Source organism: Schistocerca gregaria, chromosome X (assembly GCF_023897955.1).
Source record: "Schistocerca gregaria isolate iqSchGreg1 chromosome X, iqSchGreg1.2, whole genome shotgun sequence".
Classification (NCBI taxonomy): Eukaryota; Metazoa; Arthropoda; class Insecta; order Orthoptera; family Acrididae; genus Schistocerca; species Schistocerca gregaria.
The window spans coordinates 501,753,912-501,826,000 of record NC_064931.1 but is presented as its reverse complement, the minus strand read 5'-3'; the positions used below and the strand labels follow the sequence as shown (position 1 = coordinate 501,826,000).

General features: G+C 41.2%; 1 pseudogene; it reads right to left on the bottom strand.

Moving 5' to 3' along the window:
* Positions 1 to 41,643: 41,643 nt before the first annotated feature.
* Positions 41,644 to 41,761, bottom strand: LOC126299931 (5S ribosomal RNA; annotated as a pseudogene).
* Between the last annotated feature and the right edge of the window lie 30,328 nt (positions 41,762 to 72,089).

Genomic DNA, 72,089 nt, shown 5'->3' with positions numbered 1-72,089 from the left:
TACATGAACATCAATCCAACAGACCACCAAATGCTATGTTCTGTGGCTGACTTTTTCATCATAACGCTCTTGCGCCACACTGGATGAGATTTCTGACACACAGGCTGGCTGGCTGTAGTGGTTTGCAGCATATTCAGTACATTCATTTACTTGGTTGACCGAATCGCCATGAACTAGCTGCTTCGGTTACCCATTGCATACATTCGACTGTATTATGTATTCAGCGAAATAAAATCACGTAACTGCCACTTACACAGAACTGCCAACAGTGTAGGGTGCAGATATTTAAACAGGAAGTGTTCCTTTCCGTTTGAGCTACTCTATTGCGCTATCTGTTTGTTGAAAACGTCGTGCAGTGCAAAAGAAAAGCTGTAAATTCCTGTCTCTGAGAAGTCTAGATCCGGCCATATGCATTATCTCACAGCACTCTGAAATGCGGAAGTTCTGGAGTAATTTTTGTTGACTTCTGGAGGTGTTGTAGCTACGTGTTAACTAGGAGCATAACGGCAAGATCCGCGTACTGCAGATACAATATCACGAGATCGATTATATACACTGCTACATTTTTTAAAACGCAATTCTGCTGCCTGCTGAAGTTATCAAACTAATGGAATATTGAACATAATTCCCTTCACTTCTCAACCCAAAATAGTTGCATGTGGAAAACGGGATAACTTCTGCAACATTTTGTTTTTTCTCCTTAGTTTTATAGTTTACATTTGTATTATGTATGGGGAGATCGCATCGTGCCAAAATGTCACAAAAGTATTTTCTACAAAAGCTGTCATGTTGTAGTGTCATTTTATTCTTCTTCAAACCTTGTTTGACAGCTTTAATTCAGAACAAGTTTTCTACATGCATGTAATCAATAAACTGCATGAGCACTGTCAGACTGTTGCAGATACCATCAGAGAATTCTCTCTCATGTTTACCATTGTTTAGCACTGAAAGAAACCTTACAAAAATTGTGAACTGTATTATAAGAAATGAAATAAAACTACCCACGATAATCTTACGAAGAAAGTCTGTTTTAATAAAACTGAGTAACTCTACACAAGCATGCCTCAATCGGCACGAATTAGTAAAATACTACTCACTTAGATTTCGATTGGGTCTGTGTTTAATTGGCATGCTATGTCATACTCGGGAGGTATGAAAATGTGTCATTTCATAAACAAAGTTATGTATTCCTAGAAACCCAAAATTTGCTTGTTGGCAGCGGAAAGAGGCGTTACCTGTTGTGCCCCATTGTAAGTTTTTCCACCATTGCATTAGGAGCCGAAAGTATTTTCTTGGGTTTTCCTTATCGATGTTTGATCTGACTGCTTGTACCTCTTTCACAGAGCGGATAAAAACTTTACAAGCGGGGAGACTGGAACCGCGAAACATAACAGACGTTTTCCACAGGTCAGCTAACGAAGAGGTATGTGTTTGTAATTCCTATTACAAGGCCAATATGCGCTAGTAGTCGTAAACCGCTCTTTTAAAGGACGAGATTAGTTGCACTTTCCAAGTGCACCGACTTTGCTGGACTAAAAACCGTAAATTTACATTCTTTTGTTACATGTCAAGAGATAATAACTCAGATTACTCAATGTAAATGACAGGAAAAATCAAGTGGACTTTGAGGCTTAATTCCGTGCATACCGGGAAGTAACTCGTCGATCACAGAGTTGCCAAATATACTTTGCCTTGTTGCCAAATCTGTTACAGTACCAGCAGGAAGAAGACGAACCGATGTGTTCCTACAGTGGGCTGGGAACTTACCATAGCTGGCGTCTCAAAAAAGATGCGGCTGCCACAGCCTGGAATACGTAATACGTCTCATTCGCATTTTTGTAACTAGGTTTAGGGACTGGAGCGTAGTTACTAACAATACTCCGAACTGACTGCAAACTAAGCACCATAAGTCAGTAACTCTCATAGTTGTTTTTATATTTGTTTCGTAAGTATACTCAAAACTAAGAAACTCATTCACAGACGTTTTCGTATCTGGCCAATATTCGAGCACAGTAAACAATTAAAAATAAAAAGTGAATATACACATTCATCTCTGAGTCTTGTGTTCATTAAAAGATGAAAATCTCATTGAAGACGACAACGGGATGTCAGTGATGCAGGCAATAATACCCAACTATTTCTGTCGACTTCACACAATGACAACAGACAATTTGGCGTCTCAGTGTATTTTGAGTATAATTCGTTAGCCTTCTTGTGACCTCGTTCTAATACCTCGTGGGAGCAGGCATAACATTTTGATTTTGAACACCAAGCAATAACACACAAAGATAGTAGATGGAAGGATACAAAGAAACAATCGGACTGATAGGTGTAGATCCAGTTCATCATTAGAAGACTAAACAAGAGGGAAACATTACGAAAGCAATGAATATGCTGGTTAGTATACATTATCTGTATGGGTCTGAAGATGAAAAAGTGCAGATCTGCACAGTGCCCGCATCTGCACTTTTAGTTTGTCTTAATGGGAATAATTTTTAGTCTCTTCTCTTCTAAATTTTCAAATCATTTGATTATAACCGTGTACAGAATAATTAGCTAACTGTGTTTCTTATGGCTTCCATTCACACCAACATTTTTCTACATTATCGTGCAATTCATGAAATTCTACTTGTATGAACACAAGGCTGCACATATACGCAATCGAGTTCCACGTTCAAAGTGTTTGTTATCTTAGTTTTCGTGACAGGTGGGCAAATTTGATTTCGAAAGACTTTTTATTGTACTGAAATAATCTTTTGTCTCAAAGTAACAAGCTAAGCGTTTTATTTGTATATATTTTGTGGGTAACTGTAATCGTGAGGGAAGATTCTACGCCTGAATGTTTGACACAAATGGTTGCATTTACTCTCTGTGCCTTGACTGATACATATGAATGCGTGACAAAAATAAATAATTTGAAAAATTTCCTGTGAAAGGGAAAAGAATAGTATGTGATGCTTTAATTATGGCGCAATGGATCAGAAACAAGGAAATTAATTCTGTGCCACATTGATGTATTGCAATGGTCTCCAAACTTTTTAGTCCGCGGGACACATACACTCTTCCACGAAGTCATAAGGGCCAAGATCTACCCAGTGGAATTAAAGCACCCTAGCACTCCATGAACACCATAATGTAAGGCTAAAGGAAAGATGAAATCGTAAAAAGCTAAGGTTGTGGCAGTACCTAGCACTGAAACGAACTACGATTTTTATTTAATTACATAATTTTGATTGGTGGGCGTACCTGACCGAAATTGTGGCATATTTTATTCTGGCGAATTTCACCGACAAAAAAGTATATCACTGCACATTCTTCACGAAAGCATCCTGCAAAGTTAACGAAATCTCAAAATCACTGTTAGCAACGCTAATTCTGCAAGATGTAACAGAGGTAATGTACGTCAACACATTGTTTTTTCAAGCGGCGCAACAATAAGTTTAGTTATGTAGTCTTGTATCAAGTATCAGAGCCAGAGCATATATTTTATAGTTCTGTTGCGTGATTGTGTCTATGTTGCGAGTGTCTCACGAGTTTTTTAGTGTTTTATGCGCTGTACTAGTAGGTGAGACGATGAAGTGTGGGACAATTCAAAGTTTGAATTCGAAGAGACAAGGAAAATCTGAAAATCGAAATACATATAGCACGACTTGAGTATTTTTTCACTGTATTTTTTAGTGTAGCTACAGTGTAATTGTGAGTATTTCATTGAGTAATTAAAGTACCTTAAAAATACATTCATTGCAGTTTGTTTAGGCAAATTACTCCCTAGTTTTATTAGTATTAAAAAGCAAAATTTTATTTTCAGGTTACAATCTTTTGTGAAGTTCTGTACAAATATGGAAAAGAAAAGAAAGGTTGACAGTGAATGTAGAATTTTTAAAGAGCAGTGGGGATGTCAATATTTCGTGGTGGAGTCAAGCAACAAACCAATGTGTGTTATTTGGATAGCAACAACTTTAACCATGACCTTCCGCTTTGTAAAGATAGAGCTCCGACAATGTTGACAGTGTAGCGGTGTATTGGTCGCGATAGGCCTCGAAACTCAATTGTTGGCAGTTTAGGTACCACCTCAAATATTTGGCTGGCTAGATACCGGGGATGTCCGACCAGCTAACGCAGGCCGGTTTCGGCCCGCGGGCCGTAGTTTGGAGACCCCTGATGTATTGCATACTAGTGTAATAATATAATAATCAAATAAAAACGGGTTTGTGCCTCGGTTGCTATCGAGTGTGAAACACAAATCGTAGACAGATTTTATGGGTCACCACTCAACAACATTAAAGCATTTTCCATCGTCGAGAGTAAAGAGTGAAGCAGACGTTGTCGTCAGAAGGCGAGGCTGTGCACTGCCTCAGGCCCCGCGGGTAGGCAGAAAATGGGTCCCAGAGAACTCAAGACGCATGCTGTGTTCAGAGGCAGATGGTCAGCCAAGAATTCTCTCGTTAAAATATTGTTGAACCAAACTGTTATTACCAATGTGACATAAAGCGAAACATATAGTACATTCAAGGGAATTACACTAATATCTTCAGCACCGAGAAGAAAGGAGCGATAAAATGTTTGTCGACGTGTGCTTTCGGTTACCATATATCATATTAGCTAGTCTCGCGTTTTACCTGAAGACTGTAGTTATAATCAAGATTGATGTACACAGACTGCGGTCAAGACTTCCTCTGGGAAGTGCCACAGTCTACAATGTTGCCAGATCGAGCATATTGCCAGACATAGAATTCTGAGGGGAGCATGACTGTATTGTCCACTTTATGTGAACGAGTCAGCGGTCAATTTTCTTGTCTAAGACTGTATCTACAACACATACTGCACGCTGAATACCCAGAAGAATTAAAAAACAAAATTGGCTTATGAGAACAACATTAACTATAGTGTTCGAAGTATGGTATTGTATACATGTGTGAACACCTTCCAATGCCCTCTCAAGGAAGACAAAGATACACAGTCTAGCTTCAATATTATAAATTCGCCTCAGTTTATGGATGAACTCAGACTTAGGTTGATAATCATTTTGTATATTTAGCAGTACTGTACCCATTTGTGTTAAACTCGTTTTATAACAATGATTCTCACAGCTACAGGAACACTATTTGTGATACCTCTTAGACAAAATACTTACGCAGTGCTATCAGACGAAAAGATCAACCTGACACAAACTGTGGGAAGTTTGTTTTACAACCTTAGTACCTGGATAAGGAACTTTTCCTATCAGGCATATTGTATACAGAAGTGGAAGAGAGAGCACCACTAACTTCTACAATACGTAAGCATTGCATACACACAGAAATTACTGTTACAGTGTACTTATGGAGCCCAATGAGTGAATTGATTATTGTCCTGTGAGAAAGGGCGCTACTTGAACTGGTGTCACTCTGAGTTAGAATTTATGGTCAGCGACTAAGTGTAAGGTCAACGAGTCGGATGCAGGTTTTGCAATTAGAAATACTTTCCTACATAATAGAATGGAATATTATATTTGAACTAATATTGCGAAAATTTTGAAGTTGGATAGCTTAGAATAAAATACTTCTGTTTATTGCAAAGGAAAACAACAGATTTTCTAAAACATTCTCTGTCATACACAACTTGATACAGGTCACGTCGACCAAATCATATGAAAGAACTGACAACGATGTATATTACGATGTATATTGGAAGGCAGTAAGATCCCTAGGATTTTGGTTTGGGAGTATTCTACAGCCATTTGTAGGCGCAAGTAAATGAAGAAAGGCAGCGCGTTTTTGTTATCAAGTGACGTCTTCATCAATTACTTTAGTTTTAATGTAATCTACGAGTAATTACTGATGTTTGATATTAACATGAAAAGGATTCCGTAGACAGGAAAAGAACCTGCTCTGGGGCAACCACTTCTATAATGACCACAAGGCATTAAATGATCTTCAAGCACAAATGTTCCAGCAGCGTTATGAAGAAAATGATAGTAATAATGACGGTAATAATTGAATTATCCGGTAACTTCACACTTCACAGTGGATTTTCTCGAATTAAGAAATTTTCTGAATTAGTGAAAATTTCAAAATGGCTACACATCGAGGCTATGATGCCCAGAAGAGTCTTTACATCCTGCTCACATGAGAATAGTACAATCTCTGTGTCAGAAGCTTGCTTCTACTTAACCATTTAAGAGGCCCGCATTTTTTCCACCGTGACTAATTACGTAAGCTAAGCACATTATCCGTTACAGCACACTCCTGGGGGTGGGAAATGTGGCCACAATGGTCTGGTGGAACGAATTATCACAGGTGCACTGCGTGGGTTCAGGCATTTACTTTTAAGAAGCACAAACAGATTTATTTTACCTCTGGTAACGTCAAGAGAAAGACGTTATAATCCAGAATCCGCATTAAACATCACGTTCCTTCATTTCCTACTGGACAGAGCCAGTTTAGGTTGGGAAATGATATAGGTGGAGGTCATGGTAAACAGAAATACTGTCGCCAGTAAACTTACTTACATTTAAAGGAACAGGGCTCTTCTTTTACTTGTACTTGATTGAACTAGAGACATTGAAAAATTTGATGCTGGACTGTGATTCGAATTCGTATCTCCTCTTTCGAAGATCTGAATCTCTCGGAACAGTATTGTTCAATAATTTCGTTCCATTTCCCAAGACTGCAATCTTCTCTAGGTCTCCTCCAAAGGTGGGTCCGAAACCTGATCCAGTACAGAAATATTCATAATTTCATTTCAAGCCCTATCACGTGCACACCGGCCTGCTACTGAAAATTAACGTGCATTTTTAATGTCTGTTCATCAACAATCGCAATAGGTCTCGTTATTTCTGGTCAAACACGCACACATCTTACTGTTGGTGAGTAAGCAATTGATAGTTAAGCTATATTCGTGGATGATAAGTATGGAGGGTAGGTGTGCCGTTCGATTGTCGTTCACGAACAATAATTTGTATCCTTAGTTCAGATTCAAACACCTAGCAGCTGGTAAGAAAAACCGATACGTAACATTTGATTTTACTTAGTTAACAATCCGATTACGTGTTGGGTTCGTATCTCCGTCACATCATGCACTTCATCTTTAAATGCATGCACACTTTATTCATTCTGAATGGAGGTATATCAGATATCTTTCGTGGTTAGTTAACAGGGACGAAAGGGTCGTGATAAGAGTCCCAGTTTATTACAAAAACTGTCGTCTTTTGTTTTCAAATTTAGATTTGGTTACTGATATTGGCGGAAATTTCCGTAATTCATGACTCTTCGTGGTTACTCAGCAATATGACTAGATTAGATTAGATTACATTAATACTTGTTGCATAGATCACGAATATGACATTTCGTAATGATGTGGAATGTGTCATTTTAATTAAAGATTTCTGTACATACCATGATTCTATTTCTTTATAACATTTTTTTACCCTCTGTAATTCTTTTTTGTACTTATATATATATATATATATATATATATATATATATATATATATATATATATCTCACACACACACACACACACACGTTCTCTTTTTATTTTTATTTGTTTATTGTGCTCGAACATTGGCCAGACACGAAAACGTCCATGAATGAGTTTCTTAGTTTTGAGTACACTTACGAAAAAAATATAAAAACAAGTATGAGCGTTACTGACTTATGGTGTTTGCAGTCAGTTCGGAGTATTGTTAGTAACTACGCTCCAGTCCCTAAACCTAGTTACAGAAATGAGAATCAGACGTATTACGTATTCGAGGCCGTGGCAGCCGCGTCTTTGAGACACCAGCTATGGTAATTTCCCAGCCCAGTGTAGGAACACATCGCTTCGTCTTCTTCCTGCTGGTACTGTAACAGATTTGGCAACAAGGCAAAGTATATTTGGCAACTCTGAGATCGACGAGTTACTTCCCGGTGCGCAAGGAATTAAGCCTCAAAGTTCACTTGATTTTTCCTGTCATTTACAGTGAATAATCTGAGTTATTATCGCTTGACATGTAGCAAAAGATTGTAAATCTACGGTTTTCAGTCCAGGAAAACTTACTGAAATGTAAGCCCAAGATGGCTTGCCGTCAAGGGCAACAAAGTGGGGTATAGAATATCGTTGACTTACCTCTGAGGTGTAAGGATGTGCGGATGACAACCAAAAGGGTCCTGCCATGAAATGAAATGGCACCCCAGACCACCACTCCCGGTGACTGGGCCATGTGGCGGGCGACACACAGATTGCTATGACACCAGTGTCCGGAGCGTCTCAGACACGCCTTCGCTGGTTATTGGTGCTCAGTTCGAGGCGAGACTCATCACTGAACACAATTCTACTCCAGCCCATAAGAATCGAGGCCGAAGACGTGTCTGGAGATGCCACACAGAGCGGTGGGATAATTACTACCAACCACCATGCGGCCTGACAGCCAGGAGTAATCGTATGGGATGCCATTTCTTTTCATAGCATAACCTTTTTGATTTCATACGCGCCACCCTCACAGCACAGAGGTATGTCGACAATATTCTACTCCACGTTTTGTTGCCCTTCATGGCAGCCCATCCTTGGCTTGCATTTCAGCAATATAATGCCCTTCTCCACACAGCGAGAGTTTCTACTGCTTGCTTTCGTGTTTGCTAAATCGTACCTCGACCAGCAAGGCTGCCGTATCTCTCTCCAATTTAGTATTTTTGGAGCATTATATCAGGGCCTCCAACCAGCACGAGATTTAGATGGTCTAACGCGCTAGTTGGACAGATTTGGCACAATATCCCCCAGGAGGACGTCCAACAAATATATCAATCAATGCCAAGCCGAATAAATGCCTACTTAAAGGTCAGAGGTGAGCAAACGAGTTACTGACTTGCTTAATTTGTGAAGCTCTTTTCCTTGAATAAATCATTCACTTTTTCTGAATTCGGTCATCATTCGTTTGTCTGTACGTGTACACCACATCCATCGATTATCCACCGATCTCGTTCCATTCGTATAATTCCTTCGTGATCCATGGTGCATCTTATTTTTTCCTTAGACTGTTGTTTTGTTTGCTCAGGAGTGCTGGGTCGTACAGCTACGTCATGTAATTTCGGCATAAAATGGGACTGTTTGCTGCAAAACAAGTGTCCACAGGGCGAAGATGTTTGGAGCACCTAGGACTCACAGCACAGGGACCATGGTCGCGGCTTTCCTTAATGCGGCAGCAGAGTCAGGGGTTGAGACAGTATTGTGCACTTCGACAATGCTGGACGCAGGAGTGGCACCACCACATCTTTTCAGACTACTCCCATTTATGCGTACAGTATCACTATGCACATGTGGGGGCTACGAGGAATATCGTCGTCATCATACAGGCCGAACACCGGATGTAATGGTATGTGGTATCAATTGATACGTAACACTATCACCTCTGGTTCGCATAGTCGATAATTCCCACAGTAGCCGTTACACTTCTGACACGTTAAGGCAGTACCGCCTAATGGGACGTAACCTATCTCCATGACGTAACCTTTCAACAAGGTAACACATGACCGTTTGTTGCCTGTGCTGTCCTGACCGATCTCGATACAGAGTGTGTTCGAATATTGTCCTGGTCAGCACGTTCTCCAGATTTCCATCCCAATGAAACACTTATCATGGGTTGACAAGACATTGGCAGGCCGAAAGTCGTCAGCCACTACGATTGAAGAACTCTGTCCCTGAGTTGAGGTAGCATGGAATGACGTAAACGTATCTGCATCCAAGCTCAGTTTAACTCCATGTTCAGTCGGGCTACCGCCGTAGTTGTTGCCAGAGGTAGCAGCTATGATTACTGTGATTCGCACCATGTACATCCTCAAATCAATTATAAATCTAATAATATATTTTTTGTCCTATACTTCATACAAGCGATAAGTAATATTTTATTATTTGCTATCCTAACTGCTGCGGCCATTTTAATGGCAAAAATGTATAAAAGTGTGTAATTCTCATATTTAATCGAAATAATAGGGAAACTGCAAAGAAAATACTAAACTCTTTAAACAAGATACACTAGTATACGCTCTAAGACATGTCATGACCCAACATGAGTCACGACATATTTATATGGTCACTCTCAGATCTGAAGTGACGCGGGGTTTTGAGGTCATAATTTCTTGGTTCGCGAGCGGCTGCGTATAGGAAAGAAACAGTGACAGGTCAAGCCGAGATTTTTGAGGTCTCTGTGGTTGGAGACAGTACAGAATGACTCCAACTTTAGGCTAAGGAGGTAGATAAGATGACGATAGGAGAAATGAGTTTCTGCGTTGATTTACTGGTTTGATTTTTTTTTCACGTGTTAACAAGCAACATGTAGTAGAGCACGGCCACTGGTTTATAAAATCACAGATGGGTCTTAGTAGAACAAATGGCCATCCGAGTCTATAACTTTATCAAGTTTCTGGTATACTCAGTAATGTATGGTACTGTAGAGAACTAACTACGAAGGTGACAGATTCTGTTGCTCTAGGCAAACAATTAGGTTCAAGTACTTTTCACAACATAAACGACACATATACATAAGTACATGCAGATATATGCACGACGGAAACCAAATACCGTAGTCCAGATGTACGTACAGGCAAGCTTTTGCATGTCCTTATTAATGCACAAAGGTAATTGCAGCTGACTGCTCATATTCATAACGTCTACTGTAGGCTCGTCCATCCGAGGCGGCTGTCGCTGGGTATCACGAAATATCGAACTGTTGAACTTTGCCTTGCTTGGCGTTTGAGGGCCTCTACCTACGGAATTTGGTGCTATTTGCTTGCATATAGGACGTGGATGCTTCTCTTTTTACATCAAACTCGCATTCGGTGAGCGTCATATCAGCGTATGACCCCTTAATGGACTGACGAAAGCGGTTTGCACTGTGCATCTCCACGTAAGTTACAAGACTTACAGCTAATATTCATACAGGGATGATTTTTTATTTTTTCTGAGAACCTTTCATCATTAGGCCATTACAGACAAGAATGGTTCAAATGGCTCTGAGCACTATGGGATTTGACATCTGTGGTCATCAGTCCCCTAGAACTTAGAACTACTTAAACCTAACTAACCTAAGGACATCACACACATCCATCCCCGAGGCAGGATTCGAACCTGCGGCCGTAGCGGTCGCGCGGTTCCAGACTGAAGCGCCTAGAACCGCTCGGCCACCAAGGCCGGCAGATGGGGATCGTCGTCTCTCCAATAGACGACACTGTGTCTATTGACCCTCCTATTGAACTGTAAATCACTTGTGACTTTCTTCAAACCAATCACAGAACTTCACCCGCCTGTCAGCATCATAACGGCCTGTCAGCGCGGTTGGAGGGACCATGTCACGGACTGCGCGGTCCCACCCACCGGAGGTTCGCGTCCTCCTTCGGCCATGGGGGAGTGTTCTTAGCATAAATTACGTTTAAGTTAGTCCATGTAGTGTGTAAGGCTAGGGACGGATGACCTCAGCAGTTTGGTCACTTAGGAATTCAAATACATTTGAACATTTTTTATCATTAGTGTGGAGTTCTTTCACAAAGTCGATTTAATAGGGACGGGGTTGGTTAGAGGAAAGTAACCTTGACACAGAAGCTTCGGTAATGTTGCATTCCTGTAGCACCTTCTTTGTTGATCGAGCTGGACTCACTATCGCCTGTGCTAGTACAGCTGCTGATTGTGTATCCCCCGTTCCTATGCGAGGTCGTCCAGAACGTCTTTCGTCGTCAACTCTGCCTGTGCATTAAAAGGTCATTATTCTGTGACAGGCTTACGTTGGTTTGGATGCTGTATTCTGCTCTTGTTTGCTGATGTCGCCTGCCACCCATATGTATGAGAAACATTTTCGCCTTCTCCTAATGTGTGTTCATTGCTGTACAAGTCACTAACCTGCAGAACAGCATCATACTACACAGCTGTGGTAACTGGCACCACTTTAAAACCCATCCGTACAAATGGCTCTGAGCACTATGGGACTGAACATCTGAGGTCATCAGTCCCCTAGAACTTAGAACTACTTAAACTTAACTCACCTAAGGACATCACACACATCCATGCCCGAGGCAGGATTTGAGCCTGCGACCCTAGCGGTCGTGCGGTTCCAAACTGAAGCGCCTAGAACCGCTCGGTCACAATGGTCGGCAAACCTATCCGTCTGACTACGTTAATCAACTGCTCCATAGTCAACCGGCCGCGTGGTACTACGCAATGCATGCGGATAATCATTTGGACGGTGTAGTGGAACTGGGACATTCTTCGTCTTGGATTTTTTCGCTGTCTCCACTAATTCCGAATTTGTCCTATGGGACATGACTTTGGAATCACCCTGTATATTCGATTGCAGTAGTATATTGTTTGGTTTGGTCTTTAATCAGAAGACAGGTTTGATGGAACTCTCCATGCTAGTCTATACTGTGCAAGTCTCTTCATCTCTGCATAACTGCTGCAAGGTCTTGGTGCCCCTCTACTACTTTTACACTCCACAGTTCCTTATATTAAGAAACTGATGAACCCTCCTATTGACCGAAGTATCCTTTTAGTCAATTTGCGGCACAAATCTCATTTTTCCCATTTTGTCCGAGTATCTCCTCTTTAGCACCCTGTCTACCAATCTAATCTTCAGCATTCTCATATAGTACCACATTTCAAGCCATTTTTCCCTTTTTGTGTGAGCTGCTTAACGTCGACATTTCACTTTTTCACTTCCGTACACTCAAGACAAATACCTTTATAAAAGAATTTTTAACACTTACATCTATATTCGTCGTTAAAGTTTCTCTTTTTCAGAACCGGTATCCTTGCTGTAGCCAGTCTGGTATTTCCATCCTCTCTACTTTGGTATCGTCATTTAGTTTGCTGCCCAAATAGAAAAACTCATCGATCACTTTTAGTGTCCCATTTCCTAAACTAATTCCCTCAGCATTGCGTGATTTAGTTCTAATACATTTCATTACTCTTGTTTTTCTTTTCTTCATTTCCATCTTATGACCTCTTTTCAAGACATTCTTTATTTCGTTCACCTGCTCTTCAAAGTTCTTTGGGTATTTGACAATCATAATTACATCAGCAAACCTCGAAATTTTTGTCTCTTCTCCGTGAACTAAATTCCTTTTCCTAATTTCTCCTTGATTTCCTTTACTGCCTGGTCAGTGTACAGATTGAATAAGATCGGGTGGAGGCTGCAAACCTGCCTCATTCCCTTCTCAAGTACGGCTTCCCTGTCGTGTCCTTCGTCTCTTGTAAGTACAGACTAGTTTCTGTGTGAGTTGTAGATAACTTTTCGCTTCCTGTATTTTACCCCTGCCTCCTTTAGAATTCGAAACAGGGTGTTTCAGTCACCTTTCTCAAAAGCTTTCTCGTAACCTATAACTTCCATAAACATTGTTTTGCTTTTCCTCAGGCTATATGATTAGGATCAGCATGGTCTCGCTTGTTCCTACATTCCTCCGGAACCAAAACGTATCTTCCCCAATGTATACGACACATAATACTGAAAACCAAACTGTTGTGTTCATATTTTAAATGTGACAGAAAATGATTCCTCTCTTACTTGAAAATGTTAATGAAAAGCTATTTGTCTTCGCTTAAGATAATTCTATTTTTGGATGACTCACATACATATGTCTGGTCATTTTATTTTCCGTTATCTTAGTCCCAATAAAATAGTTAAGTTCCAAATACATGGTGCATTTTGAGTTATGTTATGTATATAGAACACACTACCGTTACCAATAACAGTTTTTCATTAACGTGCGTAACAGAGTGGAAATTCTTTAGTACTTTGTATCAGTTTTGTAATTTCTGTAATCAGCTTTAATATTTTTTATTCCTGAATAAGCTGTCCCAACGGGTAGACCATGATCGCGTTGTTGATATACTATACTCCCCGTGCGAGTAATAAAACGAGTTACTATTCCCAGAGGGCCGTTTACAGATGAGAGCTCATTGAATCTTAATGGACTTGATTAAGCTGCAAAAATGGCTCGTTTAATGTACACGCGTGCATTGAAGGGATTCAATATTAAGAAGAATTTTGATAATGCCGTTACTCCTGAAATGGTAATGAAAAATACCTGACCACTGTGAAAAGTTCCTGTTTGCGATACGTTTATTGGTATTCGTTTGTTTCATGTTATTGGTTTTTGTACTGGTAGTTATTCTTAAGACATACAATATTTCGAAAACGTTCTTACCCCCCCGTCTGTTTGACAAGTTAGGGGTCGCAGAAAATCCCAAAGTTGTGCAATTTCTGATATTACGTTTATATATTAATACTTCGCAATCAACATTAAAGTGCTCTGCTAAGAATTATTTGTAGACATATTACCACTTCCCTGTTGTTCCATTCGTGTTCGCGTTCTTACGCACACTAATGCTCTTATCTTATTTATTTTAACCCTACACGATACACTGTAACACAGATACTTCTACTCATTCATAATTTTTAAGTATTTTTAAGTAATTTTTTACCCATGTTTTGTGTATACTTCGTTACTAGATGTGTTTATTTATGATTTAATATTAAATGTGAACAATTTCTATACTTGTAATGTGCACTGAAAAATATCATTTATTTTACTGGTCCATGTATAAGGTCGACAGTTAGAATTGTAATGGTAAGGTAGGAAAAGGTTTGTCAGAGAGGCAAAAGCGTGCCAATGGAAAAGGCGGAGGGCTGGAAGAAATCGCACCAACGGAGAATAAAGTACATCTACATCTACATTTATACTCCGCAAGCCACACAACGGTATGTGGCGGAGGGCATTTTACGTGCCACTGTCATTACCTCCCTTTCCTGTTCCAATCGCGTAAGGTTCGCGGGAAGAACGACTGCCGGAAAGCCTCCATGCGCGCTCCAATCCCTCTAATTTTACATTCGTGATCTCCTCGGGATGCATAAGTAGGGGGAAGCAATATATTCGATACCTCATCCAGAAACGCACTCTCCGAAACCTGGACAGCAAGCTACACGGCGATGCAGAGCGCCTCTCTTGCAGAGTCTGCCACTTGAGTTTGCTAAACATCTCCGTGACGCTATCACGCTTACCAAATAACCCTGTGACGAAACGCGCCGCTCTTCTTTGGATCTTCTCTATCTCCTCTGTCAACCCGACAAGTCAGTCGATAGCTATCACATTGTGCACTTACCGATGCAGATGTGAGGCTAACGTAATGCAGTTGGTTCCGCATTTTAAGGTGTGGGACGATTATATTGTGCTGCACGGCAACTGGTATTTATAAGAAGACTCATACATAAATTATCATAAGGCTGTGACAGCAACTATAACTATGGTTTTAACAAGGAATTTTGAGAAAGGTAGGATACAAATTCAGGAGTATGTGATTAGTCAGTAACTAATATTCAATGATAAGAACGAAGATGTGGGGAACAAAAATTCAAAAACACCGTTCAATATGCCTTCCGAGCAAGGTCTTAAGGTATGGGAAAGACACACCGTCATTAAATATCCATGTTAGAAAATAGCACCATAAACAAAACGAGCTTCATCTCGAATTTAAGACAAGTCAAAATCTAGCTGACAAACAAAGGCTGAACTAAGCGAAAATGATCGTAAGGAGAGCAACGACGGAAGCGTTCAGTCACTTTGAAAGTAACTTATAGTCAACCGATCTGAGTAAAAACCCAAAGAGGTTTTGGTCCTTTGTAACATCAGTATGTGGTCCGATATCATCTATTCATTCTGTCAGAGACTATACTAGCAGCGAAACGGATGGTAACAGAGATAAGGCTGAAGCACTGAATTCGATCTTCCGAAATTGTTTCACCACGGAAGGTCGTAACAAATTCTTTCTTTCAATCATCGTACGAACGTGGAATTGGCAGTTACTGAGATTATCGATAGCGGAATAGAAAATCAACTACAATCACTTGGTAGTGGAAAGGCATCTGGACCAGGTGAGATGCCTTTGATGTTTTAGAAAGATGATGGGAAAGAATTTGCTCCCCTTCTAGCAGCAGTTTATCGTTGATCGCAGGAGTGAGCGATTGGAAAAAAGCGCAGTTCATTCCTGTTTTCAATAAGGGCTCCAGGACAGATACATGTGGTTATTGACCTATATTGTTGACGTCAATCTGTTGTAGAAATATGGAACATGTTTTACGGTCAAGAGTCGTTGAGTTTTTGAAGGACGAAAATCTCCCCTGTAACAATCAACATGGATTTCGCAAATAGAGATTTTGCGAAACTTAACTCTCTCTGTTTCTCCATGTGGTCCATAGCGCTGTAAGAAACGGCGTTCAGGTTGATGCGGTGTTCCGTGACTTCAAGAATGCATATGACACCGTCCCTATGATTTAATGAAAAAAAGTACGAGCTTATCGAGTATCGGATAAAATTTTCGACTGGACTGAAGACTTCCTTGCAGATAGAATTCAACACGTCGCTCTTAACAGAACAAATGAGTATTCCAAAGAAGTGTGATAGGATTGTTATTGTTTACAGGATATACAAATGTTCTAGAAGAAAGCGTCGGATACTATTTAACACTGTTCGCAGATGATGCGATTGTCTATAACAAAGTAGCAACGTCGGAAAACTGTATCGATTTGACGAATGGTCGACGCAGCAGTTGAACCTGAACGTAAATAAGTGTAATATATTACGCATACACAGGAAAAGATAGCCACTACTGTACAACTGGACTATTAATAAGAAACAGCTGGAAGCAGTATCTATCTTAAAATACGTTGGAGTGATTATGCAGAGCGAATGACCACATAAAACAAATAGAAAGAAAAGCAGATGCCAGACTGAGATACATGGGAACAGTCTTAAGAAAATAGAACTTATCCACTAAGCAAGTGGCTTATGTGGCGCTTGTTCGTCCGACTCTTGTGTATTGTTCATTAATATGGGAGCCTTACCAGACATAAACGCATGGTCAGCATTTATTACCTTGCTACAGTTCGTATCAACCGGTTTGTGTGATCGAACACAAACATTTCGCCTTGCGCAGTTTTTAATACTCTTTACGATATGTTTTCAAGACGTATAAACAAGTATAGTAAAACAGCAGCAGGTGGCGTATAGAGTTGTGAGGTAGTGTCATAATGTGTGACAAATTTAGCAGAATTTTTGCACCATCTACTTCAAATATCCGTTGACTAAAACTACGCACCAGCTTTTAGTGAAAACATTGCCTTCCTCAGAGTGAGTCTCATTTACGTTCTGTTATCTATCTCAGACATCCATAGGGGCTATATCAAACCTTTACAATTTAGAAGCGCGTTTCTGAAATCATTCGACCTTTGTTATCAGGCCTACTTTATAAAGACCCGCAAATACAGCAAGAGAACTCCAGTGTAAGTCCCATCAATATATTGTAGATGATATCCTTAACAGATGCCTCGACCGTTCCCAGAATTCTCTGAACTAATCAATATCTTTCTTTCCTTATCCAATCTGTTGATTTCACGGGTTTATTCCACTTCATATAGCTTAGCAATATTACCGCTAATTATTTATACAGAGTGATTAACTGTCCTTCACAGACTGCTGAAATGTAAGCAGTTGACACAGTGAGCTAGTAGTTATGGATATATGTAAAGGGTTTCCCATTTATCGCTGACACCCCTAATACCCCACAAATAGTTAATCATATCAAAAATATTTCTACGCATGATGATGGCAAGCAGAAGGATTAGCAGTTTTTTGGGGTGTTGATAGTAGTAACCTTTTTATCCCACGAAACATTGAAGCAGCTATAACTACGTACGTGGGGCGAAGTAGACGGTGATCCAGAGAGCTTGAGAAGATGTGTATAGTGATATAAAGCTGTTTTATGTTTGCGTGATAGCAATTTTACAAAACTGTTTAGATGATAATTAACTGAAACCCTCAGCTGGCGACAGGTGTTGTTGACATACCTTCATGGGGACAGCTGAAAATGTGTGTCCCGACAGGGACTTGAACCCAGGATCTCCTGCTTGCATGGCAGACGCTCTAGCCATCTGAGCCCCCGAGGACACAGATGAAAAGCGCGACAAACGTAATGTTCGTTATAGATTGTGGACAGTGGGAATGTGCTTCTTACGGGAAGCGTGCAGGGGATAAGTCCCTGCAGTCGCGCTGCTCATCTGTGTCCTGGGGGGCTCAGATGGATGGAAGTCAACCGGCAGCGGCAGTGGCGGTCGGACGCAGGTTGTTTACGCTCTCACCTGTAGCGGTCGCGTGCCGTTTGGTAAGTGTGCGCTTTGATGCGTTGTTCTAGTGTGGAGTGATTAATTGCAAACGATTATAATGGATCAACTTATACGGAAAGACACATTGCAACTGAGCTTTGACTCGAATTATGGACGACCCAAGTAATTTGAAGTTGAGCTATTTATTAGAGACGTTATGAAAACCACTATTGATGATATGGTTGGAACCCAATTATCGATTGTCAGCAATACGGTGTACCTAAAATTGTCGAGACCCGAAAAATGCGAGCAGGTAGTTTAATCGTGTGGAGGAGTTTAGAAGTTCAACTATTCTGACGGCAATGTTGGTGAAGTCAGAGTTTCGCTTACCCTTTGAAATATCCGCTGATCAAATTAATGCGAAATTGAGGGAATATGGAACGGTCATCAGCAATATGGCAGAAAAGTGGTCGAATATGCACATATTCCTGGTGTTAAACGGTGTCCGGCAGGTGAAGATTGACATGTTGAAGCACCTTCCGTCCTACATCACCGTGTGTGGATACAGGGCCATAGTGATTTATGATGGACAACCGAGAACTTGCACGGGATGTGGTTCCACAGAACATATCCCTGCTCAATGTGTGCAACGGCGCGTGGCGCAAATACCGACCGGTGAGCGTCAGCAGTAGGGCCCGACGTCTACGTCGCCTATATCCTACGTCGCCGCCGCCAGGGCTAACGTTACCTTTGAACCACGTTTAGAGAAAAAGTCCCGGACGAACGAATCAGACACTGATCACGGACGATTACCCTCAGGAGACATTGCGATGACAGATACAATGTATCAGAACCCTGTGCCTGAATGTTCGAAGCAGACAAGTTCTTGTGTGATTCGCCGGATGGCGTTGAAGAAGGTGGCCGGGAAGAAGAGTTAGTAAAGGATCGGTGACTTATAGACAGTCCGTCATCAGAATCTCAAGAGGATGTGTCCCACCAGCAACAAACGGTTACGCCTGCATCGGTGCAGTGGCTGATGACGCGGACTTCTTTTAGATGATGTTCGCCATTAACATCAAACAGTAGGCATATTGTCACCTAGACCTCTGTTCTCATGGCGTCCTTGCAAGCTTACCAAATTGCGACAGCCGGCCGGAGTGGCCGTGCGGTTCTAGGCGCTACAGTCTTGAGCCGAGCGACCGCTACGGTCGCGGGTTCGAATCCTGCCTCGGCCATGGACGTGTATGATGTCCTTAGGTTAGTTAGGTTTATTTAGTTCTAAGTTCTAGGCGACTGGTGATCTCAGAAGTTAAGTCGCATAGTGCTCAGAGCCACTTGAACCAATTTTGAATTGCGACATTGAACATCAATAAGATCAGCAGTCCACTAAACTTAAAAAAATCTTCAAGATTTTCTCTATGCTGCTGAAATTGATCTCGTCATGCTGTAGGAAGTGACCAATATTAACCGTGGCCGTATCATAGGTTACAATGCCATCGTTCATCCTGGTAATGAAAATGAACTAGGGGCCGCGATCATGGCAAACGATGGGATAGTGATGACAAATATCGAACGCCTGGCGAGTTGCAGAGGTATAGCAACTACTATCAATAATACCAGATTTATCAATCTCTACGCCCCTTCCGGTTCGGGTAGACGACGATAGAGAGCTGAGTGTTTTAGAGATGACATTGTGCCACTTTTTACACCACCTTCAGAACAACTTATAGTCGCTGGTGACTTTAACTGTGTAATCAGTCCCAAAGACCAGACACCAAATTTCAATCCGTCCGCCGAGCTTCGGACTCTCATTGAAGAGTTAAATTTAATAGACACATGGGAGCTTAGACAAGGCGACATGCCCGGGTTCACATTCGTTAATGGCCACTCAGCTAGCCGTATCGATAGAATCTACGCATCATAAAATATGAGGGAACATGTTTTGCAGGCAGAGCTATGGCCGACTGTCTTTACAGATCATATATATCTACCGTAAATTTAGCCAAAGAAGGAACGTACAGAGCAAGGGGACCCTGGAAACTAAATGTAGCGCATTTAGCTGACCCAAGGTGTCATACAGTCCTCCGAAACACGTGGGCCGAATGTGAAAGAAAGTTTCCCACGTTCGAGTCTTCCATTACGTGGTGGGTAAAATGTGCGAAACCCGCCTTAACAAAAGCGATGAAGAATTATTCCAGAGATAGATTTGTCTGGCAGAAGGAAACCATGGAATATAACTTCCAGTGTTCGAGAGATTTATATCGAGAAGATGCAACAGTAATAGCAAATCGTAAGCATATTAAAAGAATACAGGCTACGATTTTAACCCTCAACCAGAAGCAACTAGATGGCTGTAAAGTAAGGACACGTCTGCAAAACGCCGTACAGGACGAAAAGACATCAATGTATCATGTTATTCGCGAACAGAAAAGGGATATTGCGGCGCAGCAAGCCCTTATGGCACGGCGTATTGCGACATTGAGCACGGAAGAGGCAGATGGCCTCGCTGCAGTGATAACTGGAAATGAAGTAGAAGACGCCATCCGATGGAGCCCAAAGAATAAATCGCCTGGCCCCGATGGATTACCGGCTGAGTTTTAGCAAACCTTTCACCATTTAGTTCCAAAGATGGCCTTGGTCTGTAATGACATCCTCAATGCTGGAAATGATATCTTAAGAGAATACTGTGAGGGCATAGTGGTATTGGTACCCTAAACCCCATGAGGCAAGACAGTCGACAATCTCCGGCCGATTACATTATTTAATACTGATTATAAGATTTTCGCGCGTGTCATGATGCAAGGATTCAGTATGGTAATGAGTACTGTCACGGGGGCCTAACCAACGAGCGTTGGGAAGACTAGAAACACACAGCAGTCGTTAAGCGAATATAGAGATATCATAGCTACAGCCGCCGCTTGAGGCATTAGATGCGCTTTAGTCTCGCTAGATGTTGAGAAAGCATTCGATAAAGTCAATCACTCATATCTTCTGCACAAGATGGCAGCAATGAATTTTCCACGGAAAGTTATTGAGACTGTTACACTACTGCTGAGCAACGATACATCCAAGATCTGTCTCGACTGACAACTAAGGAAACCAATTAACATCATTAGTTCGGTACGACAATGTTGCCCCATGTCAATGGCTTTGTTTGCAGTTGCTCTTGAACCTTTTGAGATTACGCATCCATGGCCAGAAGATCGTATGCCAGGCATTTGCGGATGACGTCAGTTTCATAGCGACGAAAGATGAAGACGTAGAACGCGAGTTTCAGCTGATAACCACTTATGAAGCCGCATCAGGAGTGAAAGTAAAGTGTAAAAAGTCTGGCATTATGGAACTTTGGAGGGGACTAGAACTTGGCAATAGCCGATCACTAAAATGACTGGCAACATTTAAATGTCTCGGCATTGAATACACGCGCAACATCCACTGCACGGCTGCTCTTAACTATAGAAAATTATTAGCCCAAATTCGAGCCAGCATACGGCAACATCATTTGCGAAATCTCAACGCCATACAAAGAGTGCTTTTAGTCAATACTTACATCGTTTCTAAAGTGAATTATCGCGCAAATCCTACCATTACCAAAGGTCATAGTACAACGAATGCTTACAGCGCTCGGGCACTTTGTCAGTAGGGGACAAATTTTCAAAGTCCCATCTGAAACCTTGACGCTACCCTTTGGATAGGGTGGCCTAAATCTGATTGTCATTTACCACAAAGCAAAAGCATTATATATAGGCATGTATAAACTATTTCCTTAATGGCCCACTTTCTCAATGAAATAGCACCGGCCAGCATGAACCCTCCTGTAAACGTAAGTCACATCCCGACCTCACTTTGCCACTTTAGTAACTTTTTCCTAGAATATAGTTATATTCAAAGCAACATACCTGAGAATGATCGCTACAGGGTCAAAGCTCTTTACAGCTGCCTGACGGACAGTAAACCGCGAAACAGAATAGAAGTGAAGTATAAAGACTGCAACTGGGCGAAGATCTGGGAAAATATTCATGACTCACACTTACCATCACAGGTGCGGTCTACATGGCACATGGCGGTCAATAGGGACCTCCCAACAAATTCAAAGCTACACATGATTCACTTGGCAGACACTCCGAATTGCATTCACTGTCCTTTACTAGATACCATCGAACATCGCTTTCTACGCGACAATGTGAAGGACATCTGGATTCTCTTTACACGGAAGCTCGCAAGTGTGCTGCGTACTGCACCTAGGATGATTACTCCAGCTGGACTCCTCACTCCCGATGCCCTTCAATACCCCAACGCAAAAGTCAATTGGCTTCAAGGTCAGACGGTGTTCTATATATTATCGGTGCCAGAAAAATATAAAGAAGAATATTGGCTATACCTAATAACTCAACACCAGAAACTTCAACGAATAGACAAATATGGAGAAAACTATGCTTCCTTTTTACTCCGAACGTTAACGTAGAGAGATATTCCTCCAGGGCGACGTTGCAGTATGAAAATACTGCTGGGTGCCCCATTCAGAATTATGATAGCCGCAAACAGGATTCGAATTGCGAAGATAGAACGAACACGAATACGCAACTTTGGGAGACGATGCCTCTGATGTCGCCAGCAATACGAGACTGTTCTATGAGAACGCAATGGAATTTCGCAGATCTGATATTCAAATTATATTTATAAATTTATTATTTACTGAGGAAGATTAGTTTATTTGCAAAGAAGACAGGTTTATGTTATGTTTGATTTTCCCATGTAAGAAGATGAAAAGATTTGTTCATTCTTGCTTAGAAGAATCCAGCATCCTCAAGTTGATTTTCACACATTCAGTCTTCCCTGGAAAGTGATGTGCTTCTCCCCTTACCGCAAAAGATTTCATTTGTTAGATTTCCACAACATATATAGTGGCTTCATCAAATAACCAAATGGATACTAAAGAGAATCCATCTGTTACACGGCTAATTTTTAATTTCCACAGAGAATTTTTAATGGCGAAGAAGCCGAGCCGATAAAGGCAATTTTTGGCGAGTGAGAGGACGGGCTAGAAGCGGTGGATGGAGGCCCGATAAAAGGGATTAAAAAAAGATGGATAGAGCGTCTGCCATGTAATCAGAAGATCCCGGGTTCGAGTCCCAGTCGGGGCACACATTTTCAGCTGACCCCATCAAGATATGTCAACAACATCTGTTGGCAGCCGAGCGTTTCAATTAATTATAATTTATTCTAGAGAAACTGCACGGTCATCAATGGTATCTGTTCTTTCGAGAACAGTTACCATCTTCAAATATAAAACTGTTCAGAACCTCAGCTACATTGTGAATCGAATTCTGCTGCATAAAACATCTCTTGCTCAGCTGTGCTATGTTTACGTAACAATGACGGTGGAACTCCGCAATCCTTGTCCCTGTTTTTACATATATTTTCATTTTAAATGTTTTATGTTTCGACTCCAGTTTGAAAAACCTTTGGTATACTTTGAAAAAACTTCATTGTAGCATTTTTTAAATATTTCAGATTCGTTCTATTAGTAAAAACATCCGAAGATTCTAATCATAAACAGAACGATTCGCCTCGTACCAAAAACTTTGTTTCATTTTCTGGAACCTTTTATTAAATGCACTGAACGTGTCAACGTTAGGTGAGTTATCCTGTTCATTACTGGCAACCAGATTTCATACCATAGGCAAGCCAGTTCAAATGCTGGTGGTGGATGAATTCCGACTGTCAGTATCTGATCAGCAAGGGATGTGAGATGGTGGCGTACCGTCCCTGATCACCAGTCTTTGAGCCAATGCCGTGCTTTAAATTCCCAAACATTCCCCAGTGTCTCGTGAGGTGAAGACATATGACATTGCTGATATTGATTCGTTTGTCTGATGGATATTGTAAGCTTGGTGGCCTCATTATTGCTAATCGGGAGGAAGAGGCTATGGGCTGACACAGGGTTTCACATTCCCCCTTCTGAAAGACGGCTGTGGAAGCCGACTTTCGTTACTGATTGATTCATATTAAGGAATATTCATATATAAATAGTACGGATGATATTTCTGTGTCCTTATGTCTGTGAAGAGAATACTCAACTTGCGAGTGTATATTTATTTCACGTATCGACTAACTTGCTTCTACCCGTTGCCTCTAATTCCACAGAGAACCTCTGGTTAACTAATTTATATGAGCTTGTGTGTCTGAGTCGACTGATGAGGGAAGCAAAGGTTTTCTTGTGTACTCTGTGCTGTAGTATTGGTTCTGTTAGTTTTTTTTCCAGAGGAGTCTCCTAGTTTACTTTATCAACGAATCAGAGGAATTCCCGCTTTCTGATACTGGCAGCTTTCTCTAGAACATTCAGGCGAGTTCTTTCTCGGCGAATCAGAGCAGTTCCTACCCTATAGTAACCGGCGTTTTGAGCCATCTGCCCCACACGGCTGTAAAAAAAAAAAAAAAAAAAAAAAAAAAAAAAACAAATAATTTAAAAAAACGCTCTCGCGCAACGATTTTCCTCATTGCCCATCTTAAAACGGACGCTGAAATGGTAAGACCTGTTGTTCCTTCGGGACTTAGGCTAACATGTCCATACTTCGGTTAATGTGGACAAGTGTTATTTCAGTAACAGAAATTCATTCCATTCAGTTTCTAAAATATTCGAGGGTGTTTTTATTTCTCTTCCGCGAATCGATTTAGTCAGTTTTCGAGATAATCATGTGGGAGAGCAATTCATTTCGTTCAAGATGAATGTGTCCACGTGCACTAAGCAGTGGTCTCTCATTTGAATAATTATGTGCCGCGTGTTTTTCATTATAGTGTATTATGTTAGTCCTGGTGAAGGTTGCATCTTGATTATGATTCAGTTTTCGATACCTCTGAACAATTTTTAGTTTATCCTTGTGAAACACTTGTGAAACATAATAATCAATGTGTGATTGACAATATGAAGTCATTGCCATCTTCTGCAATCACTCAAGTTTATAAATTCCTGTTGTACGATTTTAGTTCGTGTAAAATGGGAGTGTGCTTCAGCACAATTGGATGAGCAGCTTCACTGTCACTCGTAGATTGAAAACATCTGTTTGCGGGCTTGTGAACTCCTCAACGAACCCTAGTACTTTCTATGATGGAGAAATATAGAGTTTCATGCCTGCTCTGAGTCGTGTGTGAATCAAGTAGAATATTGATGCAGGATTATTTTCCGTTTTCCCGTGTATCTGATCGTCCTCCTCTTCACCCGCCATAAGATGAACAGGGTGTTTCCTTAAGAGACTGCAAAAAAGAAACTGGACATAGAGAATACTCCATTGCACAATCTGAAGTAGGGAACCTGAGGTCGGAGAAGCCAGCCCTAGCAGATATGGAAGTAAACTTGTCTGCCGCTTTGTCTGGCATTCCTGTTTTCCAGCTTATTTACAACTAACATGCGTACAAGGTGTCATGCTTGCATTGAGGTTGATGGCCGTCAATTTCAGTTCATTTTGTAAGATACAAAACAAATGGTAGTTCATTGTGTCAATGATGGTATTTGCAGTTAACTGTAGCTAACGTAAATAAAAATGTACCCAATACTGTGATTTTATTCGTATTGTCTCCTTAAGCTGGCGTCTCCTACCCCAGGTTCCCTATCTCAAATTGTTCAATGGGCATCCTCTGTGTCCTGTTAAATTTTTGCACGCTCTTACGGAAATAACCTGAACAAGCTAGTTTCTGATTTGCAGTCGGTCTCCACTCTAGTGAATATTACCAATAAGGGACTATTATTACGTTTTCAATGATACCTTGTTCATTCAAATTGAGTTGCTGTCCCCAATTATAAATTTTGTGAATTAACGAATTTTGTTTGTTGAGACCTCAAGTCACCTCCTTCCCTGTTCGAAATAGTATCTTCTTGTTAATATAGTAATAGAAACGATTGTTAAAGGGAATAAAATGGCATATATTTAAATAATCCAGAGCACCTCCATGTGTAGTGAGGTTCTATCAGACGAATGTTCCCGTTGTGCTCAGTTCAAATCAGTGTCCTTCAAGAATTTCAAATTCCGATCATCCGGCAACAATATACAGAAAACTGATGCCTTCAATTTCTCTTATGATCATCATCATCATCATCACCGTCATCATCATACAACAGAAACATGACACTATTCTACACCCGCATCCATTACACTCATCTGCACTCAGGTACACATAAGACAAAACTCACATATTTGCAGGCAAGGGGATGTATGCGGATGAAGAACACCCTTTCTGACAGTCGGCTCAATCCTCGCCATGTGGTATTCCAGAGAATATTTCCATGCTACATTTACGTTTATACCTATTACAGTAACGATATGAAAACCCTCCCAGACAGCTGCGAACGTTAGCAGACTGTTTCTTGGATTCCGGGGGCGGCGCCGGACCTAGATCAAATCCTTCTGACGGATTAACGAAGAGGGCCGGTATGTCGGCCAGCCTGAATGTAGTTTGTAGGCAGTTCCCCTTTCTGAATAGGTGAACAGTGGGCTGGTTCCCAAGTTCCGTCTCAGTTACGTAATTTGCAAACATTTCGAATTCTTTCTCACACTCTCACGTGGGACAACACTAGACGCAAACAGATGAGGTACACAAATCCCGTCGTGGGGAGGAAAGGGTGACGACAGGGAGATCAGGTCACCCTCAACCAGTAACATTGACAAATCCGGATTAACATGCCGATCCCGACAGGATACGGGAAAAGGTCAGGGGAAAGAAGAAAAAAAGACAGTAATGAGATCACAGATATATCAAAACGTGGTACTGTACGTGGCAGAGCAGACTGTATACCTACTGGTGTACGCTATCTGATCAAAATCATCCGGACAACTAATAAAGGGCATTAATATGGGTTCTGTCCGCCCTTGGCCTTTACGAAGGCTCCAATTCTGCTGGAGACACGGTCAGTGAGATGCCTGAATTTCTGTGGAGGAATGGCATCCCATTCTTCCTCAGGAGCCGAAACCAGGCAAGAAAGTAATGTTGAACTCCTCGGTCTGGAGGAAGATGACTTTTTAAGTCGTCCGAAAGATGTTAAAGTTGATTCAAGTCGAGTCTCTGGGCAGTCCAGTACATTTTAGAAACATTAATGTCCACAAACATTTGCCACACAGTTGCTGCTTTATGATAGAGTGCTCTGTCACGCTGATATAATCATCATCTCCGAAATTTGTCTCTACTGCACACAGTACACAGTGCTGTAAAATGTGTTCTTATCCTTCCACATTTAGCTGTTTCCTATGAGTAATAAAGGAACCACACTCTAATCACAAAAAACCATACCATACCGTTACACCGCTCCTCCACACTTCACTGTAGGCATTACACATGATAGCAGGTAATATCTTCTGGGCATTCACCAAACGCAAGCCATTCCATCGGACTGCCACAGGGGATAGCGTGATTCATCACTCCAGATCCGTCATTTACAGTCATCCACTGTCCAGTGGCGTTGCCCCTTCTACGTTTACATCTACATCTACGTGATTACTCTGCTATTCACAATAAAGTGCCTGGCAGAGGGTTCAATGAACCCCTTACACCAGCTCAGGCGTCGCTTAGCACTGTCTACAGAAATGTGTGGCTAATGGGAAGCTGGTTGACCACAGCACCCCACTCTTTTTAATTCCTTATTCAAAATCTTTGTGCTAGCTGGACTGCTATTAGCACTAAGGAAGTCGCTAGTGATTGTGTGATTTTACGCTATCACTCTCCTCTATGCTCAACGGCCCCTGTCCGCCAGTACATGCTGTCCACCTGTTCTCGGTTTAGCCGTGGTTTTCCTTTTACATTTCCTCTTCACAATCATCATCAACACTCGGATTGGGCAGTTTTAGAAGGGCTAAAATATCCCTAATGGCTTTGTTACTCAGGGACAACTAAAGACGAGTCTGCCTTCGAAGTCACGTAGCTCTCCTGACCGTCCCAATCTGCTTTTATTGCTTTTCTGCTGATAACACAACATTCCCCGTCTCCAGCTATACTAAAGTGCGTGTCATTTACGACGGAGGCCGAGTTTAGGTTCGTTCTGTGCATCTGACGTCACAAAACACAGTCAGCCAATGAACAGAGAACGACGTTGCCAGATCTCCACTGCAGTGCTGAGCACGGACGAGTGTCTTCAGTTTTAGAAACGTTCAGTTATGAATACAGTAATTGGACCAAAGCGATGTCTTGATAGCAGACTTTGTTTTATAGAAAGTTTGTAAAAAAGCATTCTTTATACCACATTCTTCATATTCTATTAATTAATTAAACCAAACAAGCAATAAGCCTCCTGATTCAGGCGATAGCAAGGAAAGGTGTTTGTATCATTCTCACTAACCGCCTTTTCGCAATGAAGAACAGCAGTAATTGCTTATTTCCTATTGTACTTCGACGAAACGTGAGTAACTCATAGTCATATCAACAGTGTTTGTCGGTGTGTTGTGTGACAGTTTAAAGTTCTCCAGGAGTTCTGTCGACTGACGAGCTGCGTTAGCGCTATGATTAAAGTGTGCAGCTACTAAGTGAAAAGTTCTTAGTTTAAACCTTGTTCAGTGCTTAATATTTTCTTTATTTGAGAACAACATCGAAGTGTCAAACTTCATGAATTTTATTCGTTTCAATGTTTTTTTTTTTTTTTTTTTTTTTTTTTTTTTTTGAAATTTCTAGTAGCAACTAAAATCGACCATACGGAAAGTATACGCTATGGACTTTTACATTTGCAAACTCTTCAAAATTTCGTGCAATGGTTTACTACATCCAATGCTGCACAGTAATTGCGTTGAACATCGAAACAAAATTAAGTCATTTATGGGGGGAAGGTATCAGTCAAGAAGATGTGTAAAAATCTAATTTTTGTGCCAAATAGTTTTTGGGAAATCGAACGATAAAGTGTGACAAAGCAGTCGGAACACCATGTGTCTGCACAGGCGAGCAGTGCAGTGATGACAAAATGCGGGGAGCACGTCTCTGTAGCACCGAAAGGGTTAATGCGGCCGTGGTGGCTTTACTTCATAAACTGCGCGCTCCCCCCTAAAAGAAACTATGCGAACTATACTATACCATGGCGCTGCTTCTCTTGGCGCGTGCAACTGGCAACGCAGCAATCTCCCGCGTCTGGGCGGGAATGCGCGAACCGCCAAGATAAAAGAATTGAACTATAGCGCGTCTGCCTCTCGTGACATCTAGAGGTCAATTCCGCTTTACATGGGGGTATCCGAATACTTTTGACCACATAGCGTTTCTAGGAGGAAATTGTAGCTGGGAAGCACAGCACAGCTTGAAGAGTACAGAACGCTACCTGTCCCACACGTCAAAGTTTATTTAGTGCTTGAGCAAACGTGCCCAACAAAAAAGTATCCAATAAAATTTAATTAAGAACTGTTAAAAAGTCAACAGACCAGCAGATATCTGAGACTGCTGATAGATCCTAGACTACACGGGTTCTTCCGTACCCAACAGGTCTGCAGGAAGGGAACTTACATAATCAACAAACTAGCTAATACAGCGTGTGGTAAATATCAAAGATATGGACTTACAGCAAGCAGAAAATTTTTACGTCTGTATCAAAACATGAATATGAGATTCAGGGCACAGTATAATACTTGTAACTGTACAGCATACTTCACTAAAGGGCCAACTTAAAAACGGTTTTTTCACTGTAGTTATTTTTCATAATTTTATGAATCTTTAAGGCGAATTATTGTCCTGGTTCTAAGCCAGAAACTGAGCTCTCACGCCATCAGTTTGTAGTTGGAGCAACTTGGATACTTTACGCTGCTTTCTACTGCATTCCTCCATCCATTGGTCCATTGGTAGACAGAGTAATAAGTTTCATAATTTCTTAACCCTTCTTTTTTTTTAAAAAAAAAGGAGAGTTGTTTTACATGCATGTAAATTTAAAACACAATTGAAATACTTTTACAAGTATTGTGTAAGATTTTGTATCAAACGTCCGCAGTTCTGTAGGAGAGATTTTGGCTACATGTAATTTTACTGTTGGTATCATGGTAGCGCTAATGAACGCGCTGCAGAGCAGAACAGGAGGCCACTCGAAGTTTTTTGCGGTGGAATTAGTTGTTAGCTACTCGCCTGAAGGATGGGCGTAGTCGAAGTACGAACTGACACTGCGGTATAAAAGTAGCGCTAATGAACGCACTGTAGAGCAGAACAGGAGGCAAATCGAGGTTTTTTGCAGTGGAATTAGTTGTTTGCGACTCGCCTGAAGGATGAACGTAGTCGAACTACGAACTGACACTGCGGTATAAAACTATATAAATTTGCGAAAAGATTGGTGAGTGCAGTGTACAGCAGATCAGATGCGGGAACTTAAGGATTTGACTGTGAACGTGTTACTACGTTATTGGTTCCCATGAACGATGGACACACTTGAATCACGAGCTTCTATCAAGATGATGTACAAAATGAAATGATTATTAGAAGCTACCCAACTATGAGATATTAAGCGATGCATATCGATTGCTATCGGAAAGCTGCATGTAGCATAATTCTTCTGCTATCTGCTGAGAAAGATCATTCACTATTTAGTACTTCGATTACAAAGAGTCTACTCACGACAGTGTTGAAGTTACACTAAGTATACAAATGTTTATGAGCTCTATTTCTCAATTCATTGAATATTTTGATTATCAGATATGACTTCTGTTGAATATTTAATTTGTTACGTACTACATTAATTCAACTTTGATCTTACATGAATTTCTAACATTCTTTGACTTTTATGTTTACTTCCTGATTGTAGATGTTGAACCTACGGCTACTGTTGCACTTCTACCATATACAGTGCTAAAAGGCAGTGAATGTTGATTAAAAGCCAATAACTTAAAGTTATATTCGTAGTTAGTGTTGTGAAGAACGTCTTCAGAAAAAGTTAACATTGTCTTACAACTAAAGTGACGATCCTCAAGTGAGAACAATAAATACTCACATTCCTTCTTTTTTTAACTATGAAGTTACATAGGTGGCAAACCTCGTTTTACTACGTGTCAAAAGATAATTCTTGAGAAGTACATAAAATGTATTAACACTTGTGAACACTAATAACCGTCGACTGTATAAGGGAATCACGAAAATTTATGCCGGACTGCTACTCGAACCCGGATTTCCCACTTTACTCGAGCCGTCGCCTTAACCGCTCTGGTTATCGATGAGCAACTTAGAGCCAGACTCAAACTTCTATATGTCGTCGTTCCTGCGTCACAACCTGTCGTCGTACACACATTGTGTGGTTCCCGAACAGAGGAGGACATTTTAACTGAAAGGCGCTGCCCACTGCCGGCGGATAAATACGATACTGCAGTGCCTGTGTTGTTAAAAAGAACGAAGCAGCGGTCCTTCGGACAAGTATGCATCGTTCTTCTTAAGAATACAGGCCCTTCAGCATCGTGGTATTGAGAAATATTGATAATTGTCGTTACATTATGACAATGAACAGTAGTTTGATAAGATCAGTAAGAGTGAATTAAATAACAATTTCCACAAGGCACATTTATCTTCTTTTTCAAACAGCAATGCATGATGAAGCCATCACAGCAATTTTCACTAAATTAAATTAAATGTTTGGAACAGTGCTGCTTCTTACGAAAGTGCTTTTCCACGTCATTTTACATGTATTTTTGTGTGTGCGTGCCTGAGTGAGAAACTTTTAGGAAGTTCCCAATAAATTTGATACGCCACAAAAGGAATGTCTTTGAGGTTTTTCCTAATTTAAAGTAAAATGCGATATATTCTTTGAAAATTCACACATCATTTACCAAGAAGAAACAGTTACCTGAGAATTTTCTATAGGAATTGTGGATAATTTTTACGAATGTGTCACGCCATCACATAAAATTTATAGTACTCAAGACGAAACGAATTTTCAGTAAAGTTAGCGCAATGGTGCAGGTATGAAGACAACATTGGCTGTACTCCTCAGAGCGATTTTAGAAATCGTATCGACAAAGCTACAAGCTCTGAAGGTCAGTTACTACTGATTAAGGATGAAAGCGATTGAAAAGCCTCAGGACCGTATAAAAATGTGCGTCCACGAAAGAGGACATTGAAGCACAAATCCTGTCAGACTGACAACGTACTTGTTTCAGCGCTACAAGAGGAAGGACTGTTTATAGTTTCCTCTGAAACTTGTACAACAAATTTATAACGGAGTGATGCATGACAGTGTGACTATACAGGAACATCGGATAATGTGGTACAGAAATGTAGCATGCATGCCAGGAATTTGTTGCAGAATCAAACAGTATTCAGGGAAGAAAGAGGAAAGCATAATCTGAACGTATTCACGAACACTTTTGTGCCCAACGGAAGTAGAAATGTGCTTAGAAGAGAACAGAATCTGAGCAGTCACCTCAGAAGCGCCGATAGACGATTCAGAGAAATGGGCCAAAACACGAAGAGTCAGATTGCGATTAGGTGAAAAAAGAGCTGTGGGTCACACTTGGGATTGAGATCTAGCAACACAAGGAGGATTCCGCATGATAAATTAACGAACACATAGAACTTTAGACGTGCGGTACACACGGACTTGCTCAGAATGTCGAACTGTGGCTCCAGATGACGTGAGTTGTTCCGGTATGGCAGTCACGTGGGGGAGGGGGGCGTGGATTTATTCAGAAACATAGCAAAGTGGACACGACACCAACTACGCAAACGGTATGATGGCGGACATAAACCCATCTGTGAAGGGTCTATAGACTCCTGCTTCTGCTGCACGATTTGCATATGTCAGGCCAGAGAGGAATTCTTTTTTAATCTGATTGGACGGTACACTACAAGGCATTGTAAGTAATCGCCATGATTGTGCAAGATATTAGACGGCGCTGTCGACACATAGGTGGTATCAAAATGCTTTTGGTTGTGATTTTAGGCAGATTCAGCCAATAATGCTGCAGTAATCGAGACTGAGAAGTTAAAGAACCAATTCAATGGAAGACCAGCATTTGTCACGCTGTCGATGGCAGGGTCAGTGCAGACGGAAAACGATCTAATGTATGACACTTGGAGAACGAAATCAAAATGCCCTTTTCAATGAAACCGTTCCTGCATTCACCTTTCTAGAAAACCACGAAGAACCCATACCTCCTAAAATGTGTCCAGTTCCTCAACCATTACTCCACCTCATTTGGTAATCCAGACTTTAAAACATCCAAGTCTCTTGAATAACACCCCTCAAATCCAAACGGTGAGAATAGGAGGCAACCAGAATGATCATATCTTCCGAGAGGTTGTAAATTTTTTTAACACATGCCCGGAAGGAGAAGGAAACATTATGCTAACAAATAACTAGTGACAAGCAGTTAGTGTGATACAACAAATCATTACATTTATATATGGTGAGCGATCGACAGGGAAAAAAATGTTGTCTCTTTTCTTGTTGAGAGGCGATGAACGTCATAAAGTGGCCGCAGTGCACTCATAAACAAAGATTTATTAAGGCATATCAAACGGAAAAAATGAACAAATTTGGTGCTGTTAAAATGGTTGTACAGCAATATGACTGAACTAATTACCTGGTGAAATTTTTAAATTCATTAACCCCCGCAGGCTTACATTGTACAAAATAAACGCCGGTTTCCGCAAACCTATTATTTTCCTTCGAAAGCTATATTAACAGCAATTGTGTTAACGGGACCGGTTTAATGTCAACAGATCCACGTGCAACACAATTTAAGAATATATATTTACTGCATATGTTTTGAAAAGAAATTTTTCATCTCAAATTTAACTCATTTCTTACGCGTACATTTCGAGGACAGCATTTGACCACGACGAATCATAAAGAAAAGTGCGTGATTCCGTAAGCAACTTGACCTCTCGGGTATACTTGCGCACATCGTAGGCGACGCGGGCCGGAGTGGCCGTGCGGATCTGGGCGCTACATTCTGGAGCCGAAAACCGCTACGGTCGCAGGTTCGACTCCTGCCTCGGGCATGGATGTGTGTGATGTCCTTAGGTTAGTTAGGTTTAATTAGTTCTACGTTCTAGGCGACTGATGACCTCAGACGTTAAGTCGCATAGTGCTCAGAGCCATTTGAACCATCGTAGGCGACACTACTGAAAACATGACCAGAATATACTTTTCCGTGACATCCATAATCGTCAGTAAAAATTCTGTTTCATTTTATTTTTACTTTTTTTCTGTAAGATATGTTGAAACAGGAAGGCTAAAATAATTAGAGGTGAGTGTTTCTACAATTACTGAAACACAATTGAAACTACAAAAACTGAAGTATTACAAATCATATGACGTGTACGCATATGCATAGTCTCTCTCTCTCTATCTCTCTTTCTCTCTCTATCTCTATCTCTATCTCTATCTCTATCTCTATCTCTATCTCTATCTCTATCTCTATCTCTATCTCTCTCTCTCTCTCTCTCTCTCTCTCTCTCTCTCTCTCTCTCTCTGATGAGCGAACAAGCTAAGACTACTGATCACCACGTGACTGAATGCTGCCAGTTGGCATTATGGGCACGTGACATGGTAAGGAAACTAGGTACGTGAAGCAAAGACGACCAGTTAATTATTCAAGCGACGACACGGACCTCAAATGGCGAAATCCACTAACATAAATGACTTTGACACAGGCTAGTTATTATGCGTAGGCTCATGGGAATGGGCATCTCTGAAACTGGGAAGCTGGTCGCCTGTTCGTTGGCTACTGTCGCGAGCACGTATGGAAAGTTGTTAAAGAACAACGAAACCACCAGTGGGTGACGAAGTGCTCAACGTCAAAGATCGTGGAGGTCGGAGACTTGTCCAGTTCGTAAAACAGAAGGGGTTGCGATCTGTAGCAGATCTGGCGACGTAGTACACTAATGGTGCAAATAAAATTGTTTCGGGGCATCGCGTTCAGCGTTATTTGTTTATCATGAGGCTTCACAGCTACCGACTCCTACTTATTCTCACGTTCACGCAACGAAATCGTCAATTACAATTGAAGCGGACATGGGATCATCGCGATGGGCGACCGCTACTGTCGCCGGTTCGAATCCTGCTCCGGGCATGGATGTGAGTGATGTCCTTAGGTTAGTTAGGTTTAAGTAGTTCTAAGTTCTAGGGGACTGATGACCTCATAAGTTAAGTCCCATGGTGCTCAGAGCCATTTGAGCCATCGCGATGGGACTGTGGATCAATAGAAACATGTCACCTGTTCGGACTAATCAAGTACACCATGTCGATGGTCTATTCAGGTACGCTATCATACAGGGAACTGCTGCTCCGTATGTACACTGCGTTATTCGATGTAAGTGGAGGTAGTATTATGCTGCACGAGAAATTTGCCTGAGCTTCCATGGGGCTTTTGGTATTAACCGAAGTCAGCAGGACAAAAGATGGTGGTTTGAAGAGCACCATTGTGAGCTCAGGTTGACGTCTTGCTTTCAACACGACTTAACACGTTTGCAACGTTATATACACTGCCTGAAAAAAAGAGAGAAAGAGAGAGAACCGAGAGAGAGACAGACAGAGAGAGAGAGAGAGAGAGAGAGAGAGAGAGAGAGAGAGAGAGAGAGAGAGAGAGAGAAAGAGAGAAAGCACCCAGGAGGAAAGGAACACATGAAATAAAACTTCACAGGTTGAGAGGGTATGTAATGTTATTTTAGTGATTACAAATTCGAGTTAAATTTACAAAGAACTTGGCAGTACAAGCCCGCTTATCACTATGACGTTACACCTGCCTCAGCATACTAATAAGTATGCTGGTTCGCTTTCACCTCATATACTGTGTACGATGTGAAATCTGGCAGTTAAATGTTTGCTACTCATCGCGGAAATCGTATATTCTTAGGAGTATCACTCTGTTTTATTGATTATGTAGCAAAGGACACTACCGTCAGATTCTTATTTTTACGTTGGCTTACCAATGATTTGCGCGTATTTCATTTCTTAAGATGACAGTCTGAACTGTCGAAACCGATAAAGTGAACCAAATAAAGATTTTCTTGCGCAGCTGACGACTGACTTTTTTATCTTTGTTGAAATATTCTTCAGCTGTTGAACTATAGCGATGAACAAAACCGTGAAATAGTAAATATTGAGTAACTATCCAGTGTAAATATTAAGCTAGGATCTTGGAAAGAAATGGTGCCTTCATATTGTGTGTAACTGGAGGATTGCCTGTAAACTTTTAATCAGCTAGTCTTCAATTCCTCTTATGTGTACCTGATATGAAAAGTAACTTCTTCTTGTGATTAATGACGTCAGCTGTCACCATCATTTAAGCATATCGCTCCCGTGACGCATTTGTTATTAATTTTCGTAAGCTATCATATTCAAAGTAAGTTCAACTTTCTTAACATTTATGCTAGAATCGTGAGTGAAGTTGCAATTAGCTCGTCTCAACGCCACGATTTTTCTGGTGTATTTGGTTTTTCTGTGCCATATATGTATGGTTCGTAAAATAGTCTCGTTGAAAATATAATACTCATCTCTCATTTCGTCGACTTTAGCTGCTACTGTATCGTACCCACTCTTCAGGCACTCGTGGAAGCCTTGTCCTCGGGAAAATCTGCACATCCAGCGCACAGCCACAGCCTGAGTCGTTGCCCTACGTGCAAGCTGCCTTGAGCTTTCCAAACTCTGGTCATAGACTCTTGCTCCTTGAACTGGGTACTTCAGGTGTCAGAAGGTTACTAAATATATGTGTTCCCACGTATTTTACTGCTTTCTGTGGTAATGATAAAGTCTGGAAGCCTATGTGAAGATTGTTTATTGTAAACACTACTTGCTCTCTCTCTCTCTCTTTCTCTCTCTCTCTCTCTCTCTCTCTCTCTCTCTCTCTCTCTCTCTCTCGCTCTCACTCTTTCTCCTTATTTATGTATTTTCAACACATTTCGGAACATTTAACTACCAACCTTTTCAATTAAATATGTGGTCAAGATCTTTTTTAACATTTCTCAGGTATGCAACCGGGTGGCGTAGTTGTTTCAGCAAACCGACTTATTGTCATCTTCAGGCGTTCCTGATTATTGACAGTTTTCTGCTGGCACAGCTCCTCTCCATCGGCCGGCTGTAGGCATGGAACTAGTGCAGTAGTGGTTGAAGTTCGACGTCAAGGGATGATCCACGGTCTTCAATTGCGTCGCGGTCGGTGCCGGAATTGGGTCTATGTCGGCATGGCGACAAAGCGTCCTCGTCTTCTTCAGTTATCGTGATGGGAGCGGATTTCCTTGTAGATTGCCGTTTTGCTTCGACCATGCTCAGTGGTGGGTCCCAAGCGTTGCTCAATTGAAAGCCACTGTCCTTATTCATCAGTTCGTCACGTAGTGGGGCCTCTGCCTGACGCTGGCAGTGGCGCGACTGAAGACTCTGTTCTGAGACCCAGCATCGCCCTTCTCCAACTACCGCATGCTGTCCACTCCCAGAACCGGCTGGCCAGAGGTTGCGGGCGGGATTGAGTGGATATAAATACGAAATCCAGCAAGAAACAGTCATCAGGGATGCCGGAAGATGAAAAGAACTCGGTTTGCTGAAATATCGCTCATTTTGGACGACGCCATCCGACTGTATACCCGATAGATACTCAAAAGCTTCCTGAGACCTAAAATTAAACAGTTTTTTTTGTTTTTATTATTGTACAGTTTTCATTTGTTGAAAGTGAATGTCATTAATGTGTATTAGGAACAAAAATGACAACAAGATAGAAGCCTTTTGTACACTATATGTGACGGTTTCAAATTAAAAACAACATTCTATTATGTAGGGGGATGGAACTGGCTAACTTATTTATTTGTATTAAGGATCAGCAGCTTCAGCAAACAAGAACGTTTTATAAGTATCATGTCCTGTGTTATTTCTATAAGATCTTATACACGTCCTTTACAAGTGTAGTATTCTGGTAAATGTTTCACACTATCCATAGCCATTTATTTCCTTTGTCAGCTCTATTACTTTTCCTTTATATAGATGACGTTGGGGCAAGTGATTTAATACAAAACACACTGACACGCAAATATAGGGACACACCCTAAAAGTGGATAACAAATGTTGAACTAGAGAAGTCACCAGATGACCTACCACGCCTGACATGCAGCGGTTATGCCTATCGTTTTGTCGGGCCTGATCATCCCAACCCACGTCTGTGTGGCTCCGCGGCTGTGCGCTCCAATTGAGCTCGTTGCGCTCAGGGTTCGAGTCATGCGTCTGGCAGGCAATATTTTTTTCACTGCGTGAGACAGTTAGGTGTTTGCATGCAAGTAATGCATCGCTCAGTTATCCCTCCACACACGCACTCGAAAATACTCTCCGTATTTTCGATATGACGTCACATGTTCAACGTCTGTCGTCCACTTTTGTTGTATTTCCCGATAATTGCGGCCCCATATGCCTTATATGCCTTATATTAAATTACTTCTCTCGGCAGCATGTACATCGCTGGTGGGGTTTTTAAACGTTAATAAGAATCACCCTGTATATGTATGGTGTAACGGGTGTAAGTGCAGATATTTTTGTATGTGGCACCTTAATATAGTGACACATCAGTGTGTTGCTTGCCTTTTTTCTGCGTCGAACAGTCTTCTCACAAAAACGTCGCAATCTTTATGACATGGTGTTACTGCACAGTCGTACTGTACCACCAAGTGGAGTATGCCTGTCAGTAGAGACTAACCATTATGATTCTGTGCGTCCACACTTCAACACATGGTCTGCTTCCCAGGGCAAAATAAACATTAATGAATGACTTGCTCTTGCCACATGTACGTGGAGGTGCTAACCAACCTAAAAACGTGTAACCTGTAGTGGCTATAATTATCAGTCAGCAAATACTGATGTAATATTGTTCAGCTCACTGTTCGTAGTCACCAACAGAAATATCTGCAATTATAGCCATTACGCAGCTGTATATGTACGAGATAAAAGTGTAAAAAGAAAGAGGAATGTCAATAATGAAAATAAATATTCTGAAACACTTATCAGGACGTCAGATTTTTACAGGTACAGCTATAAGATTTTCAAGGAATTAACATCAGGTACTTTTCTTGTAATATGTTCATGTTTACGGAAACAGTTGCTGCTGTAAGTTACCGTTCTCCAGAACATGATTCTGAAGTTCATTACAAATATGTATAATATATGTAGCTGTTAGTCTTTTATTCGCCGTAAGCTGTATTTCGGTGTTCTGTACTTGTAGCAGAACTATTTCGCCTTATTATGGGTACAACGTGAATTTTCGAATTAAAGTTATATTTCAAATTTTTGTATTTCATTATTTGTAGAGATTATACACGTTAGAGTTAAATGTTACCGTTTTCTATCAGACACGCCGAACTGTTTCCATTGTTGCTTCTCAGGATTTAATGAGAAGATATTTTCCTATATTTATCTAATGATTTTTCTTAAAAAATAGCTACCTACCTTTTTAATAAGTGGCGGATAATTTTTTATTTTATTTTTGTCATCACCGTGCAGGATACAGTTTGCATCTTCTGACAGTATATTATGAACAGCAATGACAACAAGGGAGAAACCACTCGCTGCTCTCCGCTGGGCATGTAAGATAAAAACACTGAATATGTTGCCGAATGTTTTCTAATATTTTATATTTTCGCTAAAAGTACCATAGACCAAACAACCAGAATTACTATTTAAGACACAAAGTACTCCATATGGTGAAATATCCTGAATTAGTTATTACTGTATATTTGACATTACTTCAATAATATGGCCTGTTCAATTGAAAGACCTCTTCTAAATCCTAGTTGTTGTACAGCTCTTTCCGAGAAACTTGTGCAAATGGAAAGACTAATAAGAAGGGTTTATCATTCTTTTATTGCATTATCTCTTTTGTGAAATATCTTGAAAATAATTTCACGGAGAGAATGAGTATGCAAGTAACTCAGTACAATACAAAGCTAGGTGAATATTGTTTAATTATGTTCGTAATTTCTTCATCATAAGCATAAGAAACTACTCAAACCCCAATACGTCATTAAACCCTCATTTTCCATTTTCTTTCTTTAGAGGACATATAAGTGCCATTAACACCATAAGTGTTTCTTAAAGTGTCTCTAGTTTTGTGGCCAGCTTTGATCAGCTCATTATTTACCACTGACGAAGATGCCTCATTTGTGTGTCCATATTTCATTTTATATGACCAATTAATTCTTATTTTCTTGCTAGAGGAGCTTATATTTTATTGAATGGTCTGACAATAAATTTGAAATTTGTAATTTTCAGTGTGATTTTTACCAAATTATCATCAGTGTTTGCTGAAGACATGTGAAATCTTCTCTAATTTTTTGTGGTATTGTGATGCCTTTTATGACTTATAGATAAGGAGCATTAAAATTGCTGCGACAGGAACAATAATTTATTATGTGAGTATCGCTTAATAATGACAACGTATAAATCATCAGTTTTGGCAGTTGATTGCAGTCTTCAGATGTGATTAATCTACGAAAAACTTTAATTTTTGTAGATTAGTCACATGAGAAGATGTAGATCAACTGCCAAGATCAGTAATGTGAACACTGCAATGACTAAGTGACCATGACATAATTAATTATTTTATAAACATTTGTAAGGACAAGTTTCCTGTGGTGGCTATTTTCTCAGCAGCTGTACAAAAATTATAGTATTTCAAAACATAAACGTATCTTATATACCGCGCATTAAGTTTTCTTTTTTATTATTATTTATTTACCTTGTGCACCAAGGTTCTTTTCGCCTTAGGTACAAGGTATCTTCAGTGTGTGTCTTGAAATATTACACGATTTCTTCATTTGCACATATAAGTTTAGATTTGCACATTTGGGCTACAGATTTAAAACAATTCATTGGCACTTATAATACAACGGTAAAATATGTACAAATTAGCGTCTTATTCATCATCTGGAAGCCCAAACGTTTTCTCTAAGTTGGAAAACTGGTTGAAAGTTTGTAGTTTTCCTTTTGGTCACAGTTTTCAACATACAGCACTTACATTACCATTTTATGTGTGTATAGTGTCCTTAGTTTCTCTAATTGTAGCAAACTTTCGCAGGTTTTCTTTTCAATTGTTTTTTTCTGTGACTATATGTGTGCTGATGTAAGTCGTCTGTGATATGTGTGTGTGTGTGTGTGTGTGTGTGTGTGTGTGTGTGTGTGTGTGTGCATCTTGTCATTTATTTATTTATTTACTTTTTATTTATTTGTGTTTTAATATACATTTACATTCCTGGGAGAGATATGGCATTTGTGATCGTCTATTATTAGGATTACTGTCTATTAGATGATCAGTCAGCGTAACCAGTGAGTAGTTGGTCATATTCACTTGGTCATTTAGTATTATCTTATTTTCAATCTTTTTTTTTTTGTATATGTAGTAGTTTCCTCATTAGGTTTAGAAGTGTCTTTCATTAAACCACTCCGTCTACAGGCCACAAGTGGCCCATTGGGACCATGCGACCGCTGTGTCATCCTCAGAGGAGGATGCAGATAGGAGGGGCGTGTGGTCAGCACACCGCTCTCCCACTCGTTATGATAGTATTCTTGACCGAAGCCGCAACTATTCGCTCGAGTAGCTCTTCAACTGCCATCACGAGGCTCAGTGCAACCCGAAAAATGGCAACAGCGCATGGCGGCCTGGATGGTCACCCATCCAAGTGCCGACCACGCCCAACAGCGCTTAACTTCGGTGATTTCACGGAAACCGGTGTATCCACTGCGGCAAGCCCGTTGCCAGTGTCTTTCATTATTTATTGTAATTATTTTAATGTCTTTGGCTCTTGTAGCATATTCGTGATAATTTTATCTTACATGTTCTACAAAAGTTGAGAGGTTTATCCCATATTTCAATGCTCTACTATGTTCTATGTATATGATGTCGAATGTTCGGCTGATTCGTACTACGTATCCTCCACCACATATGTTGCATTGTAGTGGGTATACTCCTGTTTTCTGGTAGATGTTTTTATGTTTTGTTATTTTTTAAATGTACTTTTGGATTGAATTGTCTATTTTGAATCCTATGTTTGTGCTTTGTCTTTTGAAAATATTGGTTATTTTATGTGTGCGTTTGTCCTTGTAGGTCACTATGTACCATCTTGAATCTTCTTTGTTTTTTGTCATGTAGTCTTTGTTTCACCATAGTTCTGTTCCTGTCTGTGCTTGTATGAATGGTGTTTTGCTGTGCTGTTGTGTTTGGCTGAGTATATGACATGTTTATTGACTGCATTTATTCTTTAATTTTCTTGTTTAACTGTATGAGTAGATTACTATTGTACCAATTGTTTTGTTGCTATTTGTGGGATGATGTCTACTTCTTTGTGGTAGTTTTCTATGCTCAGTTGTACTGTGTTGAGTCCACAAAGAATGATTTGTGTATAAGGTCGCACACGTCTGTTTGGTAATACGTCAACTGCTAGAAAAACCGCAGGTGAAACTTCATATAATGAGACCATGTGTTTCAAACAAAGCTACAAGTATTTCAGAACTTAATTAAATTTTTAAGCCAGAGATTATTGAGTACAGAACTTGCATTATGAGTTTAAAATGTCACTGCTTCCTATAATTGTGATTGGGGCACCACACTGCTCTAGAACAGCTAAACTCTAAAATTAAAACGAATTCCTCATATGTTTAGCACACACTTGCCCCCTGAAACATGCGCAGTGAGAAAATTATAAGATTTTCATTACTTCCTTTAGCAGATAACGCAAGATTTTAATCAGAACAAAACCGATAGCGGTTTAGCATTCGTGACTCACAGAAGGGAACTCGTTTCTTTCCTATATATGACTCGGCACTGAACTGTATCCATCTGTTTTCAGCATTCGTATTTCTATGACTAAATTATGTAAAAATATATTACTTTTATCTAAGTTTTTTGTAGGCTGTAATTAATCTAAATAAATAAGAAAATCATTAGTTTTATTTCGTAGACTGGCATTTTGTTACAATATTTTTTCAACTTCAGTTTGTCTTACAATGTTTCAGGTCCTATTTTTCAGTTATCTAGAGAAAGAATATTCGCAAATTTTTTGCTTCATAAATTTGCTGTTAATTCTGCTATACTTTATACTACATGGATATACATGTTATTCATCTGTACTTATATAAACGTATCAACTTTACTGAATTAGACACGTAACACCTCAACTTTACATTTCTAGAGAGATTGTCATTTTCCCCACACTAACAAATAGAAAAATCACGTGTTAGTATATTTTCTGTAAATTTATTAATAGCTTGAAACCATCTTAAGTCAATTACGTGTATCTAGATAATCTGTAAAGACGAAAAATAAAGAAGGAACAAGGAAATGTAATAACTTTGTTCATTGCAAAAGATGCCTTTTAATGACTTTATTTTTATGTGAGAATGTCCACATTGGCTTCCTGCTTTTTTCCACGTGAGACAAATATTTTAATGCTGAACATCATCGTAATCTATTTCGCAGAAAATTTATTCCATCATAAAAAGGCACAGAACGAATAAATGTGTGTATAAAATAAAACGAATATATGTTTGTATAAATATAATTTGTGAAAATACAGGTAAGATATAATACAGAGTTTGATTGGGATTGCAGTATCACGTGCTAAATGATCTCAAATGTCAGTCACTCCACATGTCATAAAATAGATTCCTGTGTCATACGCTTATGAAGTTAATACATTTTTATGTCACTATTCATTGGTGGGCCCAATTATTTTACGTTCAGCTTGGTGTTAAGAGCCTCAATACAAGGCGGCGAAGCCATGCTTCAAACAACAGTGTGTACCTGAGGCCACGAAGAATTCGGAAACAATCTAATTGCCACATTTTGTACTGATCTGTAGGTTACAGCTCACGTTAAAAATATTCAGCCTCGTCTCGTATTTAAAATATCTCCCTTCAAGACCATACAGTGAAACACAGAAAACTAAAATCACGCATAATTAAGACACTACGCTGCACTGATGTAAACGTACCAGATGTTGTTGTTGTGGTCTTCAGTCCTGAGACTGGTTTGATGCAGCTCTCCATGCTACTCTATCCTGTGCTAGCTTTTTCATCTCACAGTACGTACTGCAGCCTACATCCTTCTGAATCTGCTTAGTGTATTCCTCTCGTGGTCTCCCTCTATGATTTGTACCCTCCACACTGCTCTCCAATGCTAAATTTGTGATCCCTTGATGCCTCAGAACATGTCCTACCAACTGGTCCCTTCTTCTTGTCAAGTTGTGCCACAAACTCCTCTTCTCCGAGTTCTATTCAAAACCTCCTCATTAGTTGCGTGATCTACCCACCTAATCTTCAACATTATTCTGTAGCACCACATTTCGAAAGCTTCTATTCTCTTCTTGTCCAAACTATTTATTGTCCATGTTTCACTTACATACATGGCTACACTCCATACAAATAGTTCCAGAAACGACTTCCTGACACTTAAATCAATACTCGATGTTAACAAATTTCTCTTCTTCAGAAACGCTCTACTTGCCATTTGCCAGTCTACATTTTACATCCTCTCTACTTCGACCATCATCAGTTATTTTGCTCCCCAAATAGCAAACCTCCTTTACTTCTTTAAGTGTCTCATTTCCTAATCTACTTCCCTCAGCATCACCCGACTTAATTCCACTACATTTCATTATCCTCGTTTTGCTTTTCTTGATGTTCATCTTATATCCTCCTTTCAAGACACTGACCATTCCATTCAAGTGCTCTTCCAAGTCCTTTGCTGTCTCTGACAGAATTGCAATGTCATCGGCGAACCTCGAAGTTTTTATTTCTTCTCCATGGATTTTAACACCTACTCCGAATTTTTCTTTGGTTTCCTTTACTGCTTTCGCAATATACAGATTGAATAACATCGGGGAGAGGCTACAACCCTGTCGCACTCCCTTCCCAACCACTGCAACCCTTTCATGCCCCTCGACTCTTATAACTGTCATCTGCTTTCTGTACAAATTGTAAACAGCCTTTCGCTCCCTGTATTTTACTCCTGCCACCTTCAGAATTTGAAAGAGTGTATTCCAGCCAACATTGTCAAAAGCTTTCTCTAAGTCTACAAATGCTAGAAACGTAGGTTTGTCTTTCCTTAATCTATCTTCTAAGATAAGTCTTAGGGTCAGTATTGCCTCACGTCTTCCAATATTTCTACGGAATCCAAACTGATCTTCCCCGAGGTCGGCTTCTACCAGATTTTCCAAAAGTCTGTAAAGAATTCGCGTTAGTATTTTGTAGCTGTGACTTAATAAACTGAGAGTTAGGTAATTTTCACATCTGTCAACACCTGCTTCCTTTGTCATTGGAATTATTATATTCTTCTTGAAGTCTGAGGGAATTTCGCCTGTCTCATACATCTTGCTCACCAGATGGTAGAGTTTTGTCAGGACTGGCTCTCCCAAGGTTGTCAGTACTTCTATGGAATGTTGTCTAATGGAATGTTGTCTACTCCCGGGGCCTTGTTTCGACTTAGGTCTTTCAGTGCTCTGTCAAACTCTTCACGCACTATCATATCCCCCATTTGATCTTCATCTACCTCCTCTTCCATTTCCATAATATTGTCCTCAAGAACATCGCCCCTGTATAGACTCTCTATATACACCTTCCACCTTTCCGCTTTCCCTTCTTTGCTTAGAACTGGGTTTCCATCTGAGCTCTTGATATTTATGCAAGTGGTTCTCTTATCTCCAAAGGTCTCTTTAATTTTCCTGTAGGCAGTACCTATCTTACCCCTAGTGAGATAAGCCGCTACATCCTTACATTTGTTCTCTAGCCATCCCTGCTTAACCATTTTGCATTTCCCGTCGATCTCATTTTTGAGACCTTTGTATTCCTTTTGCTTGCTTCACTTACTGCATTTTTGTATTTTCTCCTTTCATCAATTAAATTCAGTATCTCTTTTGTTACCCAAGTATTTCTACTAGCCCTCTTCTTTTTACCTACTTGATCCTTTGCTGCCTTCACTATTTCATCCTTCAAAGCTACCCATTCTTCTTCTACTGTATCTCTTTCCCCCATTGTTGTTAATCGTTCCTTAATGCTATCCTTGAAGCTCTCTACAACCTCTGGTTCTGTCAGTTTATCCAGGTGCCATCTCCTTAATTTCCCACATATTCGCAGTTTCTGCAGTTTTAATCTACAGTTCACAACCAATAGACGGTAGTCAGAGTCCACATCTACCCCTGGAGATGTCTTACAATTTAAAATCTGGTTCCTAAATCACTGTCTTACGATTATATAATCTATCTGAAACCTTCAAGTATCTCCAGGGTTCTTCCATGAACACAACCTTCTTTCATGATCCTTCAACCAAGTTTTAGCTATGATTAAGTTATGCTCTGTGCCCGGAGTGGACAACATTCCATTGGAACTGCTGACGGCCTTGGGAGAGCCAGTCCTGACAAAACTCTACCATCTGGTGAGCTAGATGTATGAAACACGCGAAATACCCTCAGACTTCAGGAAGAATATAATGATTCCAGTCCCAAAGAAAGCAGGTGTTCACAGATGTGAAAATTACCGAACAATCAGTTTAATAAGCCACAGCTGCAATATACTAACTCGAATTCTTTACAGACGAGTGGAAAAACTAGTAGAAGCCGACCTCGGGGAAGATCAGTTTGGATTCCGTAGAAATACTGGAACACGTGAGGCAATACTGACCTTACGACTTATCTTACGAGAAAGATCAAGAAAAGACAAACCTACGTTTCTAGCATTTGTAGACGTAGAGAAAGCTTTTGACAATGTTGACTGGAATACTCTCTTTCAAATTCTAAAGGTGGCAGGGGTAAAATACAGGGAGCGAAAAGCGATATACAATTTGTACAGAAACCAGATGGCAGTTATAAGAGTCAAGGGGCATGAAAGGGTAGCAGTGGTTGGGAAGGGAGTAAGATAGTGTTGCAGCCTCTCCCTGATGTTATTCAATCTGTATATTGAGAAAGCAGTAAAGGAAACCAAAGAAAAATTCGGAGTAGGTGTTAAAATGCATGGAGAAGAAATAAAAACTTTTAGGTTCACCGATGACAGAGTTATTCTGTCAGAGACAGCAATGGACTTGGAAGAGCAGTTGAACGGAATGGACAGTGTCTTTAAAGGAGGATATAAGATGAACATCAAGAAAAGCAAAACGAGAATAATGGAATGTAGTCGAATTAAGTCGGGTGATGCTGAGGGAATTGGATTAGGAAATGAGACACTTAAAGTAGTAAAGGAGTTTTGCTATTTAGGGAGCAAAATAACTGATGATGGTCGATGTAGAGAGGATATAAAATGTAGACTGGCAATGGCAAGGAAAGCGTTTCTGAAGAAGAGAAATTTGTTGACATCGAGTATAAATTTAAGTGTTAGGAAGTCATTTCTGAAAGTATTTGTATGGAGTGTAGCCATGTATGGAAGTGAAACATGGACAATAAATAGTTTGGACAAGAAGAGAATAGAAGCTTTCGAAATGTGGTGCTACAGAAGAATGCTGAAGATTAGATGGGTAGATCACCTAGCTAATGAGGAAGTATTGAATAGGATTGGGGAGAAGAGAAGTTTGTGGCACAACTTGACCAGAAGAAGGGATCGGTTGGTAGGACATGTTCTGAGGCATCAAGGGATCACCAATTTAGTATTGGAGGGCAGCGTGTAGGGTAAAAATCGTAGAGGGAGACCAAGAGATGAATACACTAAGCAGATTCAGAAGGATGTAGGTTGCAGTAGGTACTGGGAGATGAAGAAGCTTGCACAGGATAGAGTAGCATGGAGAGCTGTATCAAACCAGTCTCTGGACTGAAGACTACAACAACTGTGCAAAATTCTACCAAGCGGCTTCCTCTTTCATTTCTTACCCCCAATCTATATTCATCTAGTACGTTTCCTTCTCTTCTTTTTCCTACTGTCGAATTCTACTGTCACCCATGACTATTAAATTTTCGTCACCCTTCACTATCTGAAAATTTTTTTTTATTTGATCATACATTTCTTCAATTTCTGCGTCATCTGCAGAGCTAGTTGGCATATAAACTTGTACTACTGTAGTAGGCGTGGGCTTCGTGTCTATCTTAGCCACAATAATGCGTTCACTATGCTGTTTGTAGCCGCTTACCCGCACTGCTATTTTTTTATTCATTAATAAACCTACTCCTACATTATCCCTATTTGATTTTGTACCCTGTATTCATCTGACCACAAGTCTTGTTCCTCCTGCCACCGAACTTCACTAATTCCCATTATATCTAACTTTAACCTATCCATTTCCCTTTTTAAATTTTCTAACCTACCTGCCCAATGAAGGGATCTGACATTCTACGCTCCGATCCGTAGAACGCCTATTTTCTGCCTCCTGATAACGATATCCTCTTGAATACTCCCCGCCCGGAGATCCGAATGGGGGACTATTTTACCTCCGGAGTATTTTACCCAAGAGGACGCCATCATCATTTAATCATTCAGTAAAGCTGCATACCCTCGGGAAAAATTACGGCTGTAGTTTCCTCTTGCTTTCAGCCGTTCGCAGTACCACAACAGCAAGGCCGTTTTGGTTAGTGTTACTGGGCCAGATCAGTCAATCATCCAGACTGTTGCCCCTGCAACTACTGGAAAGGCTGCTGCCCCTCTTCAGAAAACACACGTTTGTCTGGCCTCTCAACAGATACCCCTCCGTTGTGGTTGCACCTACGGTACGGCTATCTGTATCGTTGAGGCACGCAAACCTCCGCACCAACGGCAAGGTCCATGGTTAATGGTGGGGGACCTACCAGATAGGTAATCAAAATCGGAATTTACCATCCATGAAAGTCACAGAAGCACATTAGCTGTATAACAAAGCAAACTTCAACTTGGTGTGTACCTTCTTTCACTGTCTATAACTGTAAAGAGACTGTCCTGCAATTGTTTTCAAGTAGTACCAGACGATTTAGCTTTGCAGTTATTTTCGTCACAACATAAACTGACGAGAAAAAAAATCTCGATACCAAGATCGAGTTGTGGTACACAGACAGAAGTTGGTTTATACAACTGTAATGTTATGTCTATTAAAATTTCGCGCTGGTGCCATAAGCGTGACTGTAGTAGCGCCACTATTAGGATGCAAATCAGATTTGCCTTTTAATACGAGCTGTAACGGTTGTGAGCGTTAGTTACCTTTGAGATTTGATGTGACGATCTGATGTTAATCAAGAATGTCTGCAAGGAGCAAAAGACGCCATTATCAACAGCTCACTGATAACGTTTCGCTTTGCTATTGAAGTTTCTTCAGTGGTCAGGGTTTTGTTTCCTATTTCACTCTTAACGTTCTCCTATACGTGTGTGCTAGATTTTTGTACAGAGCACTGTCAATGATACGAAATATATTTACGCTTTTAGGCTGTATAGTTCAATTGCCATCTCGCCATTGCACATTGCGCATACACAACACAAAAGCGTAAATATATTTCCTCTCTTTGAAACAGCTGGGTGCAAATTCTAGCACACATGTGTAGAAGAACGTTAAGAATGAAAGAAAAAGGCCGACCGCTGAAGGTACTTTAAAATACAGCGAAACGTGTCTGGTACAAACAAAACTTTTATTACAGTCGTAAACGGCAGTATTATCCAACAGAACTTGTAAATAACAGCAGCTTCACTTCTAACGAATCCCTTTTTTTTAACATTCTCAGACTTTCTAAACTCTCCCGTATTTAAATACTTAGGGCTATTTATATATCAGATGACTTTTTTTTAAATTTTGGTCTACAGAATGTTTGTTTTATCAAAAAATAAGTAAAATGCATTTATGTATGGTTTTTACAGACTTTTTCGGTTTCACAGCGCAGATCGTTCGATGATGAAGAAGTCGTGTGTCTGCATACTAGTGAAAAAGTATAGAAAATTTCGCTTGATTTGCTTAATTGACTACGGTGAATTACAAAGCCTTTGCAGTTAACTTACCAGCTCACTTTCTAGCTTACAAAAGCAGATTAAATAGCAACAAGATGATCTCGTGTTCTAACGTGAAATTTTTACCATTAAAGGTAAAATTTCATCGATAATGGTAATTTTATCGCTAATGGTAAATAACAACGCCTCCGTAAACACTACACTACACGAACTTCCCGGCTTACGTTCCAAGTTTAGAAACAGTAACGTGAATGCACAGTAAGACGACTTCCTGGCTTGCGTGTTTCTAGCTAAGGTTTCTAGATTGGTGGTTCAAACTTAAAGTGGACAAAGTTTGGTCATTCATGAGCATGGAGGAATACTGAAACGTTATCCCGGGTAGCCCCGTACTCCTGCCCACATAATCACCTCCTCTACATGTGAGCTAGCAATACACGTTTGAGAGGAACAAATAAAACTAGAGTATTCTTAAAGCAAAAGTAAGTATGGGGTGACAATATTGAACTATTTGTAATAAAGTCATCATAACTTTAGGACGGTTTGCGTAAGGATTTACAAACTGTACGGTTAGCCGCGGGGCATGATGGGAATTATTGATGGGACCGTGGCTTGTTTTGGCGACGAAGCCTACTTTCAGTTGGATGAGTTCCTCAATAAGCAAAATTGGTGAATCCGCATTTCGCGATCGAGAAGTTTCTTCAGCATCAGTGGGTGACTGTGTGGTATGTAAACTTGAGTTACGGGATAATCGATGCGATATTCCTTGATGGCACGATGACTACCGAACGGCACGTGAAAATGATTTCATCAACAGTATCCAAAGTGACCCTGATTTCAACAAGATGTGGTTCACGCAAGACAGAGCTTGACTGTATCGAACCAGAGAGAGTGTTTGATGTCCTGGAGCAGCACTTTGAGAACCGCATTCTGGCTCTGGGGTACCTCGATTGGCCGCCATATTCTCCGGGTCTGAACACATGCGACACCTAATTGTGGGGCTATATTAAAGACAAGGTGTACAGCAACAGCCCCAAAACCATTTCTGAGCTGGAAACAGCCATTCAGGAAGACATCGACAGCATCGATGTTCCGACATTTCAGCGGGTCATGCAGAATTTCGCTGTTCATCGCCAATGATCGCAGGTATATCGAACATGTCATAACCTAAATCCAACTATCTATATTGACGTTTACATGTTGAATATAGTGTGTGCACTTGGAAGTTTGTAACTAATTTACGTTTCTTTTCATCTAATTCAATAATTGTTACCCTGTAAGTTCAGTATTTTGTGCGTGAGTAACTTTCATGCGTTTAATGTGAATCTTCCACATACATGCGTTAGTGTAGTTCTGAAAAAAGTAATATCTGGGACTACTGTGAGAGCGCCCGTTATGGCACTCAGTATGACAAACGTCATAGTACCATATTTTGTAGGTGGCTATCACCCAACGAGGTGTCAGGCCTGTCAGAACTTACTTGGAAACTTCTCCATGTGTTTGAGAGTAGGTTACAGAACATAGGACGATTAAGTATTGCTATAAAATTGTATATATTGGTATAAACATTGTGTATGTTGAGTCACAGGAAGATATCATGGGCAAGTGCAAGATTTTCTAAAAGTTTTATCCAGCCAGTGCCAAGCCAAGTTAAACCAGGCCAGCGTACCGTGAAGGAATCAGAATGACAGAGAGCCGATACTGCAAATAACGTAGCTTATCCTGGAAGCTATTCCTTCGCCCCACTCGAGCGAGAAATCAGAATCATTAATTTAGCAACATAACGTCCGCATCTCATGGTCTAGCGGCTAGTGTTGGTGCATCTGGATCACGGGGTCCCGGGTTCGATTCCCGGCCGGGTTGGGGATTTTCTCGGCCCGGGGATTGGGTATTTGTGTTGTCCTCATCATTTCATCATCATCACTTGTCACAGTGAGTAGACTGGATTTGAAAAAAAAAATGGATTGTGTAAAATTTGGGACTTTGTACGATCGCTGATGACCGTGCAGTTGAGCGTCACACAAACCAAACATCATCATCAGCAACATGACGTCATTGAGGGGGATCATCACATGAATACTATAGCTCAGCACTATGCTGCAAGAACAAGGATGTGTTCCACATGAATACCCACCAGCACGCTGACATGGCGGAAAAACGCCAAGCTGAATCCCTGAAAGCCACTGTTGTGATACCGAGGTCTGGCGAAGAATCCTGAGGAACCCAGAAAACGAAGACTAATGATATCATCCTCGGCAAGACATAAAGTGATTACCTCAGAGAGACAGTAATAAATACTCAGACTTCCTAGTTCATATTCTGTTCAGTTACCGTGAGCCAACTATGCTGCGAGCTCGCCAATGTGTTGCCTAGCATTCACCAGACGACTGCTACCTTTGATAGTGCTGCCTGGCTGGTCTACCAAATCTATCACGATAAGCTTCAAACATCTCATCCACTGATGTGAATTCTTCGGGACGTTTACCTCCGACTGATGGTGTTTCGCACACCATCAACCTCTTTCTGTATCCACGTGGTGTGTTAAGACTGATGGACCGGACTTGCATCTGCAAGGGGACACGAGTGCGCACAGTCTACGTCTGGTGTGGAGGAGTGCCGTAAACCTGCACTACCATCAACATTCCGTGTGTAACTGCTGGAGTATACTAGGACACACCTCTTTCATGTCCACTAGTGTCCTAGTAGCACGCAGTCTACAGTCTCGTGGCTGATGTCACTCTACGAGCTGCACCTGTTACCTGCTGCCTGTATTGGGGACAACAGCCTAGAGAATCAGCTGAGCAGGCACATCACTGCGTTCTTATCTGTTTGTAGCGTGTGCAGCCTTCCACAGTGCTGCTGCGGTAAACATGATTCAATTGCAACACTTAAATAAATGTATGTCTTTCTAATGCCATCTCATTAGCACACACAGCGTCAAAATATGGATCATGTGGCTATAAGCACTATGGGACTTAACATCTGAGGTCATCAGTCCCCTAGACTTAGAACTACTTAAACCTAACTAACCTAAGGACATCACACACATCCATGCCCGAGGCAGGAATCGTACCTGCGACCGTAGCAGCAGCGCGGTTCCGGAATGAAGCGCCTAGAACCGCTCAGCCATATCCGCCAGCCACAGAGTCACGCTTCGTCATCCTGCAGACACGAGGGTCTCAGACCAGGCTCTTACAATGCTCCGTTATAAATGCAGATATTTTTATATGTGGTGCTAGGAAATACATCATAAACTTTGCGACTTGCTGTTTTCTGCGAGGTCGTAACTGCACCATTAAGTGAATTACACATGCCAATACAGACTAACCGTTCGGCGTCCACGTGTCCCCACTTCAACACTTGACAGGCCGCCCAGGGGGAAAGAGGCATTAATAGCTTGCTCCTGTCACATCAACTCTGAGGTGCTAACAAACCTTTTTTAGTCTGTGAATGATGTAATGTTGTTCAGAACACCGTCCTCAGTCATCAATAGAAATATTGCACTTGTAACTGTTACACCCTGTATATTCATAACGTAGAAACTGCAAATTAATTAACATGAAATGTCTCACACTCAGAAAGCAAAATAAAATATATTTTTTGTGGAACGGTAATTGAGCATGTGACAAGACTTTATCTTTGAGATACGTTTGTACTCTGGGGAGCAGGCCGTTGTGGCCAAGGTGTTCTGGGCGCTTCAGTCCGGAACCGCGCTGCTGCTACGATGGCAGTTTCGAATCCTGATTCGGGCATGGATGTATGTGATGTCCTTAGGTTAGTTAGGTTTAAGTAGTTCTAAGTTTAGGGGACTGATGACCTGAGATAGTTCTTAGAGCCACTTGAACCATTTGAACACTCTGGGGTTTATCTTTCTCTCTCGTAATGGACTTTAAAAAAAAAATACACACACACACACACACACACACACACATATATATATATATATATATATATATATATATATATATATATATATATATATATATATATATATATATAATGAATGGATGAAAATGGGGAAGAAATTGCTTTAAATATTTTTGTTATTTGCTTCAGACATTGAAAGAACCAACAGATTAACAACTTCAACGTTAATTATCCGCCTATGAATGCACAAATGTAAAACCAGTAATAAATTCAGTCAGCCTCAGGATCGCTGTAAAAGAAAAATATTTCGTAATTCACTGCTAATTTTACCTGCTCCCGATTTACAGGTTTGGTTAATTTTATAGTGGAACAATTTTTTAAATGTGCCGCCGCTGCAAATCGTTCGGTCGCGGCACAGCCCAGCAACACCAACGATAATCGCTAAATTTGCTGAAAATTCTTTAAAGAAATATTGTAGATGACATGGGCAAGCTAATTTACATTAGTAATACACAATTTCGATAAATTATAATGCATTTAGACCACAACAATAATTAAAATTACACACCTTTATAATTTCTCCTCTAATTGCGGCTAAAGACAGATACAGACAAAAGAAGTCTACTTATGCATATAATGAATGCTACCTCAAAGGTTCTTCTCTCTCTCAGCTCTCGAGGAAGGCGACAAAGAATGCACATTATGTAGTGCTATTTACTCTATTGCTGATTATTTATATCTCTTTGTAATCTTGCAACATTATTTTCCTCTGTGGCTATATTTTACATTTTTTCATCGCAGATATTAACATACACTCCTGGAAATGGAAAAAAGAACACATTGACACCGGTGTGTCAGACCCACCATACTTGCTCCGGACACTGCGAGAGGGCTGTACAAGCAATGATCACACGCACGGCACAGCGGACACTCCAGGAACCGCGGTGTTGGCCGTCGAATGGCGCTAGCTGCGCAGCATTTGTGCACCGCCGCCGTCAGTGTCAGCCAGTTTGCCGTGGCATACGGAGCTCCATCGCAGTCTTTAACACTGGTAGCATGCCGCGACAGCGAGGACGTGAACCGTATGTGCAGTTGACGGACTTTGAGCGAGAGCGTCTAGTGGGCATGCGGGAGGCCGGGTGGGCGTACCGCCGAATTGCTCAACACGTGGGGCGTGAGGTCTCCACAGTACATCGATGTTGTCGCCAGTGGTCGGCGGAAGGTGCACGTGCCCGTCGACCTGGGACCGGACCGCAGCGACGCACGGATGCACGCCAAGACCGTAGGATCCTACGCAGTGCCGTAGAGAACCGCACCGCCACTTCCCAGCAAATTAGGGACACTGTTGCTCCTGGGGTATCGGCGAGGACCATTCGCAACCGTCTCCATGAAGCTGGGCTACGGTCCCGCACACCGTTAGGCCGTCTTCCGCTCACGCCCCAACATCGTGCAGCCCACCTCCAGTGGTGTCGCGACAGGCGTGAATGGAGGGACGAATGGAGACGTGTCGTCTTCAGCGATGAGAGTCGCTTCTGCCTTGGTGCCAATGATGGTCGTATGCGTGTTTGGCGCCGTGCATGTGAGCGCCACAATCAGGACTGCATACGACCGAGACACACAGGGCCAACACCCGGCATCATGGTGTGGGGAGCGATCTCCTACACTGGCCGTACACTTCTGGTGATCGTCGAGGGGACACTGAATAGTGCACGGTACATCCAAACCGTCATCGAACACATCGTTCTACCATTCCTAGACCGGCAAGGGAACTTGCTGTTCCAACAGGACAATGCACGTCCGCATGTATCCCGTGCCACCCAACGTGCTCTAGAAGGTGTAAGTCAACTACCCTGGCCAGCAAGATCTCCGGATCTGTCCCCCATTGAGCATGTTTGGGACTGGATGAAGCGTCGTCTCACGCTGTCTACACGTCCAGCACGAACGCTGGTCCAACTGAGGCGCCAGGTGGAAATGGCATGGCAAGCCGTTCCCCAGGACTACATCCAGCATCTCTACGATCGTCTCCATGGGAGAATAGCAGCCTGCATTACTGCGAAAGGTGGATATACACTGTACTAGTGCCGACATTGTGCATGCTCTGTTGCCTGTGTCTATGTGCCTGTGGTTCTGTCAGTGTGATCATGTGATGTATCTGACCCCAGGAATGTGTCAATAAATTTTCCCCTTCCTGGGACAATGAATTCACGGTGTTCTTATTTCAATTTCCAGGAGTGTATTTCGTAATTACATTACGAGTATAAAAATATTACAATCATAAATACATCGAGAATATTATTACAGAAAATATTACAATAATAACCAACGTCCTTTATACAAAATAAAATAAATTAATATTTTTTGTTAAACAATTACAGTACATAGAATTGCTTCATAACGACGTAAATAGTACAATTAAACGTCATTTCAGTTTATTAACAGTGTGTGTGCTGCCAGGAAATGTTACAGTATCCATAATCCCTACTACACGACTGAGCAACTACAAATATTATTTACGTATTCGGTAATCCGGCACGGACGGAGACAGCATATATACATCCATTCAATAGTCAAGCTTTTTGACTGAAATCAGATTTTTCAGTCAAAACCAGCTTGATGCAACAGAGTTAACTGCCTAAAAATCTGAGTGTAGGCGGTCACAGTAACATTATGTATTTCCTTCATAAAGAAGAAAATCTCGAAAGCTCGAATCACAAAAAAGCTCAGTCTGGTAGAATGAATCGTATATAACTATCTCCATAGCATTTAGCCACGGTAAGTAACATCAAATCTACTTACTGTGTAGAACAGCTTAGACAAGCTTAGTGTGGTTCTCGTAGTCTCTGAAGAGCTATCTGATGCAAAAACCAGACACCGCTAACAGCTACGGGCACTACGATTCTAGCCTATTTGAGGCGGGAAATAGCAAAATGAACGACTATTACCGTTTTTCATGAAGAGTGGAGGTACACGCTTCCGAATTGTCTTATAGTTTTTACTCGAATGTTTTGCTAGTAACTCATAGTGATATGAGAACGTATTTGTAAACTGAGCCTTTCATCTCCGTGGGAAAGCACCGAATGATCTATTAGAGGGACGCTGACGACAGAAGAAGCAGTTGAAAGTTTGACTTTCGAAAGAAATGTCACCGGGCATGAATAGCGAGAAATATTTATCAAACTCACAATGATGTATTCTGATAGTCACATTACATCCAGATGATGATAGGATTATTTGGACACAACAAGTCGAAGTCTTCAGCGCCCATAATAAAATATGGTGAGACAAGGGCGATTAAAATGACTTAAATTTAAAGAAGTTACACTGAAAGAAAAGATAAACTAATTCTTTAAAGTACTTTCGTTCAAATTTACACACACACACACATATACAAAGCGCGCGCACACAAACACACACACACACACACACACACACACACACACACACACACACACACATACACAGTAAAACTTCTTCGTAAATCAACTAGACGAAAATAGACAAAGGCATAATGAAACAGTGATTAAGCGGTAGAAGCCAAATATGTGGCCGTATGAGCACTACACTAAAAATGATGTGACATCCATTTCGTGACACACTAAAACCACCAACCTGTGGCCTTGACGTTGGACTTTGGACAACATAAAACTTCTACAACTTTTGAACCACATGTGTCATCATTAGCTGAAAGAGACGGCAGGTCAACAATTACATTAACGCTGCCATCTCGTCCGATTATAAAATGTACTCGAATAAAACGTGGCTTGTACTGAGTCGTACGCCACAGGGATTACAAAATGCGGGATCTTATCTGAGTAGCAGACAGCCATGCTTATTGTCCCACATGCCTTGCCGCTCCTCCTCTCACCGTTGCATGGCTTTTTGACTCAACAGTGACAACTTGCAGAGAAACTGTACATAGAGTAACAACGAACTCCCTGAAGATCTCTTTGGCTGGTACGTCTGTTAGCTCATTTATCCGAATTCTTACGTAGAGTGGAGTGCAGGACAATGATACCGCCGTCCCCTAGCTTTGAAGGAGGAGCAATTTGTCTTGTTTTAATTGGCTCATTATCTCCGCTAGGAAAATGTCCTGCAAGGGCGCTAAGGGAATCGTAGCTGATGAGGAACTTTTTGCTTTGATAATAACTCATCTGCTCTAGTGACTTCGGGATTGCTAAAGTTCGGTACTAAAAACTCTAAATTGATCGTGGAGTCGATACCGGAACAAATGGTTGAGGGAGACTACACAGGACAATAGTACCTTACCTTGTATAGAACCATCTGTACATACTTCAGAAATTGCGGTTCTTATCTAAAACATTAGAATAAAGGTTCTAAAAATTACTTTTGGAGACCTTTGTTTCTTGAAGGTGGTCAATTCTAATATAATTATGTGCCTCTTAAGAGGCCAAGAGCTTTTCTGCTCCAAACTTAGCGTAAAACATCACTATCTACGTCACCTATTTCTAAAAGGATACCCTTTCAAAGTATACCTAAAGGTCTCGTCTCTCGACACAGAATCGTTCGCAAGGCCGGTGAGCAATGGAGTGGTATGATGGTGACACATCAGAGGAATATATGTGGCGCACCTGTCGCACTATGAGGCGTTGCTGCCTGAGATGAAGTGGCGGCTCATTAGCTTCGGCACAGAGGCCAGTAATGGAGCCCATCCTAAATTTACCGGTGACTAGCCAAATTCGCTCTAGGTAGACAGAATTCAATATTGTAAAATATGATTCTCTGGCTGAACCATACGTACGCTGGCAAGCGAGGATTGTGCATAGAGGTTCCATAAAACAAGAACAGACGAGCTGCGTCTGTACCCCAAGCTATATGGCTAACTCATTATGAAATATAATGTGCTATGAGACATCGTACATTCTAATGTTGGAGGAGCGGTGGTCAAGTACGTTTGTCACCCAAGGTGAGGTCCCTAAACTCCACATATTCTTTAAAATTTAAAATGGAGCCCCACATTCTCAATTAAGGCAATTTAGAAACACAGAGCGAACAGTTACAAAGGACGCATACAGATTTTTCAGTCGAAATTGTAAAGTTCATTTTATCAACCCACTCCTTCAGCCCCCTAACTCTCAGTTATAGCTGGACCATGCCACCTGCAAAGCTGGAAGACGAGATGAAAATAGAGGAGTCATCAATGTATAGGGATCACACCACTCGATGGGAATCCTTAACGTGGAAGAAATGGTATTTACAGCAGTTAGAAAAATTTTCATTCGTAACGCACGGTCTTGTTCAAAACAGTCGGCCAAGGTATTGTCGACTCTGTATTTAAAATAAAATGATAGATCGTAAGAAATCACGTAAATGTCCCCGGAAGCTCCACGCATAGAAGAGTCCTAGGATTTTATGTCTCCAAATAGTATCGTAGGCTCTCTCATGGTCATAGAAAAAAGAAGAAATACAATATGACGCCAGAAGTAGTAAAGCTTGTTGTATATCCACCTCCAGAAGGGTAAGATTATCAATGTTTGATAGATATTTCCTCAGTCAACACCCATAGGGACTAATGAACTGCCTGAATTATAAAATCCAGACAAGGTGGCTGTTGACCACTCACTTCCACGTATTTACCTCGCATCTATTGAGGACAACGCTACAACAACTACTAGCGTAGGTACAATCTTTGCTAGATTTTAATACAGTGATTACAATGGCTTCCCTCCACGAGTTGCAAAAATTAGTAATTTCTGCCATTATCAGGAATGGTAAAAGCGGTCTTTGTGTAATTTATAAAAACTGAAGACATTTTACAAAAATCTTTTAAAGTATAGACCGCATTTAATAATTACGATAATTATCTTAAGAAGATGCGGTCTTGAAGTTAAAAAAAATTTGTGAATTTTTTTAAACATTTTAATAAGTTGCAAAATTGTCCAGATATTCATGTCAGATTAAAAAGGGCGAGAAGGATATCCTTTTTGTTACTTGTGAGGTGATGTAACTCGTAAGGGAATCTGTCGTGATCGAGTTACGTGTCTCGAGCAGCAGAAAACGTCTAATCCAGCTCTCATACGATGCAGCAGCAATTATAGGCTACACTTCATCATTGGTGGAACTGAAGTAACAACTGCCCTTCTCAGCTACAGTTCTGTGGCACTGATAATCTGGATCTCGATGCGATGTCGGTATCTTTTGCGAAATGTTCTGTCGTTGTCTGCGCTATGATTCTTCGGCTCATATGGAGGCTCCCACATCTCATTACGGTAATTAGGGGGCTCCTACCACCTCCCCCAGAAATTCTCCTAATGATCTAACATCCAATTTTACTTTTGGTTAAACTGTTTATAGTGTGCAGGAGCTGTTTCCATGATTTTCATTTACTCTCCTTCATACACACATCAAAAAAAGTTTGCCATCACCCCGGTTCAAATGGCTCTGAGCACTATGAGACTGAACATCTGATGTCATCAGTCCCCTAGAATTTAGAACTACTTTAACCTAACTAACCTAAGGACATCACACACGTCTATGCCCGAAGCAGGATTCGAACCGGCGACCGTAGCGGTCGCGCGGTTGCAGACTGAAGTGCCTAGAACCGCTCGGCCACACCGGCCGGTTTCATCCCGGTTCCCAGATCTCCTGAAGATAGACGTTGACTGTGGATATTCTATCGCAGACCCAGTAACTTTGATTGTTCAGAGGCGTCACTAAATCCGCCCAAAGATGTAAACGACAATGCATGAACAGCACCTATGAGGGGTCCGACAGCCGACTAGTTCTAGTCATTCCACCAGGTAGGAGGTTCACGGCTCGTGTTGTCTATAGTTCAACCATGCCTAGAAGGTCAATACCGCGGTTCCATCGTGTCCGCATTGTTACTTTGTGCCAGAAAGAGCTCTCAACAAGGGATGCGTCCAGAAGTCTCGGAGTGAACCAAAGCAATGTTGTTCGGACATGTAGTAGATACAGAGAGACCGGAACTGCTGATGACATGTTCTCTTAGGCCATCCTAGGGCTAATACTGCAGTGGATGACCGCTACCTGCGGATTGTGACTCGATGGAACCCTGACAGCAACGCCACCATGTTGAATAATGCTTTCCGTGCAGCTACACGACGTTGAGTTACGACTCACACTGTGCGCTAGGCTGCATGCTGCGCAACTTCACTCCCGATGTCCATGGCGAGGTCCATTTTTGCAACCACGGCACCATGCAGCGCGGTACGGATGTGCCCGACAACATGCCGAGTGGACCGCTCAGGATTGGTTCAAATAGTTCAAATGGCTCTACGCACTATGGGCTTAACATCTGAGGTCAGCAGTCCCCTAGACTTAGAACTACTTAAACCTAGCTAATCTAAGGACAGCACACACATCCATGCCCGAGGCTGGATTCGAACCTGCGACCGTAGCAGCAGTACGGTTCCGAACTGAAGCGGCCCAGGATTGGCATCACGTTCCCTCCACCGATGAGTGTCGCATACGTCTTCCACCAGACAATCGTCGGAGACGTGTTTGGAGGCAACCGGTCAGGCTGAAAGTCTTAGACGCAGTGTCTAGCATGTGCAGCAAGGTTGTGGTTCCCTGATGTTTTGGACTGGCATTATGTGGGGCCGACGTACGCCTCTGGTGGTCATGGAAGGCGCCGTAACGGCTGTACGATACGTGAATGATATCCTCCGACCGATAGTGCAACCATATCGGCAGCATTGTGGCGAGTCATTCGTCTTCATGGACCACAAATCGCGTCCCCATTGTGCACATCTTGTGAATGACTTCCTTCAGGATAACGACATCATTCGACTACACTGGCCAGCAGACATGAATCCTATCGAACACGCCTGGGATAGACAGAAAGTGGCTGTTTATGGATGACATGACCCACCAACCAATCTGAGGAATCTACGACGAATCGCCGTTGAGGAGTGGCACAATCTGGACCAACAGTGCCTTGATGAACTTGTGGGTAGTATGCCACGACGAATACAGGCATGCATCAATGCAAGACGACGTGCTACTGTGTATTAGAGGTACCGGTGTGATGCGAAACTTTTTTTTTGATGTGTGTATATTGGCAGCCCTCACTATCTGAAAGGCTGCAGGGTTCTCTGTTGCTGGTCGATACTTGAATCAATACAGAGCTTCTCGCCCGTCCTTGATATCAGAGTGGCTCTCATTACTCAACCACGCATCAGGCTGTCTTCGAAGTTGGACTGAAGCTTGTAGAATGAATTTTTCATCGTCGTAGTGGATTATCTGTGTAATATGATTCACGCAGTCCTGGACGCTGTCATGGAGATCAAAAACAGTGGGTTGTGTACACCTCTACACGACCTCCTCTTATCCTTACTGAGAATCCATCGTACCGATTTCGTGCACTGCTCCGTTTGTCGAGTGGATACAGATCGGGAAGCCGTCACGAAAATGCAGGTCGTCGACCCCTTCTCAGTGCGCATTATATGCCAGCCCAGGACAGCATATCGAAAGATCTGTGGCACAGAACGACACAGAAGCAGTGCTGAAATATATGCGTGCCCGATATCCAGAAGACAAAGTTTGTCAATCAATAAGAGGTTCTCAACAGCTCTCGCACTGGGACAGGTGGAATCGGAGAAATGGGGAGGAGAACTGTGTGATGTGGTTGTTGAGACCTTCCAGTCAAATGATTCATAATAGGCAGGTAAAGGGAACATACAGGGTGGTCAGAAACAGCCTGAAAATCTTGGAATGGCGTTGGAGTGTAAACTGTGCTGAGAAATAGGTGTTAAGTAAAAATATTCAGCAAGTTGCGCCGTTTCAGGTTTTATTAGCATTGAAGTTAGCCAGTCAGGCTGTTGTGCACGCACTTCAAGCGGACCGCCAGATACAATTAGTGTCTATTGGCTCTGAGCACTATGGGACTTAACTTCTGAGGTCATCACTCCCCTAGAACTTAGAACTACTTAAACCTAACTAACCTAAGGACACCACACACATCCATTCCCAAGACAGGATTCAAGCCTGCGACCGTAGAGGTCGCGCGGTTCCAGACTGTAGCGCCTAGAACCACTCGGCCATTCCGGCCGGCTTAGTGTCAGTTGTTATTATAGCGTAGATGACAGTGTACGAGACTGTTCAGTCCTTCGCTCGGGTTCGATCCTTACTACCATCCCATGTACAATCTTTGTATTACTCTCTTGTTCAGTTGTAGGAAATTAAACGAACACGTTTAGCGACACCACCTATGGCGGGCCGCTTGGATTTGCGCGCGCAACCGCCCGATTGGTTAACTTCAATGCTAATGAACTCGGTAACGCCGCAACCTACTGAACATTCTGCAGCATCCTGACAACCTTTCTACACTGTTTCTGACCATCCTATAATGAATTTATTTTGCTTGTATACTCTGGCAGCAACTGCTTCTATTTTGGTAGTAATGGGAAGAGAAGAAGAATGGTATGTATCACCCAAAAACAAGGCCACTCTACTTGCAGCTCTATTCCCACTGAGGTCATCCTTTCTGTGTAAGCTACACCTACTTATCACAAAGGTGTCGGAAGCCTTAAAATGTGCCTCTTGTAAACACAAACACAATAGACTTTCTTCTGTTGTTTCTCCACAGTGGTACGGAAGGCATTTTTTTGAAGAGGTTTTCCATACCCCCGTTTTTCCCTCCGGGGGTGGCAATACCTTGATGGTAGGGATTTACTTGAAGAGCGGTTTGGTTGCCTCAAGCATACTTAATATGGATTTTTTCCGAAACCGATTCATTACAACCATCAGACAGGATTAGTTCTGACGGTTTACGACTTCGTGGTGGAGACTTCGGAACAATGGCAGTGACACTGCTTGTTTGTTTACTTGAGCTGGAGTCCCTTGTTGGGGTGCTGAAATCTCTGTAATAATATAACTAGCAACTGGTACTGGAATCTCTATAATATGGTTGCAACTTTGGACAGTTCGGATCGTATGGATGATGCTGTAGGTTTTGAAGTAAGTGCGGTTTTGTAATTGCCCTTACAAATGTAATTACTCATGTTGCCAATTTTACCTGGATATTATGTAGAGTCGTCAACTTTTGGGATTGGCACTCCAACAGAAAAGGAAGTAGTGGGGAGAAAGGAGGGAAGGCTGTACAGATTTATAAGTATTCTTGGCTTCGATGTACGTAATATGCTTTGTCGTTTAGAGCTATTGTATTTTCTTTTCTTCGAGGTACACAGTGCAGTCTTTGCTCCAAGCAGGTTGCTGCCCAAAGTAACTAACACAAGTCGATGAAGACGAATACACGATTCCATCGCGATCAGTCTTACCACATTTGCCACAAGTGTTTCCGCGTTTACACATTGGAGTGGTGTGCCTAAAGTGCAACAGGACTGGCTATATGAGGTTTCAGTTTAAAAAATGATGCTACGCGGAAGTGCTCTGGGAGCGAAGTCCTATTAAAAGTAAGAATAACGACATCCGTTTTCACTTGTTCGTTATCTTCACCATTCATCGTATTTTACACAACTGCTTCGACCCACTTTCTTTCAGTTGTTCTCTAGGAACGTCTATTATATCTCTGCATGACAGTATATCTTTGCTACCATTCAATGTGTTGGCAGGTTCAGTTTTGTTGCTTATTGGGACTCGGGTGTTTCAACCCATTTTGTCCCACATCTCAACCGCTCCGCAGATTTAAACCTTCCGACACTGCCCTTGTCGAGGCAGAAAGACGAAATTTCCTAATGCTCTATACCATTCTCTTAACGATTAAATATACATTCTGGAAAAAAGCATGTCTTTTGTTACTCGTAGTTAAAGAATATTCAGCAATACTTTATTTCAGGAGAACTGGATACACGAGTCCTCTTGCTTGGTTGAGTGTTGACACACTTCAGCAGTACAATGTCATCCCACTGGGGGTTTATGTGGAAGAGTTCAACGTTTTGTTCTTCATCCCAGGAGTATCTAGGGAACTAAAGTTTCACCCAACAGAGCCCCACTTGCCTGGGCAATCCTTATACAACGGAGACGCGACAGGTTCCCCAGGAGTTGCCCTCTAACGAGTGTTCCCCTCAACAGACAGTCATCTCATCGGTGCGCAGCATGCTTTGAGGCTGAGGTATTTCTGTTTATACATACAGGTTTGTACTAGCCGCTCGAGCCAGGCGGTGAAGTCACAATGCTTACTCCCTGTGACATACAACAATCCACAACCTCGCTGCACGGTGTTCGCTGCAGCTTACCCAAAGCTTTCGGTACAGGGGACTAGTGGCGCTCACCAGTCCCTAGCTCAGGAAATATGGGTACACCGAACCAGATAACGATGGTTGAGCTCTCTCACGTGCTTGCCATTGGCACGACCCGGGACCCAAGTATGACTGACTGGATGCCACGGTAGCCCCAGGTAGCATTCAGTCAGTAAAGATATTCCCCCTTTGCGGCTAGGTATAATTATACATTTTAACCCTCCCTTTAGTACTAACAACATCAACACTGCCTTTGCGTACATGGATTTATATGAAAAGTGATTAGACAACCTAGTGCAGCCGCAAGCAAAATGTATACATCAGCGTAGTTCGTACCTTCTGCTAACATATTACTTTCAACATTTTAAGTAAATGAGAGCAATTAAACAGTAAATTAGTCGTTTCTGTAGTAATAAACTCCAACTTTATGGAGAATCAACTGTGAAACCAACCTGAATTTACCGAAACAACCAAATTTATGAGTGCATGCCTGTAATACTCTTTTGTCGTTTTCTGAATCTGTGCTCAAACTGAAAAATGTTTCTCTGCACGCTTTACGGCACACAGTAATTCATATCCCCATTTACAGCATCGAGGATTACATCAGATGATCATCGTAGCAGGTCACTTTGTGATGAACATGATCTTTGGATTTGGATAGAAGTTGTGTGGTATAATATTCATAATGAAAGGGTACATAGCCTTTTTACTGTACATTTATTGTTTCTGTGTTTAGTTAAGGGTTAATCATCGTTTAAAAATTATTTATTTCTGATGATTCTTTATGGAGTTGGAATTTTAACGATAGTTTATCACACGCCGAACAGACCCTATCTGACATGACGAATTACGAAACTATCAAAATGCTTAGTAGTAACGATGCTTTACACAGTGATACGAATTAGTATGTACTTCAGTTTGTAAATTGAAGGTCTGTTTCCTGTCACAGGTGTCCAATATTTGATCCATACATAACTCGGTTTTAACGTTGTAGCACGAACCAGTAGCTCCTCATCTAACATGCAGGTACTACAGATGAATCAATCAAACGTTTACAAGCGCAATAGACTTACTTTATGGTATGTTTGGGGTATCTGTTGATGAACCTACTACACCTATACTTTCAGTAATATGAAGACTCATGTCTCTAGTTCCAATCGCACTAAGTAGTCACACCTCACAACAAGAAACTGAGTATTCTTGGACCATCTACGTATCATTTGTAATTCATTTCTCCAATAACCCCGTAGAACTGGTTAATGCCAGGGAGGCTTAGTCGACAGTATATTTGAATGAGTTACATAGTTTTCAGAATTAACGTTATTTGTAAAATCAATGAAATCTTGATTTAGTTTTCCAGTGGTTTCAATAAAAGAAATTCATTAAAACTCTGTCATGGTTCCTTCGACACGGTCATGACTGATTCCTTTACTCTTCATTCTTCGTAAACTAAAGCACTGTCCGCAGTTACCTCGATATTGAAGACGCGCTGTATCGGTCCTTCGAATTGTTCGCTCTTTGATCCCTACATGGCTGTAAACAGCGTAAGAGTCTCAAAAATATCACAATATTGGCGTGTTACTTATATTTGGTTACAATGACATACACGTAATAATTCAATGATTCTTATTTCGTGCATACAATTTTGAGTGTCATTAACAAACAAAAGGCAAATAGACTTTAATTGTTACCGGTGAGGTTAGTGGATACTGGGTCGGTTTCCAACAGCCACAGTTGAAACTCCGACGTGGAGAATGCTTCAGTAGTACGCTTTATTCAGCACAAGCTTTGCCTTTATTTCTGCTGAAAATTAATTGAATTCTGTTTCGTTACAATTTTTTCTCTGTATTGTGTGTGATCACTTTGATGTTACTTAAATACCTGTGCCGTGAGATCACTTTTCAACTGAAACACCACTGTTCTTTTATAATCCATCTCTTGGTAATAGTGCAGACACATTCTCGCAAAACTTCAAAAGTTTATTTCTCTCACCGTTTCCCCCGACGGTATAGGCTCTGTGGAATTCTGTTTTTTTTTTTTTTTTCCATAGTGACATTTTACCCAGCAGTGTATTTCGAGACCACGAAGCAAACTATCGTGCACCGAAATGCCCATATATGATGGACACGTGTGTAGTTGCTTCCTTCAGTCAGTAGACTTGTTTGATAAAGCTCTAACCAAATGCAGTCTTGTGCTAGTATCTCCAGTGCAGCCCTTTCTTCTGCAAGTTTACTCAACAACATTCTGTCTCATCGAAGGTTTTCAGTTTCCCTAAACGGAGAAGCTAGCAGACTGGAAACGCTTAACAATGGTCGGCCTCAAGTACCAGTCCTGGGCTCCTTACTGTTCAGTTTGTATGTCCACGACATTCTAGCTGCTAGCTCCAAGAAAATCCGGTATGCAGATGAGCTGTCAGAACAAAGATATCAAACATTCTGAAAGCACGCACTCAAATGACCTCAACATAATGAGTACTTTGGCAAATCAAGGCTCCAGTACGACGGACGTAAAATAGAAGTAAGAGTACTCCATCTCCATAATAAAGAGGCGCTTAGGAAGTTATAAACATTATTTGACGGGGTCGAAGATTTCCGTTACAACGTCCCTAAATATCGAGGTCTCACCATCTATCGGACATTGCCGTTTTAGCAGCACTGCACGAATCTGTCAAATAAGCTTGTCTGATGAGTAAAGAACGACGGAATGAACATCCACCCCGGAACGCCCACCTAATTCAAAACCCAGCTACGAAGGTCGCGGAGTTTGATCTTCCCAGCCGGCCGCGGTGGCTGAGCGGTTCTAGGCGCTCAGTCCGGAACCGCGGGACTGCTACGGTCGCAGGTTCGAATCCTGCCTCGGGCATGGATGTGTGTGATGTCTTCGGTTAGTTGGGTTTAAGTAGTTCTACGTTCTAGGGGACTGATGACCACAGATGTTAAGTTCCACATTGCTCAGAGCCATTTGAACCATTTTTGATCTTCCCAGTCGCGAATGGCCGAGACTCAACTGCGTAAGGCAGATGAGGCCATATCTTCAAGAAATGGTGCTATTCTGAAAGTGCTGCTTGTGACTGTGATGCTGAGAAACAGGCAACATGACATAGTGTGGAGAACTGTCCCCTCCATGCTTTTACAGGTGATCTGAAGGTTTTGCATGAAATGACATCGAGTGCTGCAATCTGATTGTCAGATTTAAACATTAACCTATAAATTCGTTGTGGACGTGTATGTATGTGTTACGTTAGGCCATATGACAATAATAATAAAATCTGCGTAGCCTCTGCAACGTTCGTCCGTTTGAACACGCAGTTCGCTATCTTCAAATTAGCTATTCCAGCAACCGATTTAATCTTCAGCGTTCTTCCCTTGCACCTCATTTCAAAACCTTTTATTCTCTTCTCATTCGAACTGTGGTTACATTTCATTTCCGTGCAAGGCTATACTTCAAATAACTACTATTGGACAAGCCTTCTTAACTCTTAAGTTTATAGTCGACAGCAAGAAACATTACTTTTCAAAAATAATTTTGTTGTTGTTGCCAGTCTGTATTTAATACCCTCTCTACTTCACCCATCATCAGTAATTTTCTGCGCAAATAGCAGAACCATCTACTAATAGCAGTGTCTCACTTCGTAATGTAATTCCCTCAGTGTCACTCGTACAGCTACAGAGGACAAAATAACCAGTGGCGTGTGACAACATTTATATTCCATTCATAGATAAATATTCTGAATGATAGCTCATTGGATGCATTACCATCTTCTACGTTCCAAACGACACGAAATTACTATACATACAGTATACATATAACTTCCAGTAACAGGATGAAATTCACAGTCCTCGCAGAAATAACAGAGTACAAGGTGAAAAAAGTGTTACGATACATGACGTTAATCTGCAGGTAAAATTATGGCCAGAAGCAAGAAGGGTTGCTTCAGTGATATCAAGGACGTCACAGCAAAGTTAGAGATGAATGCAGGAACTATTTGACATTCGGGGAACCCAGAAAATACTTAAACCCTAGGACTTCTTGGGAATTTGAACAGCGGTCTAAGGCGCTGCAGTCATGGATTGTGCGGCTGGTTAAAAAATGGCTCTGAGCACTATGGGACTTAACATCTGAGGTCATCAGTCCCCTAGAACTTAGAACTACTTCAACCTAACTAACCTAAGAACATCACACACATCCATGCCCGAGGCAGGATTCGAACCTGCGACCGTAGCAGTCGCGTGGTTCCGGACTGTAGCGCCTAGAACCGCTCGGCCACCGCGGCCGGCTGTGCGGCTGGTTGCGGCGGAGGTTCGAGTCCTCCCTCGGGCATGGGTGTGTGTCTGTCCTTAGGATAATTTAGGTTAAGTAGTGTGTAAGGTTAGGGACTGATGACCTTAGCAGTTATGTCCCATAAGATTTCACACACATTTTTGGAATTTGAACCCGTTCGCTCAGATCCGTGATGTAGTGTACCGATAAAAATGTTCATACCGTTATGTTTAATCTGCTTGAAGATGCAAGAACTACATGTTGCAATTGTAGAAATTATTTGTATCAAAGTAGCTTTAGAAGAAAATGATCGAGTTTAGACATGTTGAAAGAATTTTTGGCTTGTAAATCTCGAAAAGCCCTTAAATGAGCTAATATTCTATCAGTAGTTGGCGATAGTAGCACAACAAACTATCTTCAGTCTCCTTTGTATTATTTCGTAATCTGAATATTTGAATCATTAATGATGCTATTAACTCATATACTGTATCATTTACCTAGAAGTTTTTATTTTAAAAACTATTCCATCTGTTTTTCTCGCTTACCGTACGTGATAAATGTAATTTATAATTAGTGTAGAGCATTCCACGGACTACGCAATGTTCTTTTTTTCCTGTCCCAACTGTTCTGATGTCTTACTGAGAAAGGTAATCGTGTCCTTCGCGTTTCTATTTGGTAGGAAAACAAATTGTACCTTTACTAGTAATGAGATCGTTATGTAAACGTATGGTATAAGCGCTGAAAGCGCCTCCAGGTGAATACCTGTAAATCATGCCATAACGACAGGCAGGAGTAGTTGTGAGGATATTACAGCGCAGGCGCCGTCATTTTTGCAACACAATTGCGTGTGTGGAACTCGTATAATGCAGGGCCTCATGTGAGAAACTGAGCAAATATAGCACACGCTCTGTGCCAAGCACATGCAGGACGCACGAAAGCGCTATCGAGGCATTAGGTGCAGTAGGATGGCAGAGTGTAAAGCATTATGGCGATGATAGGCCGTTTGTAGAATGCAAATTTAGATCTCCATGATTATATCGATTTCCGTTTGATATTCACGACTTTAGAACAAGTGTATTAGGTACAGAGCTCACGAAGGAGCTATTCTGGTGATAGTTGGTATCAGAGGACGTGACGCAACGAAAGAACAAAGGTCGCAGTAAGCGCATAGTCGACATCGAAGACTTTAGAAACGGAAGCAAATCATTGGTATGCTTTTTGGGGAAAAAAATCAAATTATTCAGTAGAAATCATTGAGGCAAGCTGTGGAATCCTATATCTGAACGGCCCTGTTTAATAAGAGTTCACCTTCTTAATCATTGCATCGCATCACTCGGTGTGATCTAAATGGTTCAAATGGCTCTGAGCACTAATGGGACTCAATTGCTGTGGTTATAAGTCCCCTAGAACTTAGAACTACTTAAACCTAACTAACCTAAGGACATCACACACATCCATGCCCGAGGCAGGATTCGAACCTGCGACCGTAGCAGTCGCACGGTTCCGGACTGAGCGCCTAGAACCGCTAGACCACCGCGGCCGGCCGGTGTGATCTAGTGCAGTTAACCATCACCACTATATGCAAGACGAAGACGCCAAGGATTTTCGACCTTTGTAGATCACGGAACGAAGTTTTATTCTACTTTTAGTAAAACTGTCAGAAATGCTCCGACTGGAAAGATGACAAGATGAATCCAGCGCGAACCTTCTATACACATTCATCCGAAAAGAAAATCAGGAATTTTTGTCACACATTCATGAGTTCGTAATTTAAAACAAAGTATGTCGGTGAAGAGTCACCTTCCTATGTGCTGTTATTTTGCTTTTGTTTACTTTTCTTGTTTCAGGATGCGTTAACGTTCTCTGGTTAAGAAAAGAAACACGTTATCAGCAAGATCGCTGTTTAAATCGCTACCCTTGTCTTCTGAGAAAGCTTTCTTATGGTTTCCTGGAATAGTTTAAGGTGAATGCTCGAAGGATTAATCTGCGTAGGCACGGCCAACTTTTTCCTACATCTTTGTGCAATAGGAGCGACTGGTCCTCTCTAAAAACCTTGATGTTGTCTGTACATTATATTTTAACATTCGTTTCCAAGATGAGACGTATATGAAATAGGAAATACAAATAGTGCAGTGTTCACCCAAATTCTCGAAAAATATGGCAGAAACAGTAGTTATTCGTTGCTTAACCGAGGAAAGGAAGCACCTTAAGTCTTCATTGATTACTCTCCTAGGTTCCAAAATGTATTTTCCTACCACGAGTCCGTTCAAGAAAGTAAGACAGAAGAGGTAGCCAGGATGTGCGACTATTTTGTCATTTAAAAGAATACAATGAATAACTTACTTTAAACTGAAGAACCAGCCGCAGGCTAAGTTACAACATAAAAGACGTACTGATTGGATAATTCTCACAACGAGACACCATCTTTATGCCACCAGTAGTGATTAACCAAGCGTTAACAGTTGTGAATATGTCATATTAATAATAAAATGTTTGACGCAAGCTGCTGTTTGGTAGTAGTTAATATTATCGTAATAGTTTCGGGTGTTGTATGTACAGTAATTGCCAATGAAAAACGCGTTGAAGCAGTGGTTGAGGAGGGAGTGAGACAGTGTTGTAGCCAATCCCCAATGTTATTCAATCTTTGTATTGAGCAAACAGTAAAGACAATAAAAAAGAAATTTGGGGTAGAAATTAAAATTCATAGAGAAGAAATAAAAATTTTGAGGTTTCCCGACGACATTGTAATTTTGTCAGCAAAGGACCTGGAAGAGTAGCTGAAAGAAATGGAAAGTGTCTTGAAAGGAGGATAGAAATAAACATCAACAAAAACAAAACGAGGATAATGAAGTGGAGTCGAATTAAATCAGATGATGCCGAAGCAATTACATAAGGATTTGAGACACTT